Here is a 69,277-nt window from a genome sequence, read left to right as displayed (position 1 = left end):
AATTTCATTCTTTGTCAATTCTAATCCCCTTCAATTCCATTCCAATGAACCAAACGCCACTTAAGGACTTGTTTATTTTTTGATTCAATTTTCTAGGAGAATTCTTTTAAAAAGTAGATAATTACAAATATATATATATATATATATGTTTGTTTATACATGAAAGAATGATTTTTTTTTACAAAAAATTTCTTCTCACTATTCAAATTTTTGCAGTAATAAAAAATGACTTCATTTTTAGTTCTCTAATTTTTCATTGGTCAATTCTTTCGTATTTCTAATTTTTAATTTATGTCTTTCCTTTCTTATCTGTAGGTCATCAATTATATATGAGCCCCAACTCTAAATTAGTGATTATACTATAAATTACAAATTTTTTAAGTGTGAACCATGATATTCAGAAGTCTAATTATGCCACGACTAATCCAGCCGGCCCACTAAGGATAAAACTCTTCCGGCGTAGATTATAATTTTATAATTTTAACATTATTTAATATACCTTTATATTTTTCTATGAAGAAATAAAAAGAAAAAAAGAAAAAAAAGTAGAGATGAAAAGTGAGATTTAAGTGAAATGGCCCTAATTATTCCCATGTCTGTACAAAGAAAAAGGAAACAACTGAACTATGAGGGCATGTTTGGTTCGCATGAATCGATTGGGAACGGAATACCTATTCCGTACGGAATACTAATTCCAACGTTTGGTTCATGGGAATGCGGAATACCTATTCCGAATCGGAATAGTTATCCGGCTTGCATTAGAAATACGGGTGCCTCTCTCGAATGTCCGAAATGGCTAATCTCCATTCGGAAAATGCGTGAAAACCCGAAAATGGCCTCAAGTTTATTCACTTATTACAATGTCATGCCATCCACTTCTCATGTTTCCCCCGACCATTCAGCAGAGCAAACCCGAAGCTGGAAGTGCTCGATCCCTCCTCCGGTTTTGATTCCTCCCTCGACATCTCGAAGCTCGCTCTTTGATCGAATTGCGAGCGGCTGGAGCTACCTCCGGTTCTGAAGCTCCCTCGACATCTCCGGCTTCAAAGCTCCCTCGACATCTCGAAGCTGGAGTTGCTTCTCTCACTATGATCGAATTGCCAATGGCCGGCGAATTGATTGGGGCGGAGAAGCTCAGCTGGGGCTCTTCGTGACAGTTCTCGGGCAAGCCTAAGGGAGGAGTGGCGAGTGTGAGATCGGAGAAGAGATTTTCGGATCGAGTGGCTCCGAAGAGGAAGACGCTGCCGGGGGATCAAGTGGAGGTGGACGTGACAGGTCGATGGCTGTGATTGGGGCTGGGGCTGGGGAGCAGGAGGTTGACTTTGACCCTGTTTACGAACGATTTGGGAAGCCTCGGAACCGTGTACTGTTCGTCTTCTTCATGTTGAAGAATATGAACAGTGCATTTTTTTTTAAATTCTATTTAATATAATATTTTAATATAGTTTAAAAGAGGGATATTTATGTCTTTTTATCTTGTTTACATTGTATTCCTAATTTTTTTTCTATTCCGTCCAACCAAATAAAAGAAATTTTATCAGAATTTCTATTATATTCCCTGTCATTCTTAATCCCTATTCATTTTATTCTCTATCAATTTTATTCCAGTAAACCAAACGCAAAGAGTTTCTACGGAATACAAAAATGAGGAATAGTTATTCCATTCGCTGTCTATTCCTTTTCTCCCGCATACACGTGTCGTTACGGAGCTTGTTGCTTGCATCGTTCTTCTTCTCTTCTCCCTGTTCACCTCTTCCAGGTTCAGCTGTCCCAGGTCTCTGTCCCGCCTTCCAGCTCCGATTAACATTCTGAAGGTTCTCTCTCCCTCTCCGTCTCTCTTTACTCGACTGTTGACTTGAAGCTTTTGATTCAAATGTGGAATTTGTCTGTGCAGTAAGAATCGTCGTAGCTCTTGTTGGTCTGTATGATATAAAAGATCAGCGATTGCAGTCTCAATGTGCAGGAAGTAGAGTCAGTGCGTACTTCAGGTGAATCCTTGTCTCGGTTCTTAGATTAAGAGCATGGAAACTGAAATAAAAATCAAACCTTTATCCATTTCTGTATGTTGTACGAGTAGGGACTGCTTCGGGTATGGAATTTCAGGTTCTGTTCCAGACAAGGTTGTAATTTTCAGTTTGATGGACACTTTGATGAAGTTTCCATGTGGATCTTCTATCTGGGTGCCCTGTTTTGCACAGAAAAGTGGACTATTCTTTGGGGTATACGAGAATCTAGAAAAAAGCAGAAATATTTTATGTGATCGGGGCTGTATGTCGAACAAACAGACCCCCAGTTTCGAAAAACTTTATCTCCTTGTAAATTTAGAGATGTTTTATGCTATTTTAGGCTTTGTTGTTTAATCCAAGAATCTCGGGTTTTCTCTGAAACTTGCAGGTGGAAATTGCCGTCCGATCAATTTGTTGTTTCTGTGCTGTTAAATCCTATGGCTTACCTCTGATGTCAATTAGCATTGCCCGGATATCACAACATTTTCTTTCCGTTGCAACTTTATGCAAATTCTGGAAACCATGAAATGAGAGGGACTTTATTTTTTCTTTTCTAAATAAATATATCTTTATCATTTCCCCCAAAGATTCAGTTGCAATGGCGGCTTTTTCCTACATTAGGAACTGCTGCGACTCTCATTTTACTTTAAAGGATGAGCTGCCTCCAAATCAAAGGTTGCGTTGTTATTATTGCTTTCTTTGTATCTTTGATAGATGTGCTGATGAAACTGTGTGGTGCTTACTGCTTTTCTCGTGGCATTGATAGATGTGTTAATGAAAGGAAGAAATATATATATATATTTTTTTATGTTTAGTCACGTTCATCCTTCATGAGGTATCACATTTTACCTTCATGAGATTTCCTTACAGAACAGTAATAGTCATCCACGGTTTTAGTGTGGTGGCTTCAAGTTCTTGTGGTACCAAAGGGCAGCTAGAATTGGGATGCTTATTGTGTACACACCCACCCACACACACGTATTGATGTGCGCCGTGTACATGCCTATCTATTGTCCAAAAGTCTGATGAAGGTGGGGCATTCGACAAATTTTCTAATGGTTGACATGAGATTCTGCTGCATAGGAAGGTTAATTTTCTTGGTTAAATGTTTTGACTGATAAGTTCCGTCAACTCCTAATGTTTTATGTCCTGCTTAGAGAAAACTTATTGATGGAGAAGAAATTGAAGGTGCAAGATGATGATGTGTGTATTATTAATTGCCCCTTGCCTTTCAACGACAAGACATTAATACCGGCGGTTAATACAAAGCGGCATTTGGGTTTTATGAACTGATGCAAAGGTTGACAGATGTTATTTTGTTCTTTCAACTGACAGGCATGGCTGTTGAAGATGGAAATAGTGTAGGGTCCATGTCTTTAGCGCTTCGTTCTTCATCGGATACCAAGCAAAGCGGAGATGTTCTCTCCCCGGAAGACATTGCATGGGTCGATTCGTGTCTCACTAAAGACCTTGAAGTTCATGAAAATGGTTGGGATTCTTTGAAACAAGCCTTGCTGGAAGCCCTTGAATCCTCAGCTGTCGAAAGTGGGATTAACCAGAGTGATAATTATGAAGTCGATATGATTATGATTCCTTCTGCTGAAGAGTCTGAAACCGCAAAGTTCTCAGAAAGAGCTGATGATGATGATCTTGTCATTCCCTTCCTTATAGACGAAGCACGGAAAGAAAGTGAAAGTTCGGTGCTTGGTGAAAGTTTGGAGGCACAAACTTCTGTCGGTAGTCCATTTCTGCCTAACTATAAGGAATTCCCAGATGAAGAAGAAGGAAAAGAAAGGGTGAATGTGAGTGTGAGTCCTGGGTTCAAATTAGAAGCCCTCGAGAATGACCCTACTGGCAAAGACATCTTCAAGGTCTGGGAATTGGAGATTCCAGAAGAGGAAGACGACTTTGCTAAAGAGTTGAACAAGGCCCTAGCAGCATCAGAAGAAAGCTCCAATCAAATACCCCCATCACAACCTGAGAATTACCCTGGCCGGTGGAATGATGGCGGCGATGGTTCCATTCTTGGTCTAGTTGCAGGAATTGCAGACCTGTCTCTAAACCAAGATTCTTGACTTCTATCATCAGAACTATGAATTCGGTGTCGATCTAATAGGCAAGGTACATTTTCATGTAGTCTTTTTTGGACTTGAGCAGCCCATGATAGAGACCGAACGAAGGATGTACATTGTAGAATTTGAGGTTCGATTTTCTATTTCTCAGCATTTAGAAAAAGCCACTGAACCACTTTTCAATCCTAGATGTTTGATAAGCGCTCTCGCTATGAGCAACATTAAAATGAATAGACTGAACAGTACCGCAGAGATGTCGATTCTTTGAAGCATCAGAACAAAAAAGAATTTTAGGTTCGTATTGCGTTTCTTGCCTAACCTTGAGGATGAGGTGGTGTTTCTTTCACCTAATCTTCCATGTTGCAGATTACTTTGATCTCTTTGAAACTCCAGTAATCTACCTTTACTAAGCCAAAACTCATACTCAGGTGGCAAATCTGACGCAACCCCAGTGTACACTAAATGAAATAAAAAGTTCATTGATATCAACTCGAAGTTTTGCAGAATCCTCGGCCTCAGCCTCACGGGTCGATCACATGACGCCCCGATTTCTCCAAGGTGTACACTTCACAGTAAGTGCATCAACAAGAAGTTCAATAAATATCCCCCCTCTCCTTTCTTGTCCATGGGCAGCTATCAGTGCAAGAAATAGGAAATCTGCGTGGGCCCTTCCATGAGAGTTGATTGATGCAGATGACCAAGTTTGATTGAGGATCTCCCACCGTTAACATGGAGCTCACTCTCACCTCTAGATCACCTAATCAAACCACAGCCATTGAAATTACAACAGATCACTGACAAATTGTCACAAAAAGCCAAGAGAAGAAATTTAAAATGAGGTAGAATTTCCTCAAGGGCATCATGTTTTTACATTCCTCCAGAATTTGGCCTGATGGGAGAACATGATACATTTGTCAGCTTGCCAACAAAATATCAGCAGAGTTTTGGGGCCATAATTTAATTTTCAATAATTCTGTCTCTCATTTTTTCGAGGTGGGAATGAACCTCTCAGTATGAGCCACGGACAACAGCCCGCCAAGTCATGGGGTTATCATCCACGTGGCGGAGGCCCATTGGCCGGCTCACGACAGCCTCAAATGGAACATCTTGTGCTCAAACATGGGCAATTATAAATGTCCTAAGAGTGCCACTGGAATGTCTGTGCGTGTGTTTGTGGTAAGAGATAGCCCTTCAGCGTGGGGAGGAGATAAAGAGATAACATAACTAAACGTTTGAGAGGCAAGTGCAGCAGTTAGAACAATCAGTAGAGAAATGGCCTCAGCATCGTTGCTCAACTCCTCCCCAGTCCTCGAGAAGTCCGAGTGGGTGAAGGGTGGACAATCCATCCGCCTCCCCTCGACTGCTGCTGTCCGCTGCCAGCCCGCCACCGCTTCATCAGGCCTCACCATCCGCGCAAGCTATGCCGATGAGCTTGTTAAGACTGCGGTAAGTCGGGAATATCTTCTGAAACAAGTCCTTGCTTGTTGTGTATGTAGAGTTAGATATCAGCTTCGTAGTCTCAGTAGCTAGTGTAGATTATTTAATACATTTCTGATACTTAGCCCGGGTTTTTATTTGTAACTTGCATCGATACATACGAGACCTCTACTTAGGTAGTATGAAAAGACTGGCGGATAGTAGTCTCTGCAGTATCTCTACATGTTCATCTCTATGATCAAATGTTTCTTTCTGAAAAATATCACTGTACTGTACGATATCGGTTTGCCCTTTTATCTTTATGCCAGTCAATTGTTGCAGTGTACATTCAAATTGTTAGACGTGCTGGGTCTTGTCTTCACGCTTTTTAAGATTAGCTTCTTTAAGGTTTGAAGGGAGGCTGATGATGTTCTCGTGTTCTTCTTTTTGTGGGATGGTAATTAATAGAAAACAGTTGCCTCTCCTGGGCGTGGGATCTTGGCCATGGACGAGTCGAATGCCACCTGCGGGAAGCGGTTGGCCTCAATTGGCCTTGAGAACACCGAGGCTAACCGCCAGGCCTACAGGACATTGCTGGTCTCTGCCCCGGGGCTTGGCCAGTACATCTCTGGGGCCATCCTCTTTGAGGAGACTCTCTACCAATCCACCGTTGATGGCAAGAAGATGGTTGATGTCCTTGTTGAGCAGAAGATCGTCCCCGGTATCAAGGTCGACAAGGTAAGCAAATTGATGATATCTAATGGTCGTATGAAATGACAAAAGTGCCGCTTGTAGAGTTTCGGGGTCTGATTGATTTGGGGAAATTATGTGAACAGGGTTTGGTGCCGCTTGCTGGATCGAACAATGAGTCATGGTGCCAGGGTCTCGACGGTCTTGCTTCCCGCTCGGCTGCCTACTACCAGCAGGGAGCTCGTTTTGCTAAATGGTGAGGTCTTCTTCCATCCTGAAATATTTATTCTGACGTATCAAGCATTTAGATCCATCAGTAAATTAAGACACTGTACTCGGAAATTTGCATTAACCGGAACTCTTTTTATTGATTGAACCAGGCGTACCGTCGTGAGCATCCCCAATGGCCCATCTGCCTTGGCTGTCAAGGAAGCTGCCTGGGGTCTCGCCCGCTATGCTGCTATCTCTCAGGTAAGACCAAACATATAATCAAACCAACAATGGATGAGAGAGTTTCTGCGGCCTGATCCCCTAACAACTTTTTAACTTCTGGTGGGATTATGGCAGGACAACGGGTTGGTCCCGATTGTTGAGCCAGAGATCCTGCTTGATGGAGACCACGGCATCGACAGAACATTCGAGGTGGCCCGGAAGGTGTGGGCTGAGGTGTTCTTCTACCTTGCTGAGAACAATGTGATGTTCGAGGGTATCCTCCTCAAGCCCAGCATGGTCACCCCAGGAGCCGAGTGCAAAGAAAAGGCCACCCCTGAGCAAGTCGCTGCTTACACCCTCAAGCTCCTAAGGACTAGAATCCCTCCCTCCGTTCCCGGCATCATGGTAATCCCCGTCAACAATTCCGAATTCCGGTTTTTGCAAATATAGTGTTCAAACCGATGCGATTTTTCTCTGAGAAGTTTCCTTACAGAAAACCGGAACTGTTTTGAGACTACGTAGATGTTTAGCCTTCATTGACGATGATGCAAAATTTATGCGTTACGTGCAGTTCTTGTCTGGAGGGCAATCCGAAGTCGAGGCAACCCTGAACTTGAACGCAATGAACCAGCAGCCCAACCCGTGGCATGTATCCTTCTCATATGCCAGGGCCCTCCAGAACACATGCCTGAAGACATGGGGAGGCAGGCCCCAGAACGTGAAGGCTGCCCAGGACACTCTCCTTGTCCGGGCCAAGGCCAACTCCCTAGCCCAGCTCGGCAAGTACACCGGCGAGGGCGAGTCCGAGGAGGCCAAGAAGGGAATGTTCGTCAAGGGATACGTGTATTAAGCAGTCCCTCTTTGAAGATAGACTATAAGGAAGCGAATCGGCAATAGCTCGGGTATCGAAGGAAAATATTGATGGTGGTGGAGCTCGAAGGGTTAAGGAAGTTAATTTCTCTCAGTGTGTTGATGGTTAATAGCCACAGAGACTTATTTTTGTTCACTAAAGTTTTTCTTCTCCACTAGCTGATGAGGTCGTGTGTACTTTGTGCATGTTCATCCTTTATACTAATTTGCACGAATTGGATGTCAAGCTCCTAAAATAGTTTATATTTTCCGACATTATGAGCCTCCGATCATTATGCCATAGAATACTCCCAGGCCCTTCTATGCATCCACTGATGAACTATTCGGTCCTTTCATATGGAGAAGAACAGTAGAAGTTAATCGACCGAAACTCGTACCCATTGAGTTCAGTGTGGGTTTTCAAAGATGCCCGCACTGAACCGACCCACGGAAACATGAAAAGAGAATCCTCATTTATTTCACAGTTTTTGAGTTTTACAGCTTTTATACATGGCTTAGTCTCTGTTATTTTATTAATCGGTTCATATCACATGGAAAGGCGACAAATAAATCGATGGAAGAATACAGAAACAAAGTCCCGTTCAACCGAGATGATTAATTTTCAAAGGGTAGAGAGACAATCTGAACATAGGCAAATCAGTGATCCAGAGCTCGCTGAGGCCAGGAATGCTTGACAAGTAAATCAGTTCAAAGATAATTAAAACAGAGCCGTGATTCAATAAGAAACTTCACATGTAATGCCACTGGATCAGGGCTTAAACCGATTGGTTCCCAGTTCGACCAAATATGTTAGGGTCGGCTCTCTACTGGTAAATTAGCATCATTTGAATCGATTTACAGTTTGTGAATTTCAGGGTAGAGGTTTAGCTATGAAATATCAGCGAAGACTCTCTCTCGTATATCTGTTAGCAGCAGCAAGTTTATACAAGTCAATAACAGAACCGGTAGCACATTATAGCACCTTGTACTGCTGAGGTCACGGTATGAGATTGCCCCAAACACAAGAATCAATGATGTCGGTGAAAGACCTAATAGAGCGAAATTAAAGAGAGTAAATTTTTTGACTGATAGCTGTGAAGGATACAGTTAGGATCTGAAAATGCTAGCGCATTATATCCTGCTAGTTATATCATTGATGTGCTATTCTAAGCAAGATTTCTTCATCACTTTCAATACATTCAATGAGAAAGAAATGTTCCACCAAGTAAAACTCTGTGCAAAGGAAATGATCGAATTGAAAACCCAAGCCACGGAACCAGATGAATGCCCCAAGTAGGTCCAGAGTAGTCAAAAGGGTGAGAGGGCTGATTGTGGTGCCATGTCATCTGCAAGTCACATAGTGAAAGCAACATGATTCAGTCAATGTTGCAACAAAGGACAACACCACATCAAAAAGAAATCAATTGTGCAAATCAAATTATAACAGTGAAACAGACACAGCTCTCCCCCGATATATGGCTCTTCTTACTGTGAACTGATCGCGTATTGTTACTACTAAATATCTCCACCTCATACCAAAGAAAGTCTAGGTATCCATCTTTTAGTTTTCGTTTTTTACTAACCCTTCTAAAATTATATGCATCTGCATATAGAGAGCGATGTCTAAAGAGCCATTTGGATGGCTCTGTATATATACAAATGCCATGCAAAAGAAAAATGCAAGCAAAAGATCGAGCATCAGGCAATCTTAAACAACTCGGTTTTCATGAGACCTTCCTGGAATTTGGGTAAGCCACGGACAATATTTCTAACTACCATTTCAAGTATTCAGAAGAAGTATAAGTAAACAATGTCAGGTAAAAATGGGACTTACCAAGACATGAAGTAGCAAATGCCTACAAATGTTTAATTGAACACAAAAAGCAGAATAAGGAGAAATAGAAGCTACACCTTGCTCACTTTTCGGGCTCTCTTTTAAAAGATCCAACAGGGACAATGCTCACCGATTCATGGTTTAAGCCATTCACAATATCCATATCCTGTTTCTTCCAAAGAGAACTGACAAGTTAGCAAGTCATCAAATTATGATTTATAATATGCAATTATACGAGGTCCAATCCATATGCAATGATGAAAAAGTCAAAACCTGGTTAGTTGATGTTTGTCCATGAATCCTTCGAGGCCTTGAGTTCAGGTCGATTAATTTATTGCCCATCGTGCCATCAGCTGGAGCACCTGTCTCGCTCTCTTGAATTGGTGATACCCGGTGATTTTGCTGACTCTCTCTAGTTTTAAGCTCAGGCAGCTGGTTCTGTTCTCTCTTTAAATCATTTTGATCAAGAGTTTGCAACCCAGTTTCTTCCAAGCGACTGGGTTTGTCCCCCGGAAACTATTAAAACGAACATCAAACAAGAAAATGAGTTCTAAAGATCCATCACAAAGCAAAGCCAGAATCATCTCTCTCTAATCCAGGATACGAACCTCAATTCTCTGCCTCAGCAAGAGGTATCTTCCATGAGTTCTCTTACCACCAACATGAACAATCATATCGCATTGCAGGCAAAGTGAAGTACCATCTACCTCACAGTAAAAGAAGGCTACATACAATTTTTTCAAGTACAGTAAAATACCACCTCACGTTGTAACTCTTATATACATAATACAGAGAGAATTTATAAGCCAATAAAACAGCATACCAGGTGCATTTTCACAAATGTCACAGTGAGGGACATCGCTGGGATCAGCTAGCCCAACCCGAACATGTCGATTAGCTAGCTTGTTACACAAGTGCACCTGCGAACTCATGCATAGTGTCCTTTGTGAATGGATTTTTAACGTCTAACACCAGATAAAGTTACAAAAAGTAACACAACTTCTTTTGTTGTGAACACCACCGTCACATTAAGGATTGGTCGCACAGAAAATTTGGAGATGCCTCATGAATCCACCTTTTATTCAATGTTTAATTTGAACCGTCTCACGAATTTTGCATTTCATAAACAATGAACTAACAATTTATTTCACAAATTTAATTTCACTGCTTACAGCGATAATTTCTTAAGGCGTTTTATTGGACGAGCAGTTTGGATCCAGGAAGCTATGTATCATAGAGCAGGTTTTTGAGGACTCGATATTCAGAAAACTACCAACATATTAGATGGCAGATGAAAAGAGTGCCGACCCGACCCGAACTGATGCATTCAAACGGGAAAAAAAAAATGACAAACACAGTAAACAAATGGATGCAGAAATGACAATTACCAACTAAAAGAAAAGGGTATAAACGGAGAACTCGGACTAGGGAATTACATCCGTTCATTAAGATGAATGGTTATGGAATAAGTACATATGGATAAATACAGATGCTTCTGCAACTCCAGATGACTAACTAACCGGATAACTTCAAGTGCATGGGACTTCAAATTTCTCAAACTCACAACACCAAAATTCTACGGAATCTGATAAACAATGAACCAACGTCACCACCCCTTCCGTTTTCTGACCATCCAACTTAGACCACCTGCTACCGCTCAAACTTGCACTCGCATCGACTCCATGGACCTTAGTCCGAGGCGACACAGAGTCACATACCATTGTTAGTAGATTACCCCAAAAAGATTAAAAAAAAAAAACCAGCTTTAACATGGCCTAATCCGAAAAAAAGGGGGGAGAGGTTATAGACAGACAGATGAAACAATCCAATAAACAAAAAACTACAATATTAGAAAATTATCATCACATTTTCCCTCCCTCTGCTCTATAGTCGGAAACGTTATATGATGAAATTCAGTATCAAGACTTAAGCTTCCTGGTTCAGTTCCATTTTCTCAACTGAGAAAGGACGAAGCTTTTAGCTTGATCAGACACGGGGACACGTTAATGGGGAAGAAGCTAAACAAACCGGAGATTGAGCATAAGAAAATTTGAGACTGCAGATCGAATAAGGAAACCAGCAGGTAGTGGGAGATGATTTCAGACCTTTTCATCGCAGGCGCGGCACAGGGCGGCCTCGTCTGCTGCGCAGAAGAGGATCGCGGCGGCGCTCTCGCAGACGTCGCAAAGCGTTCGCATTCTCTCTCTCCACACCGGGTTCGTCTCTCCGCACTCCTTCCCCCCTACCAATGGAAGCTCAGCAGCGTAACCTTCGCCTCCTTATCATTCCTCGTTTTCCCGGCTCACCAGCATGGCTACGCCAGGAAACTGTTGCTACGGCCCGGTCGGAGCTGCGGACGGGAATCAGGAGAGGATTGAATGTTAAGATGCAGTGTTCGATTAAACTTCCATTAGAGAATCAGAGAAGTTCAGCTCTGACTAGAAGAAGGAGGAGGACGACGACGACGACAATGGAGCTGAACTCAGCCGACTTTTCTTCTCTCCCCTGGTGCTAGAGGTGACATGTACTGTGCGCCCGGCGCGCGTACGCCCAAGCCTTATGTCTCAGGTGGGTCGACGGTTTTTTCCAAGAACAAACGTGCGCCCGGCGCTTCGTGTGAAGTTGGCGTTGGAAGCAAGTAGAAATCAAGCACCAGTCCTATGATTACTGGCGGGTGTAAATTAATGGGGCCACTTTCTCTTTTTCAATAATTTATTTATTACATCCTTTTATTTTCCTTTTGATTATTTAATTCCCATTACTTTCCAAAAAAAAAGGATTAATAAAAAAAAACGCACACTAAATTTTCATATTTTAATAATTTTACAACGAAATTTTTTCCTTTTATCTAAAAGTATACAAATTTTCGATTTGATAATAATTCTAGCACGATATCAAAATTTTGTTAATTTAGACGAAATCGAGGCTACAGAGGGCGTCAGCGACCCCAATCGAAGAGAAAGGCGCTGGCGACCCCCATTGGAGGTGAGGATCGATGTTGTGGTTGAGAATCTCCAATTTGAGGGATCTCCCGATTTCGGGTGGTGGGGCTCTCGATTTCGGTCACCACCCTCTTGATTGGGGTCGCCGGCGCCTTATCCTCAATTGGGATCGTCAGCGTCCTCTGTAACATTGATTCTGTCCAAATTAACAGAAAATTGGACGTCGTGTTAGAATTGTTACTAAATCGAAAGTTTGTACATTTTTAAATTAAGAAAAAAAATTCGTGATAAAATTGTTAAAATATGAAAATTTTGTAATTTTTTCAATTATTAACCCAAAATAAGGGGTTCAAAGATAATCAAAGCACTCTCCCTTTTCAATAACCCAAAATTTTAGAGTATATTGTATATATTTACTAAAAGAAATGGGTGTACGCAATTCAATTATATCATATGATTGAATCATCTTAATTTTTTTTTCTTCTAATCCTAAATCCTCTCATCCACATGCTCATCCAAACTTAAAAAGTAATTTAATGATCAGTGTTGCGAATTTGGGGGGATAAGCTTTACATGATTGATGATTAAAAGATTGAAACAAACATTCTAATTATGGTAGGTATTCGTATTCACGGTTAACCTTGCTTTTCTTTGAGGCGACACCAATAAACTCATACGCAGTAAACATGTTCACTAGATTCATATCGATTAAATTTCAGTCATTGTGCCCTCAGAACATCTCCAATCATGTATGCAGCGAAAGAATCGCAGGGCATCAAGTTGTTGAACATATTTCGCGTCTTGCTCTTGAAGCAAGGAGATGGTGCGCTTGGTTGACTAGTTGTATAACAAGTCTCTATGTAATGGCCACCTCGAGCCATTATCTTATTGGTTGAAATGATGTATGTCATTTTGATCATCCATACCTCTCGTTTATACTGGATAAATTCAAATTACATGTTTGTATCTTATATCCTACCCTATATGGAAATATTATTTTGCTTCATTTCACATAATTCCATATTTCCCCTTGTATGCAATAAATGATCTATTGCCCTCTTATTTTTCCACTAAAACACTAGATGCACGCTGATAGCATAAATGGATCAAAGTTCGTACCCGATGTTTACCCCTATTACGTATGCATGCGAAAGCGAAGAACTCTCTTGGCTCCGGACTGTCCGACTGCTAGCTGGCTTAACGACACCGTATTCCTTTCTAGTAGAGCCGAGGGTGGCCCCGGCACGGGGAAACTTTCACGTCCACAAATGGAAGAAGTGCAAATTAGCAATGTATGAAAGCTTAGGCAGGACTACTCACAGCCACGAGTTGCATATCCTTCCTTGTCCTCTCCCTTCCCCACTTTTCCTCTTCTCGTCCTTCGTAGCTACTTTGTCTTTCGCAGCTGCCGACCCCAGTGGACCCTCTATTTAGAAACATTAGATAGGGTCTCCCAATAAATGTGTCGGTGTCATGAAGTCGGGTGTAGCTCCGCACGTTGCGCATGTTCTGATGCACCTGCAGATGGACAGCCTCTAATGATGAATGTAATCCGTTTTAATCTGAAAAAATCGAATCTCGACTTCTCCGTGGGCTGCAGAGCTAGAAGTGCAAGATCGATGTAGGCCCGTGAGACATGCTGGGCCCAGGAGTTTTGTTCGGGAAGAAAGTCTTGGAAGCTTCGGTGGTATGCAACGAAATTCACGTGATAACATTACAAGCTTCTACGTATTCCCATTTCTTTTTTACGTGTCTTGTAATGTTGGTACGTGGATTCTATTGCGTACAAGACATTCTCCTATTCGGGACAGTCTTTCCACATAATTACTTAGTTGCTGTGGTGGAACCGATTATAGGTCCTCCGAAGGAGAAAGTTTTGTATGTAATGGAAGTACTACGTGGCAAAATTACATAGCAATAACAATTTGTTATTTTGGTTTTTAATATGTAAACAAAAAAAAAAATCCATTGTTAACGAAAATAATTCATTATCACCAAAAATAATATTTTTTACGTGTCTTATAACATAATCATACGTAATATTTTCGTTACACATAAGACATTCTCCCTATCAAAGTACAAGGATTTTGTCACAAACAATTCTCGGGGGAGGACAACATCATCCCTCATCATCGGTGTCCGACGGGTTGGGCCGGCTCATTGGGTAGAATCAGCTCTTATTGGGCCGTCCACGTAAACCCTACGCTCTCGTCTTGCTGCTCTTATTGGGCCCTGCAAATGAGCACGGCCCTTTATTGTTGAGAGAGTTTGCGGGCGTCTGCTATTTGTTTGGTGCAGTCTCTTATCCACGACCAATGTCATTGAATAGCCGAGGAAAAAAAAAAAAACTAAAAGGACCAATGTCATTGAAATATCGTCATATCAATTGGATACACAATCACGTGAAATATTAACGGTCCGTTTGATTTCGCAATCTGATTTTAATATTTAACTCTATTCACTATACAACAAAATTAACAATATAATTATTACTTTTTTTAATTTTTTTTTTAATTTTTTAACCATTCAATTCAATTTTTAATAATAAATTCTCTCAACTATTCATTACTTTTTCCACAATTCAATAATACAATCATTACTTTTTTTCAACTATTTATTATTGTTTCACACTTTTTCTCATAATTCAACATCACAATCATTACAAACAAATTAAAATCAAAACTCAACTCAATTAAAATCTATAACCAAACACACTATAAAAAATACCTGGTAATTATTTTCTTGTCAAGTCACATAGACACTTTCAAGTGATCCAAATATGATATTTTTCCTTCATATTCTTATTTTATAGACATATCTTTTAATATTTACCTCAAGGTACAGAAAGAACATCGATGTTGCTTTTGCAAAAAACTTGATCTTAACTTTTAGCGATCTCGGTTTTGCGCTAATGAGGCAGGGAGTCAAGCTCTTACTTTCATTGAGGATAGCCATGCGAGTACCGTTGGCTTGTCTCGGCACGGTCTTCGTGCTCCACCTTTAGCAGTTTCTCGCTGTTAAAATAGGCTTCGTTGGGTGGACGAATTCAGGGAAGAGTTTGAAACCCTCCGCGTAGTTGAGGGGGTCAAAAGCTCTACAAAGAAAAAGGTGAGGTCAAAAAGTAATTGTTCAAAGTAAACAATAGACGACATGTCGTTTGAGCCCAAAGGAACCAGAAGTTGGGGGCGGGTTGAGCTCATCGCAGATAGTCGACGAACTGTGAAATCGAAGTCTCCAGCACCTCGGAGAGAGAGAGAGAGATGAGTGCGGCGGCGGCGGCGGCGACAACGGCGGGATACCTGGCCCGGAGGGCGGCGCAGAAGCAGAGGGTCCGGATTCTCTACAGGCGTGCCCTCAAGGACACTCTCAACTGGGCCGTTCACCGCCACCTCTTCTACCAAGACGTGAGCTTCCTCTCCCTCATGCTCCCACTTTTCTGATCCCAATTGTCTCTTTTAGAGCTCTCCATTTCCATTTCTCCGGTCAGATCTTACTGTTCATCTCACGATCGTCCCTGTTCCAATCGTCGGTTTTCCCATTATCAGGCATCTGATTTGCGCGAGAGATTCGAGGTCAACAAGAATGTGGTACGTTCCGACTTTGTAGCTCCTCTGCAGCGCTTGTCTGCTGATAGTGGCATTCCCTCTGTCTATTTTATGCGAATTTGCTTCAATTGTGTCTTGGTGGAGATGATAGTGGATACTGAAAGGCAACTGGAAATGAGAAAGAGATAAAACCAGGATAATGGCAGCTGTGAATGCATGTCTCTCTCCTTAAATTGACACAGTCTGCATTGGCAGGCCTTCGATCATGATGCTAATTGCTTGATCCTGTGGTTTTAATCTACATTCTCAATCAATCTCCATGGCTTCATCTTCTGAGTTCTTAGCTGGTCTGCTGTTCTTTTTATTTGTTTTGGCCCTTTATAGTAGCATGAACTAATTCTGAGACAGCAAGTTAAATGCCTGAATCACCCAAAAAGATAACTTGAACCCAGGAGAAATGAGATGGGCTACTCATAACCTGTTTTTGGATTTTTTAATGGCTGTAATGGGGTTCCTCAAGTTATCTGAAATCCTTTTGCAGAGAAGACTTGTGGGCTGATCAGGTCTAGTTTCTTCGTTTCTGAAATTTCAGGAGAGTCTCGATGCAATTGACAGGATGATTGCTGAAGGGGAAGCCACCTACAACAAGTGGCGGCACCCCGATCCTTACATTGGTGAGTGCTTTATTGATCTATATCAATTTCTTTGCTGGATTTTCATCGGTTCTCAAGCTTGCAGCCTATCTATTTCAGTAGTATAAGCAATAGAGACACTGGGTTCATAGAAGAATGTACTGCTTATTCATCAAGAATCTGCTTTTACTATAACACTGAGGTGGCTTTCAGGAAGATAATTATTTTTTCAGTACTATTAGAATGGACGATAGATGATGACTGAAACTTACCTCTGTATGTCCCTGGCAGTTCCTTGGGCTCCTGGTGGTTCCAAGTTCACTCGAAACCCTACGCCTCCTGAAGGGGTAATGTTGATATTTTCGTTCTTCATAGTTAGTTGCCTCTTGAGCATCAATTTCAAATTTAGAAGCATGATTTTTTGGTTGATAATGCTTCTGGTAATTTTGAATCATCTGCGGACTATTCACTTTAGTCTGTGCTACAGAATTATGATTACTTATCACGGTCATAAGCTTCTTTAATGATAGGCACCCTTAAAATATAAGAATTTCTTTCTGCATTATTCTTTTATTTGTGCATCTCTTCACCAGCATTGTCCGTGTTCGATTAAAGATAATTTGAATTGCTAGAGTTGAATGTGATGCACAATGGTCTTTTATTTCTTTTTGTGCCAACTTGATGAAGTTGTCATTCCTGTATGCAACCATCTGATGTGGTAGCCTAGTATAGCACTAGAGCCTGAACTCAGTAAGGCAGATGTAAAACTCCTTTTCCGGTGTCAATAGATTTTTATTTTTACTTGTCCCTTGTCCTTAAATTATTACCATACAGAGCTCCTTGTGGTGTTCATAGCCTTTCAATTTTATTTTATTTTTTCAAACATGCCTATGTCACAGTACTAACAGTGAGGCTCTGTTGTGGTGCAATGACTTCCAAGCAGATTCATGCCCTTCTGGTCGTATTTCTTTTCCTAAAATGTATTCTTAATTCCCTGCTATTTTATTTCCATGCAGATTGAGATAATTTATGATTATGGGCGCGAGGATAATGACTGAAAGCAGTTACTTTTGATTGTAATGAATAAAGGTCAGTTCCCTCAATTTGTTGGTGAGATATATTCTGTTTATATTTTTCTTGAAGAGCGTAGGATATAGCCCTTGTTCCTTCTTGATGAAAGTCTTTGTGAAGATCATTATCTAAAGAGAATCTAGCTGTGATTTTGCAGTCTAGGCTCCTGTCTTATTCGATTCTTGAATGTTGTTTGGAGAAACATGAGATGCTGTTTTGTGATTCAGGCAGAGAGACAGTCCGTGGATACGGAGTAAAATGCTAGTCTTGGCCAAACATCTTGTCTCTGTTGCCAAAGTGAAGGCAATTGCTGGCACTGAATTTTCAGTTTCTTAAAAATGTACGTTTGGCACTTCTATGCATGAATATTCCCATCATCAAAGATTTGGTCTGAGATGAACTTCTTTTGATCAGTTTTATGTAAAAAAAAATCCCTATTTTCTTTTTTTCGCTATGACATCTCTGAAAGTGGGACTTCGATAATGTTATTTGCCTGAACCATAGCTCGATCTGTTTGGTTAAATTGAGAATCAATGAGAAGAGAGATAACGAGCAGGCAATAATGAATTCTCTGGAGGTTTGATAGAACTCTCGCACGCAGTGGAAAAGAGGGGGTGGAAGATATTCAGTTCTCCGTTTTTTATAATGAGAATGGGTAATTCCTGATTTGATTGAACGGTGAAGGAAATGTAATTCAATCCAATGATTTCCTCTGCTTGCGTTTTCCCCTCTTATTTTTGATGGAGCAAAGCTGTAGGATACGGTCCTATGTGGTTAACTGTGAACTAAGGAAGGGGCTTATGTCGGTCTGGTCATGATTGATTCATGCTCATATTGGGATTGATCGGTATGACATTACATTTTCATTGTGTCACGGAATGGAATGGAAGATTGCATTGTGTCACATTGTTACAACTTACAGTGCCGACCCCTTATAAATGGCTGTGCGGAATTTGAACAGTGCCAACCCCTTATCCGATACCACATCTCTGAGAAGAGAAGAAAATAATTGGCTAATTTATTTTATGATGACCTTATTGATGTTTATCATTAATAATTATCATATGCCTGCCGTTTAGGTTCATTGTGGGTTTATTTGAACTGGTGGTGCTGATATGGATTCTATCCTATCTGATGGGGAAAAAGAGTCGGGTCGGAATCTCTCTTACCAGGAAGTAGGGGTGTATATGAGACGAGATTATTTGTGAACAGTTCGGGCTCGGCTCGACGAAAGCTTGTATTCGGCTTGCTCTTATTAAGCTCGGGCCGCACTCGAGCTTGCCAAATAAACAAGCCGAGCCGAACTTAATAGTATTTAGCTTACTAAGCTTGCGAGCCTAAGCTTGCGAGCCTAAACGAGTTATTATTATTATTATTATTTTAGGAAAATAGCAAAAGCAAACCCTAAGTGCAAAATTGATATTGGTAGCCTAAGCTTGAACCTAGGAAAAGTTTGACAAGCCCAAGCTTGAACCTTGTATATTCGGGCTCGGCTCGGCTCGTTTACCCCCCACCAGGAAGAATCTTTATCGTCCTCTAAGCTGGTTGATCCGATCTTTGTGTCCGAGCCCGCTATCCTTGGTTTCCTTGACCACTGAACACGAGTCAGTAGAGGGCTCGGGAGTTACTCCTGATGAATCATCTCTAACGCTAAAGTTAGGCCTCTGGGGGAGAGGTTGACAGAGAGAGCAGTAAAGCTAGAGAGACAGTGTAGAGAGAGAAAATGAGCCCCTTGGGTATGCCCTGAGGATTGCCGAGACATACCTTGCCATAGTCTGGGTCATTATGCTACCGAATGGGCCCGGGCCCCTGGGCCTGGCTTGGGCCCGTTGTGGACCGATGTATGTGGAGGCGTGCTAGACTAATTAAGGGTGGGGGGTCGAACATTTCCTCACCGGGGGTTGCTCATCGAGCACCATGACTCGCAAAAGGGTGCGACGAGCCTTTCTATCGGGGAGAGGCTCATCGGACCCACCCATGGGGGAAGGTTTGTTGACCCTTCTCCACGGGGAGGCTTGGTCAAGCCTCCCATGAGGGGGGAGGCCTTCATCCGTGAGGGCCGTGCCTCCCCATGTTGGGTTGGTGGGGTTGGGGGGCATGTGGGGGAGGCTCGCCAAACTTGCGAGATACTCTTCGGAGTAGTCTTCCATACTTGGAGGGCAGCATTTTATACTCTCCAAGTAGCAACCTATACTTGGAGGGCAGCCTTCGATATTCTTCAATTCGTCGCTTATATTCTCCAAGCAGCCAGCTGCATTGATCATGCAATCAACATATTGCTGGACCATGGCTATCTATATGAGGGGAGAATTCCATGGGGGAAGGCTCGTCGAGCCCTTTGGGGGAGGCTCGGCGAGCCCCCCGGGCGTGGGATTACGGCGAGTTCCTGGGTTGCTGGTGCAGAGTCCAATGTCTTCCTTGGATGCTCATGAGTTTGGGGTCGTGTGGCTCAAACCGACCCGATAATCGTATAGCCTATCACTATCCGATGCGGAAAAAGAGTTCGGGTTGGAATCTTCCTTCCACAAGGAAGAATCTCTAGCCTCTTCTGAGGCGTTTGAACTTGGGCAGTTAACTTGATACAACATGCATGGCTGCAACTGATTTTAACTGTGTTGTTTTGTGTCAATTAAAACACCTTACGAAATGCATCCCTTCATAGAAAAAAAGAAAAAAGAAAGTCGCATTCCTGTAAACCTTTGACAATCATCCTTTGTGATTCTTTCTTTCCCATTTTTGGTTTAAGTTAGGAGCAATATATCAGCATCTATAACTAATGAGCTAAATGAACTGCCATATTTATGATCAAGAAAATTACTCATTTGAGATTAGGAAGTACCAAGAATCAGTCCAAAATGACGGCGGGCCTATTCGGATCTTTTCCAATTTTATTATTATTGAAGACGCTTTATGTCTTGATTTTTTTTTTTGAAGATATGTAGGTAATTACGAAGAAATAATTTGAGGTATTTCTTCAATTATAGATAGATAATTATCCTTTCATTTCGTTATTGTGATAAATGATGGAGGAATAAGCATACTATTGCCATTGCTCAGCACAAGCATCATGCTAGCTAGTAATTTGGACTTACCCATAGTTAATGTACGTAAATGAATATCTACGACTTATTACTGTTAAAGACTCCATTATGGAATAGTTCGAGCTCTGCACCAATATCTGTGATATATAGGCTGTCAAGTTACCTTCATCCTCGTAGTAATATTATTATCCTCATTTACCTGTAAAAAACAAAATAAAAAGATTTTATTTATATGAAATTTCTGAATTTCTCCCTTCCCAGGCTGATGTGGACAACAGTAGGACCATAGACTACGGAGAATTTATTGCCACGACCATACACCTTAACAAGATCGAACGAGGCCAGGAACATCCTTGTGGCGGCATTTCGCTACTTCAACATGGATGGAAGCAGTCATATCACAGTTGATGAGCTTCAACAGGCCTGTGCGGGCAGAACCACTGGATGTCTTCCTCGAAGACAATACTCAAAGAAGTCGGTTAGGACAAAATGTGAGTCTGACCGGAAATCCTTTTAAGAGCTCTGTTGGCCCTCAAAACTACTTCTGCTTATGTGACTAAGTAGGTAAGAGAAGTCCCTGAGGACGGAGGAACTAATGTTTCATCAATTTTGACGTGTTTGTGGGATGGAAGGATTGATTATGGTGAATCTGTGGCAATGATGCAAACGGGGAACGCGGGTGTCAAGAGGGAGACGAACCATGAGGCGTAAGGTATCATACTAGTACCGCTAAGTTTTGCGTTTGCTCTGGAAATTTTCTCTGATCTGGTCGTGGTTTCATTATGGTGAGCAGGTTAATGTAGCTTATTGTACTTTTGACTGTATAAGTCGATGCTTGTCATTCTGAAATTGTAAGTAAACTCGTAGATTCTTACCGGAGTCGAATTTTTATCCCGATATGAAATCAATTATCAGCTGAACGTTTCCTTCTTTGACGACATCTATCTATACAACTTTATTGGGATAGTAATTCTGACCGATGAAGAATGGAGCAGGTTGTACCGCTGAACCAGAACAGAGGAATCCTCTGATGAACTAGAAGGTTTTAAAGATTCTGTGAAGATTTATCGAGCTCTCGAGCAGTTCTCGGATTTTCTTCTGCCTATGTTGTACCACTAGAACATGCGAAACTATTGTGGGGATATCCCGCTATGGCGGATCCTTATGTGGTTAGACCAGTCCTTCTAATGAGGACAGGTGGCATCCACGTCATGTGTCTAATAAATGGAAATGTTTTTACTACCGAAGATACTTTCTTGTATGTTGGGAAATTATCTTAAGAGTAATAATCCAAAATCAAATGATATATCTATTTTCGATTTTTTCGGTTTTTTTCCCCTTATCGGTTACATCCAAATTGGAACAAATAAAGTCTCGAGGAGGGTGGATCGGCATGAAAATAGACTTCATAAAAACGTGACGAGCTTGAAGGGATATTCATTATCACCATCCTAAAAAACGTTGACTTTCATGAGCAACTCATCTCATGGATCCACCAATGCATCTCTACCTCCACCTTCTCAATTCTTATTAATTGGTCCCTGCATAGACATTTCTCCCCGAGCAAAGGTTTAAGACAAGGTGATCCGATCTCCTCTTATCTCTTTATCATATCTACGAAAATCTTGTCTTGTTTACTGTACAGGGCTGATGCGCAGGGTGATATTAAGGAGATCCAAATCAACCGGGGAGGCCCAACCATTTCACATCTGATGTTCGCAGATGATCTGCTTATTCTGTCTTGGGCCTCTCCTAAAACGTCGACCATGTCAAGAGCATTCTTGACAAATTCAGCTCATGGTTGGGCGAAAAGGTTAACTTAGCAAAATCGCAAGTCTTCTTCTCAAAGAACACTCCTCCTTCAACTTCGTGATTGATAAGATCAAGAACCGGCTGAATTCATGGAGTGCCAAATCGTTATCTTGGGCGAGATGAGTGACACTAGTAACTTCAGTCATTAACATTCCCATATACATTATGTCTCTCTTCCATCTCCCCAGATCAACACTTCAAAAGATAGACCAAGCTGCGGGCCGTTTTTGGTGGGGAGCAAGGAAGGAAGAAGGCAAATACTATACTTCGAAAAGTTGGGAGTCGATATGACAACCAAAATCACCAGGGGGCCTATGATTCTGAAAGAGCTGAAGATTCCAACAAAGCCATATTATCAAAGACAGCCTGAGCCCTTACTTCAAATGAGACCTCCCTCGCGACTTGGGCCATGAATGCTAAATACCGGAGCTTTTTGTCCCCCCATCAGCAATCAGCCGCAAGTGCATCAAGCATTTGAAAAGGTCTCCACGAGTGTGAGGACACCATCCGGGTAGGAACATGCATCTCCATAGGAGACGGTGCCTCAACCTCAATGTGGAGCCACCCATGGATCCCAGGTAACCCTGTATTCAAACCCTTCCCTGATGTAGATATTCAGCCAAAACCAGAATCAAAGGTACGCCACCAAACCGTGTATTATGAGCTTATTTTCTTATATTATCAATCTTTTAGGTCGGCTATTGAACTGGAAATGTATTTGGATTCCGCGCACTAATAACCCATGATGTGGATTGAGAATAGAGGTGTCCGATATCATCTTTAAGGAACGGGCTCCTAATCCATTAGGAAAGAATTTTCTATTTCATGTTTGGGGAGTATTTTAAATGTCAGTTTCCTATTTTATATTAGGAAAGTTTATCACTTATCAGTTTCCTATCTAAGAGTTTAGATAGTTGTCTTTAAGTCTATAAATTGGGATTTATTCTCATTGTAAGAAGAAGACTTGGTTGATTAATAATATTAGAGATTGCTTTGTGCTCTCTTAACGTTCTGTATCTCTTGAGTTTCCCTTGAGTGGTGAATATCTTCTATGTATCCTTGGATTGGCCTTCCAAGATGGTGATTCGGCTACACGATTCTTAGAGTTGTGATATCTGTGTCTTTATGATAAAGTTTTTACCCTCGAATTTCTCTCTCTAAGATGGTGATATCTTTATCCTTGGAGATTGAAGTGTCGATCCCCTTCCACATCGATAATCCCATTCCAGCCCTCTGTATATTTGTGGAGTTCGGTGGTGAAGTTGGGGGCCAAAAATATCTTTGGATTTCCTCTCGATGTCTGTAAAGAGTTCGAGCACTTTGCTCACCCAATAAGTTCGCGTAAGGCGGATGCAGAGATTGCGGCCCGTCTCGCTGTCTTGAAAAGATCAGCCTTGGTGACAGGTATGGAGATCGACAATATAAAGCGAAGAACTGGCTAGAAATGAAGGGAGTGGCACAGCCCCTGAGGCTATTTAACTTGGGAATATATGTCCTCCTAAAAGGCACTTCCTGCGGTGTTTCTGACGCCAAGGAAAAGAAACGTCACTTCCTGAGATTTGATCAATGTAATGCGTTGATGATAAAATTAAACCCTACTTCAAAATACATAAAATTTTAGGGTTTTAGGCTCATATGCAGCGAAGACAACCGCCTTACTTGATATGATTACCACGATTAGGAAAACAAACCAATTACTAGTAATATATCATCATATTGCATAAAAGGATTGAGCATGTAACCATAAAAAATTCAGCCTACAACTCATGCAATATTAAGGCTCTAAGCAATCTCAGCATCTCGATCCAAATAATTACAGCCCATACTGCCCAAGATCATTTGAGGAACATATGAGGATCATAGAGCCCACATGAAAAATATGAAAAAAAAAAACCATTTATTATATTGAGTTTTTAAATGGATATGGACCAAGTCCGTATAAGACCAATGAAAATTCAATAAGGTATCGAAATACATGTTACGAGTATGCGCGTCTACGCGCGTGTACTGCTTTGGGAATTTAGGTCCCATCGCCCTCAGGAAACTGTCGTGCATGGCCATGAATGAAACAGAGATCTTCACCTCTCAAAAACATTCTTATGATCGTCTCGGCCCAAAACCAACCTCTAGCGTGCTGATTCCTCTACTGTCAGAAGCAAGCAACAGGCTTTCCATAATGCCGCCTCTCCCGAAGATCGAAGATCAAAGTGCAAGTCGCAAACAAAGCTGAAGCCATGGCCTTTCGCCACGAATTCCCACAGACGGCACCAATAATGTCGATCGAGAGTAGGGGGTGCCCGATGTCGTCTTTAAAGAACGGGCTCCTAATCCGCTTGATAAAGATGCTTCATCAAACTCCACGCTCGGATAACCTGCAAGAAAGGGAATATCGGGAGGGAATCCCGATTTTCCTCTCCGATGACTAAATGAGTAATCGGAAATAGAATGAATGAATGAATTGCCCAAGAACTAACATACCCGGAATATATATAATTATTTTTTAACCGCTGGCGATTGAATTCAAAATTAAATTCAGATAATTGTTCTCATAAAGTTTGTGACTAGCCCTTTTTCTATATTCAGCAAAAAAAAAAAAAAAAAACGGTGCAAAGTGACGAGAACGAGAAAATTGCCACGGGTTGGCATTCACATGTCGGGAAGTTAACGTACATGTATAATTATATCACATGATTGCCTGGGCCGCGATTATTACATCGTTCGCTTCTCCCTCTCTCTGTGGACGATCCAACGGCAGGGAAGGCGTAGGTGCGTACGACCATTGATAGAACTTCCCTACATCGCATGTATTATTCCTAGGACTGCTTTCCCACTCTCACTCTGTCCGGTGCACTCATCAGATCAGAGTGACGGAGAAGCTGTGGCGCCAAATCAGACACGACACGACCCGACCCTCTTATTCTTCTTCTTCTTGTTCTCTTCTGCTGTGCAACTCGACTCCGTCTCTTCTAGTCCACCCACCGTCACGCTCATTAAGCTAGCCGCGCTATGGAGCTCTGTTCTCCTTCTTCTTCAGGGGCCATGGCCCTGACGTGGGCTCGTTCCATCTCACCTAATTCTCTCCACATTTCGCATCCTCCTTTCTCCGTAAGAATCTCTTCCTTTACCCTCTCTTCCTTTCAGTTTCCGCCCCCATTCGACTCTCTGGCGATCTCTTCTCTGTTATATATCTGCACTGACCATATTTCCTCCTTTTCTTTTTGCTTTCGGTGGTCAACTTGTAGATGGCCTGCGAAACTAGGCGGCTCAGGGTGTGCTGTGCTGCCGATCAGTCTCAAAAGGTAGCCCCCATGCTCCATTTCCTTAGAACCGGTTGTGCGTGTCTTTGAAAATTATGCAAAAGCTTTGTACTTCACTAATTAAGCAAAGCTTGAGTTGAGTATGAAGGATACCCAGTAGTGGTTTATACCTGTATCAGCCCAATGGAGCACGACTGGATTGAGGTTTGCTTGATTGTAACTCAAAATTGCTGTTTTTGCCACCGCCGTCACTCTTCAATAGCTATATACAAATTGTGCCATGGCTTGGAATGGAGCTGAACTACTGTTCGTATTTTCGGCATTGGCTTGATTGTGCAGTAACTCGCAGTCTTTGATGACAATTTTGTAAGGGAGGAGTAAAGCTTCCTGTAGTTATTGCTGTTTCGATCGCATTCTTCTGAGCAAGCTACTTCAACTCAGTAACCCGGAAATTGAACACTTTGAGCATTTCGGTGTTGCTTGTTATTATTGTTGTGGTGTGGCTTCAGAGTGCTGATGTTTCATATTCTTAGCTCTAAGTGGTGTTTTTGGGGCTTCAAGTTTAGTATCTGATACAAGGGAAGCTTTCGTTCTTTACCTGAACTGGCGGGAGAAACGTCGACGAGAATGGCACTTGCCTCTATTTTGCTTTCAAGCTATGAATTATAACGTGTGGTCATCTTTTTGGCATTTCCTAATGAAATACTTTGTTCGTTTCGTAGGGTAACGGGATGACCGTGTCAATAACTGGAGCCACAGGGTTTATTGGTAAAAGATTGGTGCAGCGACTGCATGCAGGTCATGCTCATTTCAGGCCTTACTCTGTGAAAATTTGAATATAGTCATTATTCATTAATTTACATTTTGGTGCTCAATCCCCGATTAATGAGATTTTAGTGGATTGCCTGAGAAAAATTCTGTCAAATATATATCAGCTAAGAGTTTTATATGCAATTTGGCTGCAAATGGATATACGTCTCTTCCTACAAATATCTTCTCCTTGATTTTTGAAACTTATCATTCTCTTCATGCATTATCTGCAAACTTGCTCATTTCTCTCTTTAGTTGACATTAATGATGAAGGATTGAGAATTGAAGATGCTGTATCGATGAATATTTAATTTTCCATATCCAAAATTGAGTTATTTGTCATCTAACATAATATAGAATAGATTAAGATTTTTGTTCTGATAATTTTGATATCATACACTTCTAAGCATATTTTAGGGTGAGACTCTCTCTCTCTCTCTCTCTCTCCCCCCATGTTATTCTGTCAATACTTCATATTGCCATCTTAAAACCCCTTTCTCTCTTGAATCCAGTGCGTATGGTTGATAATCTCAGATATTCTAATAATCCGGTACGAATTAGATGGACTAATTGGGCTTCTTAATGTACTGTGCAATGCAGACAATCATTCAGTTCATGTCTTAACTCGCTCCAGATCTAAAGCGGAGTTAATATTTCCGGGTAAGAAGGTAATGAATTTTTGTTTCTTATTTATATTCTAAGACTTTGGCAGAATCGACCTGTTTCTTTTAAGTTGTGTTTTGGATTGTTTGATCAAAGTGGTGTTTGCACAGTTACATTTCTTGCATTATCTCCTATTAAAATTTTCTCATTATATGTCTTCTATAGACGAGCATCTTCTATGTATGCATAAACTTGCTGTTGCACTCTTATCAGACAGATCCTTTATGTTTTTACTGAATTTGTAAATTTTGCTTCTTATTTGGCTTCCATTAGTCATCAGGCATATATCAACTTTTAGTACTCTTATTTTTCAACTAGCACTATAATATTTTCATATTGCATGTTGTTTTTCCATATTTTACCTCGGAATTAATTCCGTTTGAATTTATTTTTGAACGCTTCCTGGGAATACAGTCAAGGATTTTCCAGGAATTGTGATCGCAGATGAGCCTAAGTGGAAAGATAGCATTCAAGGTTCAAATGCTGTTGTTAATTTGGCTGGAACGCCCATCAGTACTAGGTGGTCTTCTGAGGTGACTATACAGACTAAGAACATTGCTTTGAATTTCTTTTGCGCTCTGACTATCTTGGACTTCCATGTTGTCTCAGGGCTAGATAGTGATTTTAGACTGTGTAGACCATTAAAAAGTTCAGTTGCTATTCAAAATGCCTCAGTCTCTTTGCTGAATTTAACCAGTATTATGGGCTCGAATGTGATGTTAAGTCTTGTTCTTAGATCATTGTGATGGAGAATCTAGTTGCTTCTGTTTAACACAGATAACCTTTCTTTGTATACGCAACACAGTGTAACTGAATAACAGAAAGATGACATAAGCAAATAAGTAATTAGTGTTTTGACTGAAATTTTCCAGCCATGACTGTTATTAGTATCAAAATTTCTCACTTTCACTGGTGGTACAGGCCAATGCAAATATGGCATACTGTGAAAATTTGCCTTTCTTTGGTTGTATAGCATGCACCGTATTGCATTTATCAGATTTCAAAAATACTTGCCACTAGGTTAAATTAGCGATGACACAACATATGTGGGTCTACGAGTATCATAGAAACCTCAGTGACAATCTTATATGCTGCAGGTCAAACGGGATATCAAGGAAAGCAGGGTTAAAGTAACTTCAAAGGTTGGGAAACTTCTTGTTTGCCACTCATGCACATCATAGTCACCTGAAAGAATGTCCTTACTTCTTCTGTTTCCGAAAAGAACTCAAGCAGTGAAGGGATTCAATCTTCTCTGCTCTCTTATTGTTTTCCAAATGGTTGTGAAGGTTGTGGATCACATAAACAGCTCGCCTGAAGGCTCTGGACCCACTGTCCTGGTTAACGCGACTGCTGTTGGTTATTATGGTCTCCTTCTTGCCCAGACTTCTGCTTTTTTATTTTCTTTTCCCCCTCCTCCTCGTCCTTGCAATTCCCCTTTTTAGCATTTGTGTACTGTGATTATTGCTTAGAAAACTCTTAAGATTATCCAAAATGTGATATATATTCAATTTATGTTGTTCTTCTGAGTGTTCAGGTACCAGTGAGACAAAAGTGTTTGATGAGCAAAGTCCATCAGGAAATGATTACTTGGCAGAGGTCAGTGACATGATTCTTCTGGTGATTCTAGAATTTAATCATGTGAAATTCCAGGTCTATCAATCATGCCAAGCCATTTTGTTTAGGATTGACTTTACATTCAAGGGAATTTGGAGTCATCTGTTGCTGATAATACTTATAAATTTCATTATCTTTGATGACTGAGAACTGAGTGAATGTGTATGACATGGAAATATTCTTTGATCTTAAATTTTGAATTGCTTTTCATCATTTGTTGGTTAACTCCCTGAAACTTATAGCCGTACAGGAAGAATAGGCTAATAACTTCTGTTCAATTATCTATGTAAAACTGTGATGAAAAGATAACACCATACATATGTATAATTTGGGTATACTGTCTATCATTCACCAGCCTAAATATGCTATGGAATCTTATGATGGAGGTGATTTTGTCATTACCCTGAAATAGGAAATGTTTCTAGTAGTTTGCAGGTTGACTGAGTAGCTTAAATTGATGGAGGAAAATGTAATTTATTCTTGCCTGCCAAGTCTGGTGTGAAGTGATTAGTTAATTATTTAACAAGAAGGGCCTTTTTCATTTATTTCAGTTTCACTGCTTTAAAGGCAACATTATGGACATTCTGCTTGATATTGAATCTGCCATTTGTGGATCTTTGATGTCTGCTCAACTTGAATCTATCTAATCTGAAATGATTGTAGTCCTTTCAGCACTGTCTCTATCATAAATATTTATAGATAAGTAAATTTAAAATCCTGATGGTCCTACCTCACCATATAATGAGAAGGAAGGACCAATAAAATCATTGTAATTCAGCAAAATATGGTCCATTATCCATGTAAGTAATGGTTCATTCCCCCATTTGCTGCAAATTTTAATAATACTTCCTCATGCCATGCGGCTGAGGTAAAATTACCCAAGAATTGCTCAAAATAAGAACTATACTTGATAGGTTGTTGACCAGTTAGAATGTTGCCAATCCCTTTTGAAGGCCTTGAACTCTCAAATACTTTGGTGAGAAGAATTATGCATATGCTGGTACAGGCTGTGCAAATTAATAAGCTACTCAGGACCTCGCCTTTTCTGGCTGAGTGGTATTCAGATTCATCATAATACTTGCCAGCACAATTTAGAAATCGGAAACATCTTGGAGAGCAGAGTTTTCTCAGTAAACATGTATTTTGTGTTTTGACTATAACCCGTCTCATTTATGCCTGAACAAACTATATTAGTACTTGCCCTTGTCTACTGCTTTTCTACAGGTTTGTAGAGAGTGGGAAGCAACAGCCCTCAGAGTAAACAAGGGTGTTAGATTAGTACGCATCCGAATTGGTGTAGTTCTTGGTAAAGATGGGGGTGCTCTAGGTACGTCAAATGTACACCTAGAAACTAACCTTTAATTATATGCAGTAATTTCCTTTAAGTAAAAACGAGTGGAATCAGTGGATTAACCTCGTTTCCATTACATTGCTGGTTCTTGTGATAACCAAGATGTATAATTGATTACGTATCTTCACATCTGTTCATGGCTTTTTCTTTTTAGTTTATTGGCCCTCTGATATGTGTGGTTTAGTTCTCTCCTTTGTCTACCACGTATGTTATCATTCTGTTCTGGAAGTACTTTTCATGATGTAAGCAATATAAGTTTGATAACTTATTCGGTCCATTATTTTGAGAAAACTACCTTCATTCATTCTTAAACTTTAAGATTGTAAGGGGTTGATTTTATAAGGGTTGGCGAAAATGTCTAGGATCTGATGCGATTCTTTCAAGTTCTAACTTACTGAAAACATGACTTTTACTAATATGTTCCCATTTTCTTGTTTGTGCCAATGCAGCTAAAATGATTCCAATATTCATGATGTTTGCTGGTGGACCTTTGGGATCTGGACGACAGTGGTCAGTATTTTTCCTTTCTGCGTGGAAGATATAACAATGTGCTTATCATAACTCTAGAACCACAGAAAGTCCTCGTCTTGTTGATAATTTTTCATTCTCAAAGCACAGAGAAATGATCTTTGTTGTTTTGGTTTTCAATCAATTCAATGATTATGAACTGCTCCTTCTCCTTTCGTCTTCATGCTGAAAGTCTTCTCATGTTGACATTTCGCTCTTCCTATTTTATGATATAGGTTTTCATGGATACATTTGGATGACATGGTGAATCTGATTTATGAGGCTCTATCTAATCCATCTTATGAAGGTAAACTATGTAAGATTGTTTTGATTCGGGAAATCAGCTGCAAGTAACTTTCTCGACGATTCATTTGCTGCATCGTGCAAACTAGTAATTTGTTCAAGTAATCACGGTTTGTCCTTAATTTTGGAACAGTATGTTGTTTTAGTATATGCTTCGGCTCTTTGACTAAATTTTAAGGTTAAACCCCCTTATGCAGGAGTAATTAACGGAACCGCACCCAATCCTGTTCGAATAGCTGAGATGTGCCAACATCTTGGAGACGTATTAGGCCGTCCCTCGTGGCTGCCAGTGCCAGATTTCGCCCTCAAAGCTGTGTTGGGAGAAGGAGCTTGTGTGGTAAGAACTTATTGACTGGAAATTCCTTGTGTCATTCATCCCTGTCGCTTTTCGTGACATACTGCTGAAGATGGTTGAGGATGGATTCAGGTTCTGGAAGGGCAAAAGGTGGTTCCAGCTAAAGCTAAGGAGTTGGGTTTCTCCTTCAAGTACCCATACGTGAAGGATGCGCTAAGATCCATTCTTTTGTGAGAGGTCATAGCACGTCGAGGAAGACCAGTGCGACTCTCGAGCCATTCATTATTCTTTCATCCTATAGAATATTACGATCCTACAAAGCATGAAGTAGATGATTTGTCTGGTTTTGTCGAGAATTACATAAGCGTAAAAGCTCCTTCCAAATGTCTTACCGAAAATCACAGCCTTCGCCCTTAATGCTTCCTTCTTGTTTCTTCCAAGTGTGCCATATCTCTAACCCTTGTTATGTTCCCATATCTCGGTTAGCTGTACGATGACTTTCTCAAGTGATGGAGCAAGAGGTAACCTCAACAGGATTTGATCCCTTAGTAGCGGACGTTTGACTTAGCAATACAAGACCCAATTGACCAATAAAGGTGATGACATAGTGGTTTTAAGTTGACTAAGACTATCTATTCACTGTCTCTAATTCGAGTTTCTGAAATTGGTCTATCACTGCCACATAAGCGTTATATGACAGTTATATCATTTAGAGACATTAAGTAAAAACAGGCCGTTGGGACCCACATTCATAAATCTGACCGTTAGGGCATTGCCTCCCATGGCTAGATTTATATATTAAAATAAACAAGGAAAAGTTGTTGCCGCGTAGAGCCCGTTGTTGCCATGCAGCAGCAACTCATTGCGTCTCTATCAAAGAGATGCGTCTCTTTGGCCAGAGACGCCCCTGTGCTTCGGTCTTTGGGCCAGGTCTCTAGAGATGCCAAGTGGCGTCCCTCTTGGGCTCGAGAGATTACCGTTGGATAATAATCTAAATATAATGATCTAGTGGTTTTAAACTTACTCCTATGTCATTTGGTAATTCAAAGGTCCCGAGTTTGATTTCCCTTCCCCTCTATGCATTTACGTCAAAACATTTGATAGAAGTGCGTTGTTCGCTTGGGCTTATGGGACACTAGTTTCTGTGAACTATACTAGGTCTTTAATGGTGCTACGCTGACTGGGCCAGTGCTTACGTTAATTGTTCAATTCGTCTCTTATATTTATGGTTGAACACGAGAGTCTAAACATAGCGGAGCTGCAAGAGTGTTATTAGTACTGCCCATCATATTATTCATATATATATATATATATATATAAACCTCGAGACCCAAGTGAAGATGATGGCCAGCTCTTCCATAAGGTTAATGAGTCATGTTTCAAAATTTCATCATCGATAATCAATCTTTTGCTCCCACTTGAGCATAAATGACTGTTCTGGAGATAGTCAAACCAAACGGGGCATAATATTCACTGCATGACGCCAATGTTTTAAAAATCTGGCTCCAGCGTCGAGCTGGACTCTTCCCCCCCGTTAACCACAGGTTTGACTCTTTAGATTTTTATTATTTAAATAAATTTAAGTAATTCTTGGTTTATTGAGACAAACATTAAAAGCTATGAAGAAATTTAAAAATTGACGAACTGAATTATAAAAAGTATTTCAGGTAACTCTTATCTTTTTTAAAATGTTTAACTATATAAAAAGAATGTTATAATAACAAACAAGTTTGAAACCGGTATACAAATATTCAATATTAATCTTTAATTTGACCAAATTACGTTTACATGAGATGAATTCAATATTTAAACTAAAACTTGAAAAAGGAATTTGTATCTATTATAAATTGTATAACTACCAGTTTGAATATAAAAAAATCTTTCTTATTTTCGCTAACCAAAATCTGGGGAGGGAAAAGATTTTTCCTGAATTCATCGGTCCGGCCATGATGTTTGCATTATTTCAGTCAGAAATGATTAGTAACTGGGTTTTACCATTTTCGGCCTGGTTTTTCAATCTGATTAGGTTATTGTTAAACCCAGCTTCAACGAGGCAATGTTGTGGGTTAACCAATTTGACCGGCCAGGCCAGGTTTTGCACGACACATTGGATCAGAAGAGATCGTCGATGTCAATCAGGAAAACCATGATTTTAATGTTATAACTTGTAATGTTAAAAATATTCACAATCACCTACATAAGAATCATTATTTTCAGTATGCATACAGCCATTCCATTCCACCATACCCAACATATCCGAACAGGGCCGAGTGAGGGTGCAAATAGGTAAAGCTCCTTCGCCCATATTCTCAGGCTTCATACAAAAGAGCAAGGCAAAAGCACAGTGAGGCAAATTCCCGATTTTAAGTTTGTCCATGGTCCGAGTTAGGACCCCAATCAACCCCTCAGGGAATAAGACTTCCCAGTAAATGCTTGGAACTTCGGCTCCTCTTTCTGGGGTTCCTCCTGTTTGGTCTCCTTTGGGACTTCCTGCAAGATTTTCCAAGGAATAGCAAAGTTTAAAAACCCTGGCACTTCATATATGTCTCACACAAGCATTATCCATCTATTTCGAAGATGAATAGAAGGAGAGCACCTTTTGCTTTTCCTTAGGAGTGTTGCGGTTCGATCCAAACACAAGCTTTCCCTGAGCCTGTCGTGCTGCTGAACTTCGCGAGTTGGAACCAGCAGGAGCCTGCCCATTACCACTGGCAACAGCAGGTTGCTTGTCTCTAGAAGTAGAGGTTGAAGCAGGCAGCGGCTGATATTGCAACTGTTTCCCATCCAAACGTCTCCCTACTCCAGTGAAAGGGTTGAATTTCAGTTCAGTATCAGCTGACGCCTCTTCACCTGCAAGTTTCATCAATAATATAAGTTACAATACAGCTGAAGAAAACCTAGAGAAAGAAAGCCATTCAAGATAAAATAAATAAGGTGCTCATATTCTCCAAGCATTATGAATAAAATAAAAATAAAAAACAAAAACACCTCTAAAAGAAATATGGGCATTTGCAACGGTTAATTTCAACTATTAATGAAAAATGATATACATGAGAGATTACAGAATTGAGGAATTCACATGATGTTTGCGTTAATAAGCTGGTGGCATTTAAAAATTCCCAATGTACAAGGCCTGAATTTAAAAGCATATATGCTATTTTCATATACTACTTTCATATTACAAATATTAGATTAGGATACTTCACTTTCCAACTATTATTTGGCAAATAATAATATAGAGAAAATTTTCACCTTCAGCAGGTGCCTTGCTGTGAGCAACAGGCGCCACAGACCTTTCAGGTTCTTTGTAGTCCAATGGAGGAGCAAAGTCAACTTCACAGTCTGTCTCGATTATACTTATAGCATTAGATGGCTTTGTCTCTACAATATCTATGTAATACTTTTTGTTGTTGTATGCAACCATGATACTGTCCCCAGTGGTTAAACAGGAGTAACTCCTCAGTGTGGTTTCTAAGCTGAATGATCCCAAAATAAAAGGGTCAGATGCAACATCGAATATATCATAACATCAATCAATTACGAAGGACGCCATCAATATCATTTACAAAAATGAGAAGTTCCACACAACCAAAAAAAAAACAAAGAAAAGACAAGTACATCAAACATGGTAAAACACTAAACTAGGTGAGTTGATTACATGGCACCGCATATAAAAGGGGATATAGGCAATGTCTTTGTTCATTATCTTACTAATGCCCATCATAAATTCATGACTTGGGTACTGATGTTGTCAAATTGTATTGAGAAGCATAGAAAGAGGTTGCCGAGCACTCCTATTTATTTTGTTAGCGATTACTGATAGAGAACAATCACCGTTCAATAATTGCTGCTTGATTAGATACAGTGGATAAGTTACAGTCACGTCAATGTCCACCTAAGCATGTGAAGAACTGGATAGTCAACAGATAATGGCAACTCACATTGCTTTGGGATTGGAAATATCCAAGAAATCCTTTGTGTGGGGTTGCAATTTAACATATGTTCCCTTTGGAAGAGTCACATTCTTGACTTGCACAAAGTCTCCTTCTTGTAAGAGCAGGTTCTCCATCATCTAAATCACATAAAAGTAAAAAAATAGGATGGTATCAAGGACAGTTCATAGGACAGAATCATAAATGCATTGGCTGTAATGCAAAAAAAACCTACCCAATATGGCATATATATCATCCCTTCTTCAGCAATGAACTCAAGAACCCCACAGTGAGAGACCCGCTCAGTCTCCTTGTTACGAAGCTCAAACAACATAGGGTAATCAATATGCAAAGATGCTGCAAATGAAGACTTAAAAATAAGCATATGATCTAACACCATTTACTATGATCGGTAGAAAATTAACCGGAGCATAAGCCGAAACAGAACCCAGCATAAACTCTGAAACAGGAAAACTAGGGAAGAGTAATGGGACTCACCAAGGCGATCAAGGGCAGAGGGAGGCATTATAACTGGAGGCAGAAAAACAAGAAGAAAAACATTATTATTTCTGATCACTGAATATGCACTAAAATGTATCAAAACGAGGACGTAAATTTGTATGCTAATCTTAAGCAATCAAAGTACAGACTTACTTTTATCACCGCTTTCAATTTGCGGCTGCAAAAAGAAGAAAGAGTTAAAAATCGCTATTTAGCAAATCTAACGGATGTGCAAACTACTTCATGCCTACATGCAGACAACAACTCCCAGCCTTCCAGAAAACCTTGTTTGACATTTAAGAAATATCACTAAAGAGAAAGACTATAAATAATTGTGAGCAGACTTCAAGCTTAAGTAGGCATACAAATAACAAAAACAATGCTTATAAAGGAAAATTTATCATAAATTGGTAGAATTAAAAAGTAGTCCAGAATGTGCTCCAACCTTTTCAATAAAAGATGCAGGGTAACAGCGATATGTTTGCTCAAATGAGGTCCCATGATATCCATATCCACCTCCAAAATACTGCAATGGTTAAATTATCAGAAAATCCCAATCCTAACTAACAGAGCAATAAAAAAAAAAACCAAAATCCAAAATCCATGCAATGCTATCTAACATTGAACAAATAAGTCAGCTTTCTTCTACAAGGCACAACTAAAACCAGTGAACACATTTGTTGCTAAAGACTGACAACAAATTCACAGTGATCATGTGTTTTCAAGAACCCGGCAGTTAAAATATATAATTACGTCAACCTAAAGAGTTTGTGCTTGGGATCTGGGAAATAAACAATGACAAGTGCTTCAATTATTGGGCAATAAATTTCAAGAAGTCTAGTACAAGAAGGAAACACGTCTTGATCAATTTCCACACAGCAGCTCCAAATATCCCAAACAACAAAGGAAATATGATTTCATCAAAGGCATCAATACCAAAGAAGATTATACCATTTTGGGCAGCCTGTGGGTCGTTGCGTGGTAATCAACCTTCAGCTACCTATAGTAGAGCAAACAGAGAGACAAACGAACAACCGTTAACCAATGAAAACGAAGGTATCCAAGCACAAGGAGAAAGCAACGTGCCCTGAACACAAGACTAGACTGATTGTTAACCAATGTGCAGAATATGAAAGAGTACAATAACGCAAAAAGAAGAATTCCCTCATCTCTCAGCACAATTCAATCAGTTCATCCTCTATATAAGCGAATGGAAAAACAAGCAAAGAACTTCTTCACCGATCGATAAAAGCAACTAACTTACTCCTAAGATCGCCACAATGCAATTAGAGAATATCAGATTGAAGTGAAGTTCTGGCACAGAATCACTACTCGAAGCTAAAAATACGCGATAGGGTAAAATCACATCGATAGAAGACAGCATGAAGATCAGATTTTTAATCAACGCAAACTGATTGCATCCAAGGAAGTGACAGGCGGCACCGAAATCGCCACTGAAAACAAACCCTTGGACTCGAATTCTCCCCACCACCGGAATCAGACAAAACCAAACGGGAATCCCGATCAAAGCAAAGGTTGCGTAAACCCTAAGATCGAATCTAGGGAGGAAAAGCTGAGATTCGATGAGGGTTGAGAGGTATTACCGTTCGCAGAAGAGGACAGAGCTAGAGAGAGAACGCTCCAGCTTTGTCTATGGAGCTTTAAAGGAGGAAGGGAGGGGAAGGAAAGAGGTGACGCTCTAATTTGGTAACAAGTCGTTTCGTGCTGAAGGGGTTGCCGTTTTAATTTTCTGTCCCTTTCTTCTTTTTTTTTTAAAGCCTTTTCCTCGTTATGGGTTAGGCAAGGGGTGAGAATTTGGATCGTATTGGGCCGAAATATGGCTACTTATGTTAGGCCCAATATGATTTTATTGGGCCGAAAATATCGCTACTCATTGTGTTCTAACGGACTGTTTGTCTGGGCGGAATCCCAATGTGGATCCGGCCCAATTCTGCCAGAATGTAGAAGCCCATATTTCATTGCCAACTGGAATCAGAATTTGAAATCAGACCGTAGCCCAATTCCGTACGGACTTGGGTTTGGCATTCCCCCCTAAAGGCATGTTTGGTTCATGGGATAACCTATTTCATTCCCCGTGTATTCCATACGGAATCCGCATTCCGACTTTTGGCTCGCTTATGATGCGGAATACTTATTCCAGATGGGCATGACAATCCGGCTTTCATCAAGAATTTGAAAGCCGCCCTTGAATGTCTGAAATAGCCATTGGATATCCAAAAAGGGGTGTGAAAATTCGAAAATACCCTCACGTTTCTTTAGTAATTTCAATCTCATGCCATTGTTCTATCTCTCTACTTCCCCGACGGGCCAAAGCAACCCAAGCTGAGAAGTGCTCGAGCCTTCCTCCGACTGCAATTCCTCCCTCGAATCTCCGCATCTCAACGACTCAACTCCGCCAGTCCACTCGACAACTCCAGTTCGCGAGTCGAAGCTCGCTCGTCAACCTGTTCCCCACTTGAAGACACTGATCCCCCTCTCTGCCGAAGTTATCTGCTCGCTTTCTACCCCAAGAATCCGTTGTAATTAGGTTTGTCCCGCTGCTTATCAAGTCTGAGATTTCAATTTTAAAGTTAATGGTAGTCGATTATCAAGTAAGGGTTTCCAATTTTAAGTTCAGATAATTGATTTTTAGGTTAGGTTTTCGAATTTCAAGTAGGTTTTTCGATTTGGGATGAGGTTTTCGAAGCTCTAGGTTGTCTTGAAAGCATAGTCTCCGGTTTTGATTCTTCTGAGGGAGGTGATTTGGGGAAACGAATTTTGCTTTTCCTCTACCCCGAAGCATACTGATATGTGTTTGCAGATTCAACTAAGATGTTTGTTCCTATTACTTCAGTGCTCCTTATGTGTTGTTTGCTACTGCCTTTCAGTGTTTAAAGTGTTTTTTCCTACTGCCTTAGTGCTGGAAATGGTGTTTGCTGATTGATAGAGGTTATTTCTGTTGTGGAAAGTGTTGTTCGTTCATCTAACCTGAAGCATACTAATATGTGTTTTCTAATGCAACCGAGATGTTTGTTCCTACTGCCTCAGTGCTCCTTATGTGTTGTTTGCTACTGTCTCTCAACGTTGAAAGTGTTGTTTCCTACTACCTTAGTATTGGAAATGGTGTTTAGCGATTGATATGTGTGTTTTTTGCTGTGAAAGAAGCGGATTGTTTGTTCCTACTGCCTCTGCTGATATGTGTTTTCTATTGTGTGTTTGTTCTTACTGCCACAATGTTTTCTGCTTGTGGTTAAGGAGATGAGTGGAATGGAATATGACTTATATGGCTTCATTATCTCGGGGAGTTATTGAGGGATAATTCATGGAGTTGTACTTTCTAATGATGAACAAATGAATGAACAACTATTGTCTGCTTCTTTGAACTCTGGGGACACTCGTTTTCAAATGAAATAAGACACTTTTCTAACTAAGTAGCTCATTCCCTTGGTAAGAATGTGCTCTCATTCACTACTTCCTTACGTTGATTATAAGACTACTATAAGATATTTTGAATCCATTTTGCAATTATGAATCACTTGAGTTTGCAAAGTAAGAGCAATGAGATGAAAGTCGTAGCTCTAACTGTGTGTATTCAAATGTGCACTATATTAAGGAGTATGATGGGAATATTATTGGAATTAGCTGCTTTATATGGTCCTAGCCAAGCATTAAGTCGTACGAGTTAAACTATTATGGCATGAGGGATCATATTAGGAGGCTTGTGTATGCAGATGACGTGACTTGCATTGAACAACTTAGAATGGATAGGAATGCATTTTTCAAATTGTATCATATGCTTCAAGAAATTGCAGGTTTGAAAAATACAAGAAATATGCATGTTGATGAGCAAGTGGCAATGTTTTTGTATGTTTTAACTCATCATTTCAAGAATTGAGTCATTAAACACCAGTTTGGTAGATCGGGTGAAACTGTAAACCGATATTTCCACAATGTTCTCAAAGCAACTTTACGTCTACAAGCTCATTTGTATAAGAAGCCCCAACCAATAGCTGCTACCTCACAAGACCAACGTTGGAAGTGGTTTAAGGTACCCGAACGAAAGCCAATTTTTGTCATATTAGTGAGCTAATATGGTGCTAACATTATATTTTGGTTCATGTAGAATTATTTAGGTGCTCTAGACAGGACTTATATCAAAATCAGAGTGCTCGAGGTTGATAGACTTAGATACAGAGCTCGTAAAGGGGATATAGCAACCAATGTGTTAGGAGTTTGTACTCCAAATATACAATTCACATATGTTCTTCCTGGACGAGAGGGTTTCGCAGCTGATAGGAAAGTATTAAGAGATGTTCTTTCTAGGGAACATTGACTTAGGGTGCCAACTGGCGAGTATAATAATTTTTTTATATTCATAATATTAAAAGGCAAGTTTAATAACATACAAAGTAATATAGGTTTTTTTGTCATCTTTTGAATATAGGTTGTTATTAAATCGTTGATGTTGGTTATACAAACTGTGATGGATTTTTGGCACCCTTTAGAGGTCAAATGTATCACCTCAATAAGTGGAGTCAAGGACATCGATCGAGAAATGATGATGAGTTTTTCAATTTGAGACATGCATTTGCTCGTAATGTCATTGAGAGGTGTTTCTGCTTGCTTAAGATTCGATGGGCTCTTCTTAGGAGTTCGTCATTTTATCATGTTAGGGTGCACAATAGAATTATAATTGTTTGTTATCTACTGCATAATTTTATTAGGAGAGAGATGGCTTTTGATCTTATGGAAGACCAACTAAATGAAATGGTTAGTGACAACCCTAATGAGAATGCCGATCATATTTTTGAGATTCAAACATCAAAATGTGTGGAGTAATTGGAGGAAACAGTTGGCAACTGAGATGTTTAATGAGTGGAACTCATCCACTACGTAGTTATATGTTGTGTTTGGGAATTGTAATGTAAACTTTGATAAGTTATTTTTTCATTTGTTTGGGATTGTATGTTGTATTCCCATTGCTTTTTGAAGACAATGTCATAAATCTATTTATGAATTTATGAAAGTCTTATTTCCCCTATCATATGTACATATATATCATTTTTTTGCATATATTCACTTAATACAACTCCTTATTACTATTTAATAAACAAAATAACAATTTATATCATGTAGGTGCTCTTGGTATAGAAAATGGAAGGCAGTTCTGCTTCCGTTACTTCCCAAGTGAGCAAGAGTGGCAAAAATAAATGGACTCTGGCTGAGGATGCAACCCTTATATCTTGCATGGTTGACCTAAGGAATATGGGCACCCACAATGCCGACACTGGGTTTAAGCCTGGCTACTTGCTAGAACTTGAGAAAATGCTTTTGGAAAAGCTCCCGAATTGCAGTATCAAGGCGAGACCTCACATTGAATCTCGATTGAAGACACTGAAGAAGGAATGGGCTATCGTGTATGATATGATGCTTAATACATAAGGCTTCGGATGGGATTCAACACGGAAGACGGTAATAGCGGAAGACGATGTTTGGGAGGTTTATGTTGCGGTAATAAATACTTCATCTATTATTTCGATATTGTATCGTCATGTTGATTTATAATGTTACTAACACTCTATTGTTTCTGTTTTTAGACTCACAAAGAAGCCGCTCCATTTAGACTGAAAAGTTTTCTCCATTTCGAAGAATTATCTATGATACATTCGAAGGATCGAGCTACTGGAAAGGATGCTCAAGCGGTTGAAGATATTCTGCAAGAGCTTGAGGTTGAAGATTTGATTGGAGCAGCCGAACAAGCGGATGTGAATCCTTCAAATCAAAATGAATTTGCCAATGCGAATACCCCTACATCAAGAGACGCTTCTCGTGCTCATCTGCCACCGATAGAGGACCCGAGAAGTGCTTCTTCGGGAAAAAAGAGGAAAAAGAATGAAGCTGACTTCTCAATGATTTCTCAAGCCGTGAATACTATGGCAGCCGACATGAAAGAGGTTTGCATGATGCTCCCAAAGAGTGTTCACTCTGACATCATTCAGGAGAAGTTCCTTGAACTTCCGGGAGCTCTTTGTAGTGTTGATGGCCTTACTTCAGCACAAGTGCGCATGGCTATTCAAAAGTTCGAAAACCATCCGAATTATATCTTGCTATTTTTTGGTACCGACCCATAAGACCGCTTGGAAATGGTTCAGGATTTCCTTGCAAATCACTAAAGCAGAACAACAAGGTAAATTTCTTCCTGGAGTTTTTTGGGATCTTCCTATTAGGGTAAAAATGAAATTGTACTAATGTGGAAATAGTAGTTTGATTCTTTTGTGCAATAATAATGGTTGTGAATGTGACTTGGTATTTATATTTTGGCAACAATATGTTAAGTGTTGTTTTGGTATGTATATTTTCGCAGCTATGTTTTTGAGTGGTGTCATGCGTCCCAGCTCGAGATCTAAGATTGTCAAGGTACGGACCCACATTATGAGTTTCACCTGATAATTTAACAGCCACTTAGTTTGAGATCTCATTAACTGGAAGTAATCTTTTCTAGGTGAATTTGCTGGCGTCGAGCTATCTTTTTGAGCGAATATGCCTGCAGGCAAAGCGTTCCCCCATCAAACAACAGGAGAGGTTGATATGTAGCTATATTGTGTTTGCATGTGCTAAAATGTTTGTGTGTATGTTTTCCTACTTCTATTGTTAAATATGTACTGCGTATGTCCCTTTGTTTTGGGATGAATATTGTACTATATATGTTAATTGTCAAGCAAACTGTAACATTCATCATCTTTGTTCTTATCACATTATGCCTTGAACATTTGAGTACGAAATTCATTGGTGCAGGGAGTGAAACTTTTGATGGTTTTACCGTGTTCATTTCCGAAAAATCAACGGAATTCAAACAAAGTAACTTTGGTCGATAATCGTTTTATTTTGCAATTATTATCGTGAAAATAGATTTACAAATAAATTCTCATTAAGGAATTGTGAAAAAATGATTTTAAAAAAGATTAGCATATGAAAAACTACAATATTGAAAATTTTAAATCCGAATGGGATTAGTCTCAGTCCTCGGAAAAACAAAATTACTATAGAAAGAAAATTATTGTAAGGAATACAAAATCCTTAAGTAAAAATGGCTATTCTTGGTTAATTATTTAATTAATAATTAAATTATAATGTATGGTAATTTTTTATTATAACAAAATATGTTTTTATTAAGAAATTTTTTTATTAATTATTTAGATAATTAGGCATATTAATTTATTAAAATAGTTATTTCTAATAATTTCAATTAAAAAATAATATTATTAATGCATTATTAATAAACGCCCGTAATGTTACCAATTTTACTATTTTTAGTTAGGGTAAATTACAAAAAAAAAATCCAAATTTTGTAAAATGTCTCAATTTTGTTCTAAATTTTGTTTTGTAACAGAAAAAACTATAAGTTTTCTAAAATGTCTAAAAAATGACATCCGTTATAACTTCCGTCAATTTTTGCCTACGTGTGACTTATGTGGACTGTTAAAGAGACCCACCATCAACAGCAAAAATTAACGGAAGTTATAACGGATGTCATTTTTGAGACATTTTAGAAAACTTATGGTTTTTTTTGTTACAAAACAAAATTTAGGATAAAATTGAGACTTTTTACAAAATTTGAGTTTTTTTTTTGTAATTTGCCATTTTAGTTAAAATAATTACTTTTATTACTAATCACAATTTTCATTAACTTTAATTAAAATAATTAATTTTTAAGAAAATATTTACTTCTTTCTATTATTTAAAATGTTTAATTTTATTAATTATAAAAATTGTTATTAAAGTTATCTATTTATTCTATTAAACCCAATTATATTTGGCATGAAAGGCATTTTTTTCTTTTCATCCGATTTCTGTTCTTTCCATTCCTTATTCAACAAAACCAAACTTTAGAATTATAATTATCAGATTTGTTATTCCCTCCAACCAAACAAATAAAAGTTCATCATAATTTCTATACTATTCTTCGCTTATTCTAATCTCTCTCTATTTTATTATGTATCAATTACATTCCAGCAAATCAAACATAATCTTAAAGTGTTAAAAGACAACTTCATTTATGTCAAGCCACTTGAACTTTTTGAATATTGGGTCAGGCCCCATCCGAATTTCAACTCTCCATTGAGCCCAAAGGCCCTAAGTAGTCCATAGACCTCATGTACTAGTCCTGTTCTTCTATCGAACAGTCCCGGACCCAAACTATTGCAATATTGGGACAACAATATGTTTAGAAATAAAAAATATGTAAATATGTATATATATATATATATATATATACATATATTGATTAGGTAATAGAGTCTTTAAGAGCAACTCCAATGGCAGGGGACAAATCACAGATTTGGGGGACCTACTTTGGTGCCTTATAGGCGCCACATCGCTGGAAATTGTCCCACTTAAAAATGGGACTCTCTTCAATAATTAGTCTTTTGTGGCTCCACAATTTTTTTATATAAATAATTTATAATATCAAATAAATATTAATTAAGTTGATATAAAATAATAAAAGGTTCAGTGAATTGTGGGGCTAACAACTATTCCAAAAAATAAAAAAAATAAAAAACAAAAGGTTTAGTGGATTGTGAGCCGGCTGGCAGCGCCTGATTGGCCCGAGGAAAATTGGGCCGATCTAGGTAAGATGCAATCGGTCCATCTTTTTTCTTCCTTTTTTTTGGCTCTAATTGTTGGGTTTTTTTTTTGTGGGGGGTGTCCTCGGAGGTATTCTAAGAAAAACATGTTTTCTTATATAAAATAATAAAAACATTTCAAATATTATTTTTATTTACATTTATACAAGGACAAAATGTTGCTTATATTTCAAATAGATATTAATTTTTTTAATTCTTTATTTTCAATTTTCTAAATTTTACCATCTCTTCTATAAAAAGTTTCTTTTATGACAATTATCTATTACTTCAACATTTACAAAGTTTTAATTTGATGTATCAATGTGTCTTCACATCCTCATTGATTACTCAAAATTTTAACTACATCATTGAATTTGTACATGTATTTTATGATTATGATTATAAGTCAACGTATTTTTTGACAACGTAAAATAAAAATAAATGAAATAAAAAGATTATTGTTTAAATACTTTAAACCCATGCATCGCATGGGTGAATTAATCTAGTAAATCATCCTAGAGGGAAAGGAAAAGGAAGGAAAAAAATCATATTAGTCTTTTTAAATTCTTGATAGTTTAATTGTGCATTTTCTCTCCAAATCCTCCCAATTTGGAGGAATAGAAATTTTAAGAAAGCAAAGGAAAAGAGAGAATTTTGTTTCCCTGCATTTTTCTTCCTCTTTTTAAAATTAAACAATCCAGATGAGAGAAAAGGGACCTCTCCCCTCTCCCTCCCTTTCCCTTGCTTTTTTGCAAACCAAACAAAGTTTAACTTGCAAGCTTCACCGGGGTGAGGTTGGACTAATTCTTCTTTTGATGATCGATTCAATCTCTAATAAAAAAACTATATATTTTGGTTATATTTAATCTCTTCAGCAAGTTTAATAATGAGCATAACGGCCCCATTGTTCCGATGGAGAGAATAACCTATGATTATCTTTGTCGAAGGCCTCTGAGGATTGCCTTTGGCTCGCGAGCACATGATGACCGCAGGATGAGCTCACCGACCCTAAGGCGAGGCTTGTTGTCGGCCCTCGACAAGCCTCAACGTGGGTTTGTTTACTATTAGGATGGGGAGCTTGTTATTTAAAGGGCTAGGAAACTTTCTTATCTATATTACTGTAAAAGTAAAAAAGAAAGTTTTTGTCTAACTTTCACTTTTGCAAAACACCCTTACTAAAATAATTCTAATTAATAACATCAACTCATCTATATATATTCAAAATTGGGCAAACTATATATTTAGTTCTCTAAATTTGGATTTTTTTCTATTTTAGTTCATTTTTTAAATTTTTTTACCGTTATATCCCATACTTTTGAATATTTTTTATTTCAGTCATTTTCCTTTTTCGTGGTTCATTTTCATACAGTACATTTGATCACTTTTCTACTTTCGTCCTTTTATTATATTTTTTATTAGAAAAGATTTTAAATTTAGTCATCGACCTCTTAAAGTTATTCTTTTATCATAATTATTTTTTTGGTTCAATTTTTTCTTAGTATTAAACATTTTGTTTCTGATACTTTTACTCCTTAAATTTCCATAAATGCCTACACAACATTTTTGAAATTTATAAAAAAATATTATTTTAATTCCAAAAATAAAAACAAAATCTATCAAAATATATTTTGAGAAGGAAGATGGTAAATTGAAAGGGAGAGAGGTGGTAGTAGCTAGTAGAGGACGAAGTCAGGTACCATCACCCTAGGAGAGGTCACTTTAAGCCTATACCTTCATCCACGATTATATTTTGCAGCATCATTCCCTGCATCAAGGTGTACCATGTCCTTACTTAGTGTGTCATTACCAACCTCATAGTTATCGGTATAGTTCATGGCCATCGAACCATAATCGCCTTTATTTTCTAGTATTTTTCCATTTCTTTACTCACAAATTTGAGTATCGATCCTCCCAACGCAAACCGTCATTGTACTTGGCAAGATTGCATGCGACCTAAACGCTCGCCCCTACTCATTCTCTCAAGTAGGTTCATGATTTTTCTTTTATTATCTTGACATATTTTGTTTTATTTTTGAAATTAAAATAATAATCTTTTTAAATTTAAAAATGGCGTGTGGGCATTTATGGGAATTCGTAAGGTAGAGTATAAGAAAGTAAAATAGAAAAAAAATTAGGGAAAAAATAACTTTAAAAGGTTGACGACCAAAATTAAAATATTTTCTAATAAAAAATATGTAAAAGGACGAAAATAGAAAAGTAATCAGAGGTGTTGATGAAAATGAATCAAGAAAAAGGAAAATGATTGAAATAGAAAAGTATTCGGCGGTATATGATTTAAACGATAAAGAAATTTAAAAAATGATGAAAATGGAAAAGTATTCAAAACTAAAGGACTAAACGTATAGTTTTGCCTTCAAAATTGTATCCCTCATAATAAATACGATTATAAAAGTACTTTTATATACAGTATAAGGTCATGAAGGTAAAAGTCTCCATAAACAAGTACAAGTGTATATATAATTAGGACTAAATTAGTAAATAGATATAAATCATTAAATACTTAATCATTTTATTATACAAGCACATTCTTGATTTAAAATATATAATCTCAAAATTTAATTTGTAAAAGATACAATTTACTAAAATTGATATCTATAAAAAGCTTTTCGTCTATTATATGTAACCGAAAAATCTATTATATGCAATAAGTAAGTTTAAATATTGAACACTCTTAAAATTGTAATAGATAAATTTATTTATAAATTATTAAAAATAGATGATTAGATGTTTGTCTCTGCCTTATCTTAAGGCTTTCGAGTTGAGCTATTTGACTTATTCTTTTACAAAATACATGAACGACATCTACTAAATTTTTTTAAATTCGATATTTAAGAAAATATAATATGTTTTTCTAAATAATATTATTTTCTTCATGCATATTTGATATTATAATTCATTTCTAATTATTATGAATTTGTTATTGTATGCACTAATACTTGAATGCTTTCAATTGAAGAATATATATAACTTAATGAAAATCTCAATTATGATATCAAAATTTTTAAAATCTATCTAACAACTACTCGTGCATCACAAGGGTAAGAAAAGCTTGTTTAATGTTAAAAATTGAAATTCTACTTCAATAAAGAGGTGATGCTGCTAGGAAGTTTACGAGTGAATATCGAACGATAGTTCTGGGCCTACGATGACTAGGCTTTTCCTTTCCTACTTGTTAGTTTGCCCGACAATCTTGAACGAATGTCAATCACTGTCCGACTTCACTAGTTGAGGTGCGTAGCCTTGCTTCTTGGATTCTTTACGCTGTAGCTTCCCCAACTTCTCCTCTCGTCCCCATGAATTTCTCATGGAATTTATTTTTTATTTGTAATTTGTTTTTTGTATATATATATATATATCTCAAAATACTTTAATAAAAAGGTGCCCGAACATTTCTCCAACTTGACGAGGGGATTTCGAACTTTTGTTTTCCTAGCCATATGATTTTCATTATACGACTTTGTAATTCAACTACTTAAGTTTAATTACTGTGCATAACACGGGACCCTGTCTAGTATTTATGAAGCTGAGACATCGTGTATATATATATATGTATACATAATACTTTTGTTTATTAGGTTGGTCAACTTAATTCCGACCACATGACCGTTACCGCAAAATAGACAACCAGCGAGAGAGCACCTCCCCTGTCCACGAGGTTGTGGTGAACAATCATCGGCATCCTACGAAGCTCGGGGCAACACAACTTCGTTGAGCATGATGCTTTCATCGAAATATTATATGCAGCATATCCAAAGGAAAGGAACCCCATCCAACGTAAAATGCGGAACAAAGCCGCACCGGAATGGAAACTAAATCCTCTTACCCTAATCGACTTGACTAGTAGTAGGATTAAGCTCTGATTCCGACCATCATCGAAAAGAACAAAATATTGTTCAAACTTTCACGCCCCACCTCTAATATGAATGTAATATACATCGCTATCAACAGCAATTCGTTTTTGGTCAACTTGGGGGGGGCATGCACTCTTAATTTCAAGCCCAATTTATAACGATCGATCCCAGCCAGCTACACAGAACAACATGATCTGATTGATAATCTCTATCCATCTCTGACCTCTTCTAGAGAGGTCTGACCCGGTCCCCATCTCCACGTCTGCACTCAGACCCAACCGCTGCCTGCTGGGGCCTACCAAAGATCCGACCATCAACTACCCATCCCACAAATACCAAACAGTAACTGAATCCAAACAAGCAACAACATGCATAATAGTAACGGGGAAAGTGGAGGAGATTTGAGAAGCTGAGACTGAAACTCTTCAAAAAAAGAAAAGAAAAGAAAAGAAAAAGTCTAATAGAGAAGGATATCAATGGAAGCACGACGAAGGAGCCGAACTTGACAAAGGCCAGGTTCGGTCCAAGCACGTCCTCTACTTCCCCCGATCAAAATGCAAATTAAGTTCTAATGCTGCCTTGCCATCTTTTGAATCCTTTGCTTGAAATCGAAAAATGGCATCATAATAATAATAAAGAGAAATTGCAATAGTCACAAGAAAAAAAACCAGACGACATCAACTGACAGACAACAAAGCCAACCGACCGGCAAACCACCTACTAGTGACTCCTCGGGGATGATAAAAAGGGACCAAGACGAGTCTCAAGCACAGCAGTAAGACCACTGCTCGTCGTCTCCAGCAGCAGCATCGGCGACGCCCACACCGTACTCGTCCTCGCTGCAGTAGTAGAACCCACTGTTACTGATCGCATTGAGCCCACAGGAGGAAGCAGTGACGAGGTAAGGCATGTTGTGGAAGGACTGGGCAAGCCCGCTGGCTAATGCCATACTAGCCATCCCATCGTGGTCCTGCCCCCCGCCGTACTCCTCTGCTCTGTGCCTGAGAGTCTCAAACATGAGCTTGGGCTCATGCTGCATCACCCGAAGGACATCCCCACAGGATGGGCCCGGTACAGCAAGAGTCACAGCAAAGCCATGCGGACCCTCGCTCTGCTGGACCCGGACTACACTGGGCCCCCCGAAAAGGTTGTGGAGCCCGCCGATAGCCTCTTCATAGGCCCCGCCCAAGAACATCCCCAAGTAGTACCGCCCACCAACAGAGGCACCTCCTTCTCCTTCCATTTCATGGAGAGGCAAGCTCGACTCACCACCGATGAACCTATCAATCTTCCCATCGCTGTCGCAGGTCAAGTCAGATAGGATCCCCCTCACACAAGGCCTTTGATCGAGTCGATGAATGGGGACTATGGGAAACAGCTGACCAATACCCCAGAAATCGGGAATCGAAGTGAATATAGAGAGGTTGACATGGTAAGTGCGAACAGGGTCCGAAACACCAATTGCCTTAGAAACCACGTCACACAACCCATCAACTGCAGCAAGCTGCTCCATACCCAGTACTCCCTCCTTAAATTGTTCAATACATCTCTGCTTCAACTGTTCAGCATAAAGCAAGCAGGTCTCATATTCACCTCTCATAGCCGCGGCAGACAAGTTGCCATAGTCTGCACGAGCATCTTCCGGAAGGCCATCCACTAAGTATTGCAGCCCATGAGAGGACATGGCAGGAGCATGATAAACACTGGCAGCGACAGCCTCGAAGATCAGAATTGAGTGGTGCGATACAATTGCACGTCCGCTCTCGCTGCAAAGCACAGGGTGCTTCACGGATTTGCGGTCGCAGACAACACGAATAGCTCGAACAACAGCTGAAGCATAGTCTTCGAGGCTATAACCCACGGAAATATCAGAATCAGCAGACTTGGACCCATCATAATCAATACCAAGACCTCCTCCAATGTCAATAACTTGCATTCCAGCACCGAGGCGTACGAGTTCGCAATAGATCTGTGCAGCCTCAGCAACCCCGTCCGTGAGCAAGGCGGTGGATGGGATCTGTGACCCAATATGGAAATGCAGCAATTGGAGGCAGTCCAGCATTCCAGCTTGCTCAAGCTTCTTCACCACACGCAAAATTTGAGTCGTGGTCAAGCCAAACTTGCCTTTCTCACCAGAAGTGGATCCAAAATGACCAGAGTGCTTGGTCCTCAGTTTCGCTCGGACACCAATGACGGGCCTCACCGAGAGCTTCTTGCTCACATCGATAACTGTATCGAGCTCCTCCTCCATCTCGAGGACAATCACGGTGTTCAGTGCAAGCTTCCGGGCAACCAGAGCAAGGGATATGTATTCTGCATCCTTGAAACCGTTACAGATGAGCAAAGCCTCCGGGCTGCCCTTGCACAAGCAGCTCATTGCAAGAAGAAGCTCTGGCTTCGAGCCAGCCTCGAGCCCAAACCGGAACGGGGACCCGAACCTCACAATGTCCTCCACAACGAAACGATCCTGGTTGCACTTGACTGGGTAAACACCCTGGTAGTGGGCCTCATAGTCCTGGGAACCAATAGCGAAATTGAAAGCCGACTGAAGGGACTCGAGCCTGTTCTTCAGCACATCGGGCAGCCGCACAATCAGAGGCAGCTGCAGACCGAGGCCGCCAGCAGATTTCGGGTCTGAGGCCTTCTTCACAATCTTCAGCACATCAATCTCCTGGTGGGGCAGGGTCTCGACTCCGTGGGGCCTCACTGAGATGTTCCCAGACGAGTTAACAGAGAAATACGGGTCTCCCCACCCGTCCATCCGGTAGAGCGACGCCGAACGGGAAGGGGACCAGCGGGACAGGTCCTCGATGGCTGCGGCGGAGGCAGCAGTGGCGGAAGCGGCGGCTGGGTTTGTTACTGTCAGAGGCACGCCGGAGAAGGGAGGAGCCGCAACGGCGGCGTCCACGCAGCATGCCAGGGCAGGCATCTCTTCGTTTCCGAGGCGGTAGGAAGAGGAATAGGATTAATGCCCTAGGGGCGGAATTGTGGTGTTTAGGGGTTTGAAATTGGCTTGTAAAGGTGGGGGCTTTGAAAGCCGCCGAGGCCGAGGCCCCGGCTACCCCCTCAAAAGAAGCAGTAAGAGATCTGAACCCTAGAGCAACGCTCCTCACTCTCACCTCTATAAAGCTCCGTAATAATACCAACGCCTAAACCTCAGGAGAAGCGGAGCGTCGACCCGACGGCAGCAGAGCAACCTCAGTCGGCAATGGAAATCTACGGGTTACGCACCAAGGGAGTACCTCACCATGCAGATCTCCGCCGCAGAGGAAAACGGAGATTTACTCTGACCAGGAAGGTAGGGTCTGGTGGACGGGAGACGGACGCGGAGAAAGGTCTGCAGCTGGATCTGGAGGAATGGGATGGCCGCGAGAGAGACAGAGAGGAAAAGGGACTGACCCGAAATGGGTTGCGGTGTACGGTCGTGGCGGAAAAGGAGAATCTGGGGCAGGGCTGGATGGATCTGAGGGAAGACGAGGCTGAGAATGGGAAGGGGCTTTGGGGAAAGACGATAAGGGTAAGGGAAGGGCACAGCGGGAGGAGAATTCCTCCGGGAAGCGAGAGAAAAATGGCGGAGGGTATAACAGAAAATTTGTTTTGATACCGCTAGGGTTTCTGCAAATCAAGATAAGGCCGCCGTCGTCTTCCTCCTCCGACTTTCGTCTCTGGCTCTGGTGAGAGGAGACGTGAGAGCTTACGAATGTTGAGAGGGCGAGAATTGCATGGGAGGACGAGGCGCCTTTTATAGGGGAAAATCGGAGGGGGCGAGGGGAAGGAAGGAGGAGGAGGGAAAGATGGAAAAGAGGCTAATGGGCCTGTGGGCCCATTGATTTGGGCCGCAACGAATATCTTCAATTTCTCGCGTTTACTAATTTTTTTCCGGTTATAAGGGAGATGTATGAGCATATTACAATAAAATAGAAATTTTAATAACTAATATAATATCGAATTTGAGACCTCTTTTTTTGGTAGAAACCTGGAATTTCCTAGTTATTAGATAAAAGTGTGTGGCTTGCGCTATCTTATCTTTTGATTCGCGTTTACTTATTTTACTTTCTTCTCCTTCATCCTGCCCTTCCCTATTTGTTGTAAAATTGCAAAAGTTCCCCTCAATTATCAATATTTTGCTTATTACCTCCAAACTAGATGTTGGGTTGTGACCTCTCTAACATTGGTTATTTGATCCAGTTCTACTTCTTTAACCATATATTATGCAAATAGTAAGTACTCAAATGCCATTAAAACACTTCGTAAGATAAGGAGATGTTCGAGTGCCGTACGGATAAGTCTATTTGCTAAATAACTAAGGACATTGATGAAATTATAAAAAGAGAACTTTTCATTTTTGAACACTGCGTTCACACTTATTTGGTGAACAAAAATTGAGAATATGTTTGTCTGGCTGATTTGATGGTTGCTGCCTTATTCTCTATTGCTTCTACCTATTCAAAATGATTATTCATTTGCAAGTGGAAAAATTCAACTATGCCACGGCAGCTTACTCGGAGGGAAAATGTCGAAAAGCACGACCAAAATTGAAGAAAAATGAGTGAAGGGTATGAGCTTACCGGTCGATTTGTTAAGTAGTGAATAGTTGAAGGGTACCTTTACAATTAGTCCCTACTTCTTTTCTTGTCCTTAAATCTAATTCTGGGGATTGGTTAGGAAGTAGGGAAACTTTGGTTTTGCTACGACCAAAAGATTCCTTGGGCAGCGATTAATCGGCGTCGGGTGGCCGCGTGGCGGCGAGTGGGGCCCACTATTTTCTCGTGGGACGACGCGAGAAATTAGGGGGGGGGGAGACCCTGTCCTTTTCGTCTGGCGAGAAATTGAGGAGGCCGGGATGGAAGGGACTAGGGAGGGAGGAAGGCAGCAGGAAGTTTCCTGAGGGGGATGGTGATGGCAGCGGACGGTGGAGATCTGGACACGTGGATTTCAATTGCGGCTGCCGCCCCAATTTGCTCATCACATTCCTCATTACTGGTGGGGCATTTAATTGGCACTTTGTCTAAAAGTTGAGGAGGAAAATGGGAATTATTGGTAATTAGGTGTCTCTTTTTGTAAAAAATGTGGTCTCGTAGAAATCACGTGGAGAGGTGGAGGGAACCTTTTCCAATCCTATGTTTGGTAATATACTCTACATGTTTGGTAGATACATACCGATTTATAAATTCCTTTCCCTTGGATAGAATAATAATTGTGAGGAAATTTCTTTCTATAGTTGGATGGAGAGACTCCGTGTCTTCTCCCTGGATATTCATAATTATGAATATACTTTATTCTCCTGGAATATATAAATTTTCTCTATTTCATTAATTACAAAAGCATCAAATTAGCACTACAATGAAAGATAAAACCTTGATTTATCTACTCTTAAGATGATGGATCTCTATGTCTTGTCCCTTATTATTGTATATAGATTAGAGCATGGGTAATTTCTGGGTCCAGTCAGTGAATATTCAGCCGTTCGTACTTAAAGAATAATGTTTCATACAATGAGAATAACTTTTCATACTAAACATTAGTTCACTGAATCGTACATGCAGTCGACTGATGCTTTTGTACGAAACGTTATTCACTAAATACGAAAACATTTTAGTCGCTGAATCCAAAAATTTGATCTAGAGAATTTTAATTAATAATATTATTGTAATTATTTACGTGATTAAAATTTATTAACTAGTTTTATGAAAAGCAAATAATATTATCTTAGTCACATTGCGAGGTGCCCATCAGAGAATTTCTTCTATAATAGTACTACTCGGGAGAAAAAAAAAAAGCCCAAACACTAATGATGCTTCTGTTACCGAGGAAAGTTTTGTCAAATATAAATTTTATATAATAGCCTAAAAAGACTTTTAATTAGTTCTTCCTCATTATGATTTTGTTGAAGATTTTTGCTGCTGTTTTCAATTTTTTTTTTATAAAATTATTCGTTAAAATCTAAGCATATAAGTATATGTGGCAATGAGTTAACTGCCAGATCAGCAATACTGATCAGATCAATTGACAAAATGATGTTATAAAAAATTAATTATAATGTTATAAGGATAAAATTGAGGAGAAAAAACAAACAGGACAAAATGGAACATTTTATCAAATGTATAGGGCCAATTTATATACTTTCTCCCTTTCTTTTTATGAGGACAAAATGAAACACATATGGGCTACATAATGTGGGGAATGGCGGATAATTTACTTGCCCCACAAAAATATCAAGATAATTTTAAATTCTAGATTGGAAAAATTGGGAACATAATAAATGGAGGGTGCAGGTAAGAATTTTAGAGTGCGTTTGGTCTCAGAGTTAAAGTAACTTTGATTTTGATTTTGATTGTGGAAAATGACAAATGAGATGGTATTATAAATTTGACTTGTGAATCGTGTTTTTTATTGTGTAGTGGGTAGAGTTAAAATTAAAATTATAATTCTAAAATTAAACTTCAAAATCAAATGGATCCTTAAATTCTGTTGAGAGTAAGTAAATAAATAAAAAATAAAAGACCACATCAAAATATCGGGAGAAATTGGGAAACAAGTCTGTGAGATAGACTCAGCTGAAGCATTGGAGTGGTGTGACCTGCCAGAGCTAATCTTATCCCCATACCATAAATAAAGAATCTTCAATTTTGGGTTCGATTCTTCCATTTTCACAAAATTTGGTTTGGACCCCATTTGATGGGGATTTGCTAACGCGCAATGCACACGTCAACTTTTTTCTTGCCAACTCTTTTAAATTTTTATTTTCCGGTAGATTGACAATAATTGTAATACGATCGTGTGTTTATTCACCAAATAAATTAAATCTAACCTAATCACGGCACAGTTAATAAATTGCATTAATGAAGAAACTTTGTGGTTATATTTAGTAAAAATGAATAAAATAGTTTGAAATGGAATGACTTTTTATTCTTTCATTCTAATTTTTTACTTTGTTGCGCTTTCCAAAGTTTCAATGATATATATATATATATATATATATATATATTTATGAGATATTGTTACGGTTCGAAAAAATCTGATCTTGGATGCGCGTCTCCCTTGTGCGTCTCACGAATCTCGAAACTCCACGAGCTCCCGATACTTAAATAAGAAAGCGTAGAAAAAGGTAGAGAATTAAATTTAGGATTTAGGCATATATGGATGACACTTATAGGAGTTGTGAGAGATTTATATAGGGATATCATAACCTGTGCAGAATATTTAATAGCATATGATGAGTAGATATATTTGCCAAATATAAGTTACAAATAGAATAATATCTCACTAAGATACATAATTGAAAGATATTTACAGAATATTTAAGATATAATATTAAAGATATCGATAAATATCATAAGAAATAATTGTGGAGGGCTAGATTAGCTATATTATATCATGGATTTACTATCAATTAAAAGAATTAATAGTTTACCGCTTCATACATCACATTTTTTCCAACACAACAATTCCATTCCTTTTCTTTGTACCAAAGGTAATCTACTCATAGTGCAGAAGCTTTTCGAAAGTACTTCGTGGTTAAAGCAACTTAATGTCTGAAAAATAATTAGTTTACAATTGGAAAAAAAGAATGTTCATTATCACTTTCAGTGTACATACCATTCACACAAACACTTTAAAATTCAATCGAACTCCTCTATTTGTTATTCACTAGTAAGTTGACTGATAGTTGATTGTTTGGTGGAATTTGTGCCAACATAGAGTACGTATTTCCATTTTTAACCTATTGAATGAGAATACTTCATAGTCTAACCAACAATAGAGGCTAGCACTTATCGGAAAATCAAGAAAAAACAAAAATATAAACAAGAACAAAAAGTATAGAGGCTACCAAGAGCGCGACACGACAATCACCACCTTCTTCATAAAACGTTCGAGAAACCTTAATATCATATAGAACTAGTCCATGCATGTTTTATAGATCCAAGTCCATGCATTGTTACTTAAAGTAACCTAATTGGTTATTCATAATTCGACGCTTATTCCGCTTAAATAAGATTTTAGATTTCGAGTCTTTGTGAATGCATAAAATTTACACTGTGAGAGTTTTACCCCTTAGTAAGTCGATCATGCTAAATCTGATTAGTTGAGACCCAATTAGACTTTCGAACATCATGACCCACACTGAAAAAATAACCTAATCGCTCTGAATGATCAACTATTGTCATTTTAACTGTCAGATTAACTTTAATGTGGCCAACAATATAGAAACTTGAATCTGGCGTTTGGACGAGGCGGGACAAGTCCAAGGGGAGTGACTATGGCACCATGCCTCGGGACCCACATTATAATCGCTTTTGGTCGACATTGTCCTTTGCAAAAAATTTGCAAAATATTGACTCTGCAAGAAACTAAATGGCGACAATAACAAATAGAAAAATAATGAATGGAATAAATTAATATTATAAACGATGAACACTCATGGGTGGGATGAGACCTGGCCAGTTCTGTTCTGCTAGGTTGCGCACTAAAACGGCGTGTCGTTTACTTTCCACATGTTCTCCTAGGTTACGCACTAAAACGGCGTGTCGTTTACTTTCCACATGACTAACGCCATGGCTTGCGTCTCTCGGGATATTAGGTTGAAAAATGCTAGAAAGTTTGTGTACTTGGGTCTCTTTTGCGGTGCGTCCGTGAAGTCACTAATATCTTCAATTTGTTGATTGAGATTAATATTGTTTAAATATTGATTTGACATTATTTACTTTTAAAAGTTGAGCGATCTCACATAAAAAATATATAAAAAAGATAATCTTGAATTTATAAGATGATTGAATCTATCATACTATCAAGTTAAATTTTTGAGTTAGATATAGATCCAGCAACCTATAGGTCTAGTGAAATTTAAGATTTATGAAGTGTTTCTAGCAAATTTTGAATCCTAACACTATAGATAAGGTCCGTCTATTAAGTACTTAATTTGCGGTTAAATCACATCTTGTGGTCGTCTTTCTAGTGATTTTTTTTGTCATAAAAAAGATCCACGAGTTTAGTACAAAATAGAAAACAAATTGAAATAAAGAGGGTACATAAATCTTACTGATGAAAATCGAATATAAAACCTCTTAGTTTCGAGTCAACATCCTATACTAGAATAATAATACTCATTTCTCTCTTTAACCGAGTTAAATAGCAAAATTCCACATGTCATTTGAAATTATTACCTTTTCTTACTTTCACCTTAAAACATTGTTTTCACACTTAAGATTTGTTTAGAGTGTTTTCCTCTTCTTTCTTCAACTAACCGTCCTGTGCAAAATTATCATCATCCTCTTGGTATGAATGACTCAAAATCTCTATTCTAGAAGTAGACCCGGTAATTTGTTGGACTTTTGAGAGCATTCAAATATTCATTTGTTTGAAAATATGCGTTAAATCTAGTGAATTAATTCAGCCATAGCTTATACAGTTTAACTACACAAATATCGTACGTCAATGTATGGCTTAGACTAAGGTGGCGTTTGACAAATAAGTACTTAAATAAATAAGCACTTAATTAGTTATAAAAAGAAATATATAAGAAGAGAGAAAGAATGATAAGAATGAGAATATATTTCGTTAGGAATTAAGAAAATCAATAAGTGAAAAATGATTTATTTGATTAAGTCAATGTTTTCCCTTAGTCATTGGTAAAAATTAATGATTAAGTAGTTTAGATTTAGTCCATCATATCTCATTTTTTCCTTTCTCTTATAATTAATTTGTAACTCAATTTTAAGTACTTATTTGATTAAGTTGAAATAAATGCATGCTAAGTCAGTGCATAATATGTAAGCATGTTTAACACGTAATAATCAAGAGAAAAATTACATATAACATCAAATGCACATAATATATACATATTTATATTTCATGGTGAACTATTTGGAATAAAGCATCCACTCAAAAATCATTAACTCTCCATAGTAATACACATGTAGATTAGAATTGGATTACCACTCATTAACAAGTAAGCAAAGGGAGCATTATAGTCGTTGTTTAGTCTCTGTTAAGTGAGCATCTAATTGTCAAGAAAATAATTGCTGTCTATATACACAAAATATATATATTAGAAGTATACACACACACACACACACAAAAGCAATCAGAGAGTCGGGAAATTCCCTCTATCTGTCCAAAAACATGGAGACAGAACTGTCTTTTTTATATGTTGAATAAGCTCAAATTCACGATTAAATAAATATATATATTTAATAGTAATTTCAATGAAGGCCTCTGAAAACTTGCCAGAGAATTTGTCTCCAACCGACAGAAATTAAATTTTGTTTGTAGATACTGCGTTAGATGCAGGAAATTTTATTTTGGGGAATAATGTAGGGACTTGGGGGTGTTTAAGACAAAGGATTAGATGGACCGATGTATCCATTTAGATATCAATAAATGATTTTCATTACCTTTCGAGGAAAAAAAGAAGAAGGCATTAGATGCCTCTCTGGGGAATTTTGGGGATGTCTTATATATCTGAAATTATTATGGTCAGTAGTACGAGTAGTTCGAGTTGTTTAACACATATTTTTATTAAATAATAAGGTTATCGATTTTTGTGAATAAAAGAAATTTATGTTTGAAAGAGTTATACCCTCCAATTGATTAAGCTAAAATATGAAATAATTAGAGCCCCCTAAATTTCCGAATCTCACATGATATATCCGAAATTATCATAGTCAAATATGGGATGCGTTCATGCGAAAAGAGGTGGAGAATACGAAACTAATATATATGTGTGTGTGCACGCGCGCTCGCGTATGATGTGCTAATTATATTTTAGTGTAAATACAAATTTTGTCTGACAATGTACATGTACGACAGAGTTATTAAACAATGACACGGAAAATTATAAGAATCAATCAATAATGCGTACCATATTCAATTTTCTTTTCCCATTTTTTTTTTTGCTTATTTGGGGTTGGGGGTGGATGAAAGTAGCACATTCAATTAGAGCATGAGCTCAAGGAGGAAACTCTAAATATATAGAGATACATACATACACGTAATATATATTGGAAATGGGTCTGTCCGAACTTATTGCGCCACCTGGTCTTTTGCCGCCTTCTTCACTTTTGCATTCCCATTTCTTCATTTCCATTCCATCCAAAATTTCTGATCACATTTTATATATATTTTTATTATAAGAGAGATTCATAAATTAATAAAATAGAAATTTTAATAATATAGAGACACGGTTAATCTCACATTAAATACCGAATTAAGGATCTCTTGCTTACCTAGTGGAAATATGCACCACAATAGTACACTTTTAATTATAACTTGATTTTTTTCGTAGATCTAGTATGTTTGTTAACAAATCAAATTTAACTTTATTTTATTTTATTTTATTCTTCTCTTAATTCAACAATACAATAATCTCATTTTATCTTTTGTTTCAAATTTTCTCTTTTACTTTTTTCTTATATATTATTAAAATTAAATTTTTAATACAAAATTCTTTCAACTATTCAACACTTATATTTATTCTTTTGATTATGTATTTTCATCTTTACTTCCTTAATTTCCAGATACAATTTTTCTATTTCTTTACACTTATTTGTTTCTTTGCCCCTATTATAAACGTTGTTTAAATTATTTTGTATAGAGCATATCCAATTTATTTTTGTGAAATATTTTTTTTTAAATTCCTGAGAGAGTGAAAAACTGGTATTTTCAAGCCAAACTTAGGGGATTCATTGGTAAACTCTATAGCCTAATCTTGAAAGGGATTTGAATTTGGGTGGCTATATGAAAGCCGCACTTACTGCCACCAAACCAAATCCCTTGCGATTAATTTTGTAAATAAGTTATACTACAATAACAAGATTATCCTGATAATTAAAACGTCAAATTTTTTTCTTGTCAAAATAATAATTAAAAGAAAAGGTGCCACCTTGGTGAAGGCATTCCATTCCATACAGTAATTCGAAGATAAGAGGAGAAGGAAATTATCGAAGAAAATTCAATGACGACAACTGAATAAAAGAAGAAATTGAGGACCCCGCAGCAATTGATTAGGAAGTCATCACTTTTCTTTTTTAGTTAAATGCACTTTACCCCCTGACCTATTAGGTGAATTTAAGTTTACCCCTCGATCTTCGAATTTTTGCGGAGTACCCCCTAACTTTACCGGAAATTAAGCAAGGTGCACCTTTGACATAATTCAGGCCAATTTTTTTGCCATAAGAGACACATGTCCCTCACATGTTATATTAAAAGGGACAAAATTGTCACTCCATTCATTGCAAATAACCAAAAAAAAAAAGAGGAAAAATAAGACAACGTTGATTTGGGAATTAGGACACCATGGATCCACCCACTATTTCTTCTCGCCAAGCAATTTCAGAGAAAGCTGCATTCACATCTCCCCGACAGCCCCATCTCTAGTGAGCCACAACCACCATCTCGCTAGTGACCCCATCTTCGGTGAGCAGCCAGACCCCATGACCACTTTCTCACCATTGGTCCAAATCTGTTACGGCGACCCCACCACCAGTGAGTAGGTAGACCCCATCTTCGTTGGTGCAAGTTATAATGGATCAATTTCGTGATCGAGAACCAATTTCCCATCAAATGTTATTGAGCAACAGCACGTATAGAAGGACTCAACTAGTGATAGAACTATTCCTTCCGTGGTCATTAGTGTTGTCCAAGTCTTATCCTTTGCTTGTTTTAGGCACATGAGACAGATGAATTGAAAGGTTGTGCTTATGATCCTACCAAAATTATCATGCTCGGTTAGTCTCATTGAGCCCACAGTATTTGAACTCTCCTGCAAAGTTAGTAAAACGTTTCATAATACAACCTTTAAGTTCTCTTTTTTATTTTTTTTATTTTTTTGCACAATTAATGGAGTGACAATTTTATTTTATCCCTTTTAATATGACACTTGAGTGGCACGTACCTCTTTTTGGCCGAAAGTTTGGCCGAAATTATGTTGAAGGAGCACCTTACTTATTTTTCGGCTGGTCTAGGGCGTTCACTTTTTATTATCCATTTAACGGTTCATTTTTTTTGTGCTTCTCTCAACTAACTTTGGAATGATCCCATGCATACATAACTTGCCTTCTTGACTAAACTCTCTCATTTACACCGATTCTGACGCTGAATCGGTCGTCGATGGTGACGCACCAAACAATGGAAAGAGAGGACCAATGTGTGGACCTATGATGCATGTGCGATGACTTATTTTTAGGTTGTTGGAAAGAAGACAGACTTCTTTTACCCGTAACTTCGAAATTTTGTTGGGTTTTGACCATTTGACTAGTTTGGGACCGCCCAGAAGGCAATTCATTTCTCATTTTACTTCTTTTTTTTTCTTTTTTTATTACAAAGGAGATTTAAAGGCGTAGTACAATGAAATAAAAATCATAAATAACTAATAAAGAGACATGAGTAGTTCTACTATATATCGAACCTGTGACCTATAGGTCAACAGGTGAGAGCTTACGCCACTGCTCTACACCGTCTTTTGATCCCATTTTGCTTCTTAATTCTCCTAAAACAATAAATATCCTCTATGGACCATTATAGGCGTTAAAAAAACGTTATAGGGGAAGTTGCCTAGAATCCCCCCCCCCCCCCCCCCCCCCCCCCCCCCCCCCCCCCCCAAGGAATTATTGAACATAAAGGTGGGTTTAACGTGAGAAAAATTGCGCCCCCCTCCCCCCTCCGGATATTAAGATTTTTAGGAATTTACCGAATTCGTAGTTAGGGACCGGGCTACATGGCCTTGAGTGGGGGCAATTGCGCCCCCCTCCCCCCCTCCGGATATTAAGATTTTTAGGAATTTACCGAACTCGTAGTCAAGGACCGAGCTACATCGCCTTGAGTGGGGGGCAATTCCCCCTCCCCCAAATCCGGATATTAAGAGTGGGAGCCGTTTGGATTCAGAGTTAAAGTTACTTTGATTTTGATTTTAATTTTGATTGTGGAAAAAGACAAATGAGATGTGATTATAAATTTGACTTGGGAAACGTGTGTTTTTGTTGTGTAGTGTATTGAGTTAAAGTTGAAATCTTTGAATTGGGAAATGTGTATTTTTGTTGTGTAATATGTTGAGTTAAAGTTAAAGTTAAAGTTAAAATCCGATAACTCTGAATCCAAACGGGGATTTTTAGGAATTCACCTATACATATTAAGATTTTTAGGAATTCACCTATACAAATTATGAGGTTTAAAATTCCGTCCCTACATTGCCTCCCCTAAAATTAAAGTTTCTCTATGATTTTATCCTAAAAATTATGATTTTTAAAATTTTGCCCCTGCATTTTCCTAAAAATGTAAAAACACTTTAAGATTATTTTGTTATATCTAAAATTAACTTTGTTATATACAATGTTGTATATGTTCGTATATTATTTAGCCCCACTGAACAAAATTTCTAGCTTCGTCTCTGCTCGTAGTGGGACTACCTGTACACCTAAATTAGCTATAAAGACTTCTATTTTACTAGTCATGGCCTGCGCGTTGCGCATTTTTTATTTATGTTATTCTTAACTATTAAATTAGCTATGTTATTACCAACGTGAGTTGATTCAAGCGGTTTGACGCTTGTTCTCCTTAAGCAAGATCTTGGGTTCGAGTCTTGTGAATGAAAAAAATTTACGCTATAAGAGTTCTACCTTTTAATGGGCCGACCTGACTCAAATGGGATTAGTTGAAGCCCATTAAGATTTCAGATATCAAAATGTACACATAAAAAAATAGCTATGCATATTAAGATAGTCACATATATATACGTAGATAAATCATATGTTGGATTGTTTTGGAATTAAGGGACGATTTATTATTATTATTTTAAATGGTATATAATTTGTAATTAATTTCAATTAATCTAATTAAGGATAAAGTTTTATTATAAATTGATGGATGAGTTATTATTTTAAATTGTATATCTACTTTAGTTTCTGAACAGTTCTTCAATAATAATTATTTCATTTACTATTTAATTTAATTTAATCAGTAATTAACTCTAATTAAGGGATTAAAGGTTGCCGTTTTATTATTACTTGGTGATACATGGGCTTTCCACGATAATATTTTATTAATTCTTTTATAACCAAATGTAGATAATCAATATATATAACACTGACAAATAAACATAAAAAAATCAAATAAATACTTCCTCTAATCTTATAAAAATACAACACTATATATATATATATATAGTGTAAATCTACCTTGAGGAGATACATATGATATAAGAGTTAAGGTGTATAAAAAACTAAAAAAAAAGAATATATGTGTGTGTATATATATATATAATGAATTTTCAAATTCACCATTTATAAAATTTTTATTGCATTGAATTTGAAAAAGTACCTTGTACCTTGATGAGTTTTTTAAATGTTTGAGTAGATTTTTAGTTTTTCAAAAGACTCATAATTATATATCAATCAATACAAATAATATGAATATATATTCAAAATTCGTTTAATACGATATATCAAATAAAATATAGCAAAAATTCATTTAATCGGAATTTGAAAAAACAAATACACGAATATCCCTATTCGGAATTAAATTCTTCGGACAGTCCAAAAGACGATAAACCATGGGTTAAGGATTTTAAGGAAAGACCTCTCGAGCAATTGGGAATGTCTTTCAATGAGCTGAGAGTTATTGAATGAATCTGTCACATTTCGCGTTTAGGCTTTTATATATTACTGGATATATTCCCGCGCGTTGTGCGGGTGTTTAGAAAAATTAATAACATATAATTATTTGATATAGATTTCTCGAGATCAGGTTATATTACTTTTAATATTTATGGGAGATTTTTTTATAGAAAACTTTTAATTCTTATTTGCAATTTTTATCTGAGTAATCGAAAAGACACTTAACCACGAATCGTGGATTAGCAATTGGAACTCTCACAACTCGCGTTACATTCAACCACGAGCTGAGGATTAGTAAATAGAGCTATCATGTTTCGAATTTCGGCTTTTATATATTATAAATAGATTATGAGTCAATGGATGAGTCATCACGATAATCTTAAAGATATATATATATATATATTAATTATAGAGTATTTAATTTGTAATTGATTAAAAACTTCATTATTTGTATCATGAATGTGAAGCTACACATATTAAGCCTTTAAACCATCAGAGGGAGCTAATGAACCAATCATATGATAATTTTGACAATTTAAATGAAAAAATTATGGGCCACTGTGCATGCTACTGTGCAACTATTTTTTCCCTCATTGATGGAAATGAAGAAGCTATATTTTAAATGTAATCCATCGTCATAGGATTATCGTTTTCCGTTGATGCATTATTTGTCCCTCCTTGGAAATCCAATAACTCCTTGAATAATGTCTGCTGTTCTCTTAAAAAAAATTAGTTGGATTCTTCCTTCCTTGCAACATTGGAGAACTTGGAAGATTTTACAGATCTCTTTTTTTGATATTCTATTCTCTTACCAATGAAAAGTAGAGTAATAGTCACAAACACATGTAAGAGGTCCAAATTTCAAGGTTCATCAACTATGATTACGAAATTAAGAATAACAAAATCATTAGACTATTGTAAATAACACTAGTAGGATTATTTGCCGATTGACGGATTTCAGGCGTGCCGCGCACACGCGCTGATTCACCACAATTTCCTACAAAGACAGGGAGTTATGCTTTTATTCTTGTAATGTACAAAATGTTACGCTATAAAACAATGCAAAAAGCTATGGATAATTCTTTGTACAACATTCCCAAGAAAGGAAGGGGCTTGAACTAATTATGAAATATCCTAATGTAATTACCATGCATTCTGTTGCGTTTCAATAATTATCTTCTCCATATGCGAGCAATCTTCGACTATCATTGCCTTCTAATAGCAGTTCTTTCATCATTTGTCCAATTAGTTTTTCAAACTAGGCCTCATTATTCATTAGCAATAATGCAAGAACACATACTATTATAGTGATAATAGAGGTAAAATAGTACAAGAATCCTTTCAGATACTTTGAAGTAAGCACATCTCGTCATTAAGATGAGTTGATGCCGAGGACATCAAGAAGCGGCAAATGGAACTTCTCCTCTTACAAAGGGGCGTCAAAGATTAGGTTATGAAAATAAAAAATCAGAGGGATGGAGTTGATACGACCAAAAAGTAGTATGTATAGCCAATTAATCGATATTTATTGTTGATAGTCACAACTTCATAGGTACTAACTGCAGATAATCAATTAATGCTAATGGTTACGAATGCACAAGGGGCTTCCATTTCACAGAATGTGGCAAAATCTGATTAAAATCTATATGTCTATATATCAACGTAAAAGAATTAAATAACATATTAAATATATCAGTCACAAATATTAAGAAACAATTTAAATATAGCCGTTAAGTAACATATTAAATATATCAATAAGCGTGTAACGTAGTAGTGCATGCTCTCTTTTGTCAATCAAGAGGTTGTAGGTTCGTTACTGAATGAGACTATCCATGCCTATTTATTAAATATTAAAGATTTCTATTTTATTGTACTAGGTGCATGGACTTCCCCGGTAACCGAAAAAATATAGCCATTAAAACATATTAAATAAAGAATAATTGTAATTTAGCCATCACAAATGCATGCAGATCACTAAGAAATATTAATTAACATCTTAAATATAGTCATTAAATTTTAATGTAGCCATTACGAATGCACACAATGCATCCGTTCCGCCAAATGGAAGCACGTGGTTGCATCCGCTCTAGGACAAAGAAACTTTATATTACTAGGCTATTGAGCCCGCGCATTGTACGAATCTTATAAAAAAATTTACTAAGAAATATTAGATATTGAGACAATTATTTATATTAATTTATAGCTTAATTAATATATAGAAAATAGAAAAATTATTCCTATACTATAAAAATTTCATACTCACGCTAGATAATATTAATTAAGAGCTCATAAGTAACTAATTCTTGTAAAATATTTCATGGACATGATCTCAATTATCAATTAATTTTTAAGAAAATAATTATAAAAATTCAAATAAAATTCCTAACTGGTTTATTATTAATGAAAGATTAATATAATTAGAGTCTATAAAATTTTGATATTAAGTATTCACAATTGTATTTTTGTCACTCGTGTTTCATGTATTAAGTTTTGTAAATTTAAATAACTTTTTATAAAATGACTAATCAATTTGATGAGAGATTTACTTAATTTAACTTTTAGGGCTAATAATGATTGTTAAAATTAAGAGAAAACTAGCAAAATGGTCATTGAAAGATTTTAAAACTAACAAATTACTACCTGAAAGATTTTTCGAACAAAACGATCATTCAAAGATCAGAATCCATTACATTTTGATACCACCATCAAAATTCCGTTAGTGTCGTTACGGAAAAATGACATAGACGCTTATGTGGCATCTAGTGGACAAACGACTCCGATTAACGTGGCACTTGCTCAAGAGCGACGTTGTTTGTTTTCATTCAAAAAAAGACCATTTATAAATATATAAAAAAAGTTACCTGCCCAAAACGACGCCGTCCTCGCCCCACTCCCCTCCCCCAACTGAACGGCGACGTCGTTCCTCTCCCCCGCCCCGCCGAACGACGTCGTCACCATCATCCCCTCCCTCCCCCATCTGCAATCAAAATTAGGGATTTCCTACCCTTGTTCTTCACGATTGTGAGTTAGAGAGGCTCTGATAGGGCACCGTCATTTACTCACTTGCACTTGCATCATCATTCCAAAAAGGACACGTGTAAAATGAATGCCCTGGATTTACTGTAGTGTTTGATATCATTCTCAATGCTCGTACTCTGCAATAACATAGGACGATTCTACCTCTATCCACCGTCGAATCGCCTATGTCCATGCTCGAACAACTGTAGTTGGAGGTTGCTGAGGCTTGATCAAGATTTGTAGGGAAATTATCATACTCACCGTGGCATTTACAGCAATGGGAGTGCGAGCGATGGGAATGCGAACTCATCTTGAAGGTGATAGCTTGCTTGACTTTCTTCTGCATCCTCAACTCCCCTGCTCACTCTCTCTGCTCATCATCCCCTCCCTCCTAACCGAAATGTTACTGCAATCAAAATTATAGCAAGATATCAAAATTAGGGCACAATGCAATAGGATGACAACAATGAGTAGACTGAAAGCAAAATTACTGCAACAACGAACGATTATGACCGACACCAACCGGTCAAAATCACCGAAGCCTCTCTCAGCAAAGATGGCCCAATTTCTCTTCTTTTTTTCGAATTTCTTTATTTTTTCAAGAAGTGAAAAGGACATAGACACTTCCCAACCGGAAAGCAAAGTTCCCACCAATGGACAGAGACACTGAGCAACCAGAAAGCAAGCTCTAATCAAGCCAAATCGAGTGAAGGTCGACTAACCTCAAAGCAGACAAACCAGACCGTCGTTTGCTCTTGTCGATTTCAGTACAAGTGAGTAAACGACGGTGCCCTGTCAGAGCCTCTCCCACCCGCAATCGTGAAGAACAAGGGCAAGAAATCCCTAATTTTGATTTCTTGCCCTAATTTTGATTGCAGATGGGGGAGGGAGGGGATGATGGTGATGACGTCGTTCGATGAGGGCGGGGGAGAGGAACGATGTCGTCGTTCGGTTGGGGCAGGGGAGTGGGACGAGGACGGCGTTGTTTTGGGTAGGTAACCTTTTTTTTTCATTTTTATAAATGGTCGTTTTTTGAATGAGAACAAATGACGTCGCTCCTGAGCAAGTGCCACGTTAATCGGAGCCATTTGTCCACTAGATGCTACATAAGCGTCCATGTCATTTTTTTATAACGGCACTAACGGAATTTTAACGGTGGTAGCAAAACGTTATGGATTTTGATCTTTGAATGATCGTTTTATTCGAAAAATTCTTTGAGGTGGTAATTTGTTAGTTTTAAAATCTTTCAATGATCATTTTGCTAGTTGTCTTTAAAATTAATTAAGTAAAGTTTAACCATTCTTAATATCTTTAAAATTAAGTATAGCATTTACTTATAAAATAAAAATAAGTGATTAGAATTCTTCTTTAATGTTTCTTCTTGATATATTTTATTAATTACAATAATAATTAGCATTATTCAATTTCTATTTAATGTATTAATTTATTAAACATTTACTATTCTACCCCAATTCAACAGGTAAGAAACAACATTATAAATAGAGAAAACTATCAAAATAGTTAGTGAAAAACTTTAAAACTAACAAATTACTACTTGAAAGATATTTTGAAACAAAATGATCATTGAAAGACCAGAATCCATAACATTTTGGTATTTCCGTCAAAATTCCGTTAGTGCCGTTACGGGAAAATGACATGGATAGTCATGTGGCATTTAGTAGCCAAACGGCACCGATTGACAGTGCACATCAGCATGTACAACGTTGTTTATGGCGTGAAGTTAAAAAAAAAAAACTGGGCGAAACGACGCCGTCTTGCTGCCTCTCCTTCCCCTAACCGAACGACGTCGTTGCTACCTATCCCCTCCCTCCCACCATCTGCAATCAAAATTAGGTCAACCCGACGAACCTCCATCGAACTCGACGTCCTTCCTATCTCCTCCTCCCATCGAACCCGATGTGCCCCCCCCCCCCCGGCGTCGTCCTTCCTATCTCCGACGCAGCCCCCCATCATAAGAGTCATCGTCGAGCTTGAGTTCAAGCAGTCGTCATCATCAGCCAGTTGAACCTAGACCAGTTGGACACACGACCACACGGGCACCGTAGTAGCAACTCTAAGTGTGACAGTGGACTAAAACAGAGATGAAGGATAACGTCGGGGGGGGGGGGGGGGGCACGTCGGGTTCGATGGGGGGAGGAGATAGGAAAGACGTCGGGTTCGATCGAGGTTCATCGGGTTGCCCTAATTTTGATTGCAGATGGGGTGAGGGGAGGGGATAGGTAGCAACGATGCCGTTCGGTTGGGGGAGGGAGAGGCAGCAAGACGGCGTCGTTTCGCCCAAGTTTCTTCTTCTTCTTCTTCTTCTTAACTTCAGGCCATAAACGACGTCGTACGTGCTGATGTGCACTGTCAATCGGCGCTGTTTGGCTACTAGATGCCACATAAGCATCATGTCATTTTCCCGTAACGGCACTAACGGAATTTTGACGGAAGTACCAAAATATTATGGATTCTGGTCTTTCAATGATCATTTTGTTTCAAAATATCTTTCAAGTAGTAATTTGTTAGTTTTGAAATCTTTCAATGACCATTTTGATAGTTTTCTCTTATAAATATATA

General features: G+C 38.4%; 8 protein-coding genes across 15 annotated transcripts; 5 read left to right on the top strand and 3 right to left on the bottom strand.

Moving 5' to 3' along the window:
- The first annotated feature begins 1,672 nt into the window (after positions 1-1,672).
- Positions 1,673-4,347, top strand: LOC116205581. 4 transcript variants are annotated; one of them, XM_031538212.1, is made up of 4 exons: positions 1,673-1,814; positions 1,895-1,988; positions 2,877-3,037; positions 3,342-4,347. In XM_031538212.1, the coding sequence occupies exon 4, from the start codon at positions 3,344-3,346 to the stop codon at positions 4,079-4,081; it is 738 nt and encodes a 245-aa protein (XP_031394072.1). In that variant the 5' UTR covers positions 1,673-1,814; positions 1,895-1,988; positions 2,877-3,037; positions 3,342-3,343; the 3' UTR covers positions 4,082-4,347. The 4 variants fall into 4 exon arrangements, with proteins under 4 accessions (XP_031394072.1, XP_031394071.1, XP_031394070.1 ...); XM_031538211.1 differs by lacking the exon at positions 2,877-3,037; XM_031538210.1 differs by having other exon boundaries at positions 2,877-4,347.
- An 876-nt stretch (positions 4,348-5,223) lies between these two features.
- Positions 5,224-7,741, top strand: LOC116205580 (fructose-bisphosphate aldolase 1, chloroplastic). The gene is made up of 6 exons (XM_031538209.1): positions 5,224-5,524; positions 5,963-6,232; positions 6,331-6,440; positions 6,565-6,655; positions 6,752-7,021; positions 7,188-7,741. Exons 1-6 carry the CDS (start codon positions 5,351-5,353, stop codon positions 7,464-7,466), a joined length of 1,194 nt encoding a protein of 397 aa, XP_031394069.1. The 5' UTR covers positions 5,224-5,350; the 3' UTR covers positions 7,467-7,741.
- A 777-nt stretch (positions 7,742-8,518) lies between these two features.
- LOC116205582 (B-box zinc finger protein 19-like) lies at positions 8,519-11,922 on the bottom strand. 4 transcript variants are annotated; one of them, XM_031538215.1, is made up of 7 exons: positions 11,739-11,920; positions 11,405-11,649; positions 10,123-10,219; positions 9,908-10,023; positions 9,573-9,815; positions 9,377-9,471; positions 8,519-8,811 (listed from the first exon to the last, which is right to left on the bottom strand). In XM_031538215.1, the coding sequence occupies exons 2-6, from the start codon at positions 11,495-11,497 to the stop codon at positions 9,382-9,384; spliced, it is 639 nt and encodes a 212-aa protein (XP_031394075.1). In that variant the 5' UTR covers positions 11,498-11,649; positions 11,739-11,920; the 3' UTR covers positions 8,519-8,811; positions 9,377-9,381. The 4 variants fall into 4 exon arrangements, 3 of the variants coding, with proteins under 3 accessions (XP_031394075.1, XP_031394074.1, XP_031394076.1); XR_004156535.1 differs by having other exon boundaries at positions 9,377-9,484; positions 11,405-11,922; XM_031538214.1 differs by having other exon boundaries at positions 11,405-11,921.
- A 3,486-nt stretch (positions 11,923-15,408) lies between these two features.
- On the top strand, positions 15,409-18,056 carry LOC116206250 (NADH dehydrogenase [ubiquinone] 1 beta subcomplex subunit 9). Its single transcript, XM_031539070.1, has 6 exons — positions 15,409-15,645; positions 15,787-15,828; positions 16,379-16,460; positions 16,710-16,765; positions 17,435-17,507; positions 17,717-18,056. The coding sequence occupies exons 1-5, from the start codon at positions 15,502-15,504 to the stop codon at positions 17,474-17,476; spliced, it is 366 nt and encodes a 121-aa protein (XP_031394930.1). The 5' UTR covers positions 15,409-15,501; the 3' UTR covers positions 17,477-17,507; positions 17,717-18,056.
- A 7,122-nt stretch (positions 18,057-25,178) lies between these two features.
- LOC116205711 (epimerase family protein SDR39U1 homolog, chloroplastic) lies at positions 25,179-31,579 on the top strand. The gene is made up of 13 exons (XM_031538357.1): positions 25,179-25,447; positions 25,585-25,641; positions 26,322-26,397; positions 27,010-27,069; positions 27,487-27,605; positions 28,170-28,214; positions 28,359-28,437; positions 28,607-28,668; positions 29,911-30,013; positions 30,487-30,547; positions 30,781-30,851; positions 31,045-31,184; positions 31,275-31,579. Exons 1-13 carry the CDS (start codon positions 25,349-25,351, stop codon positions 31,374-31,376), a joined length of 1,074 nt encoding a protein of 357 aa, XP_031394217.1. The 5' UTR covers positions 25,179-25,348; the 3' UTR covers positions 31,377-31,579.
- Positions 31,580-33,271: 1,692 nt separating this feature from the next.
- On the bottom strand, positions 33,272-37,289 carry LOC116205579 (ubiquitin recognition factor in ER-associated degradation protein 1). 2 transcript variants are annotated; one of them, XM_031538207.1, is made up of 10 exons: positions 37,180-37,289; positions 36,527-36,575; positions 36,021-36,101; positions 35,729-35,753; positions 35,573-35,605; positions 35,310-35,431; positions 35,084-35,214; positions 34,395-34,618; positions 33,739-33,992; positions 33,272-33,632 (listed from the first exon to the last, which is right to left on the bottom strand). In XM_031538207.1, the coding sequence occupies exons 2-10, from the start codon at positions 36,527-36,529 to the stop codon at positions 33,540-33,542; spliced, it is 966 nt and encodes a 321-aa protein (XP_031394067.1). In that variant the 5' UTR covers positions 36,530-36,575; positions 37,180-37,289; the 3' UTR covers positions 33,272-33,539. The 2 variants fall into 2 exon arrangements, with proteins under 2 accessions (XP_031394067.1, XP_031394068.1); XM_031538208.1 differs by having other exon boundaries at positions 36,527-36,571; positions 37,180-37,266.
- Positions 37,290-48,440: 11,151 nt separating this feature from the next.
- Positions 48,441-51,107, bottom strand: LOC116202592 (arginine decarboxylase). The gene has a single exon (XM_031534191.1). It carries the CDS (start codon positions 50,998-51,000, stop codon positions 48,835-48,837), a length of 2,166 nt encoding a protein of 721 aa, XP_031390051.1. The 5' UTR covers positions 51,001-51,107; the 3' UTR covers positions 48,441-48,834.
- Positions 51,108-51,155: 48 nt separating this feature from the next.
- Positions 51,156-51,803, top strand: LOC116202593. The gene is made up of 2 exons (XM_031534192.1): positions 51,156-51,569; positions 51,664-51,803. The coding sequence occupies exons 1-2, from the start codon at positions 51,280-51,282 to the stop codon at positions 51,776-51,778; spliced, it is 405 nt and encodes a 134-aa protein (XP_031390052.1). The 5' UTR covers positions 51,156-51,279; the 3' UTR covers positions 51,779-51,803.
- The last annotated feature ends 17,474 nt before the right edge of the window (positions 51,804-69,277 follow it).

The sequence above is a fragment of the Punica granatum genome, chromosome 4, assembly GCF_007655135.1.
Source record: "Punica granatum isolate Tunisia-2019 chromosome 4, ASM765513v2, whole genome shotgun sequence".
NCBI lineage: Eukaryota > Viridiplantae > Streptophyta > Magnoliopsida > Myrtales > Lythraceae > Punica > Punica granatum.
Note: the sequence above shows the minus strand (reverse complement) of the source record. Positions and strands in the feature narration are given on the sequence as shown.

Excerpts from the sequence above, each read along its gene's own strand:
- LOC116205581 (XM_031538210.1), top strand. The coding sequence starts at position 3,299 with ATGCAAAGGTTGACAGATGTTATTTTGTTCTTTCAACTGACAGGCATG.
- LOC116205580 (XM_031538209.1), top strand. The coding sequence starts at position 5,351 with ATGGCCTCAGCATCGTTGCTCAACTCCTCCCCAGTCCTCGAGAAGTCC. Across the intron at positions 6,656-6,751 it reads GCTATGCTGCTATCTCTCAG|GACAACGGGTTGGTCCCGAT; the intron begins GTAAGACCAAAC and ends GGATTATGGCAG. Across the intron at positions 7,022-7,187 it reads CCTCCGTTCCCGGCATCATG|TTCTTGTCTGGAGGGCAATC; the intron begins GTAATCCCCGTC and ends CGTTACGTGCAG.
- LOC116205582 (XM_031538214.1), bottom strand. The coding sequence starts at position 11,497 with ATGCGAACGCTTTGCGACGTCTGCGAGAGCGCCGCCGCGATCCTCTTC. Across the intron at positions 10,220-11,404 it reads GCCGCGCCTGCGATGAAAAG|GTGCACTTGTGTAACAAGCT; the intron begins GTCTGAAATCAT and ends ATGAGTTCGCAG. Across the intron at positions 10,024-10,122 it reads CATTTGTGAAAATGCACCTG|CCTTCTTTTACTGTGAGGTA; the intron begins GTATGCTGTTTT and ends AATTGTATGTAG.
- LOC116206250 (XM_031539070.1), top strand. The coding sequence starts at position 15,502 with ATGAGTGCGGCGGCGGCGGCGGCGACAACGGCGGGATACCTGGCCCGG. Across the intron at positions 15,646-15,786 it reads GCCACCTCTTCTACCAAGAC|GCATCTGATTTGCGCGAGAG; the intron begins GTGAGCTTCCTC and ends TCCCATTATCAG. Across the intron at positions 16,766-17,434 it reads ACCCTACGCCTCCTGAAGGG|ATTGAGATAATTTATGATTA; the intron begins GTAATGTTGATA and ends ATTTCCATGCAG.
- LOC116205711 (XM_031538357.1), top strand. The coding sequence starts at position 25,349 with ATGGAGCTCTGTTCTCCTTCTTCTTCAGGGGCCATGGCCCTGACGTGG. Across the intron at positions 28,669-29,910 it reads GAAATGATTACTTGGCAGAG|GTTTGTAGAGAGTGGGAAGC; the intron begins GTCAGTGACATG and ends GCTTTTCTACAG. Across the intron at positions 30,852-31,044 it reads ATCTAATCCATCTTATGAAG|GAGTAATTAACGGAACCGCA; the intron begins GTAAACTATGTA and ends CCCCTTATGCAG.
- LOC116205579 (XM_031538207.1), bottom strand. Across the intron at positions 35,754-36,020 it reads CTGCATCTTTTATTGAAAAG|CCGCAAATTGAAAGCGGTGA; the intron begins GTTGGAGCACAT and ends TTCTTTTTGCAG. Across the intron at positions 33,993-34,394 it reads CAGCAAGGCACCTGCTGAAG|GTGAAGAGGCGTCAGCTGAT; the intron begins GTGAAAATTTTC and ends TGAAACTTGCAG.
- LOC116202592 (XM_031534191.1), bottom strand. The coding sequence starts at position 51,000 with ATGCCTGCCCTGGCATGCTGCGTGGACGCCGCCGTTGCGGCTCCTCCC.
- LOC116202593 (XM_031534192.1), top strand. The coding sequence starts at position 51,280 with ATGGAAATCTACGGGTTACGCACCAAGGGAGTACCTCACCATGCAGAT. Across the intron at positions 51,570-51,663 it reads GCTGAGAATGGGAAGGGGCT|TTGTTTTGATACCGCTAGGG; the intron begins TTGGGGAAAGAC and ends ATAACAGAAAAT.